The following is a 71,260-nucleotide window of genomic DNA, read 5'->3' as shown; positions in this document are numbered from 1 at the left end:
TTCGGGTAGTAATTTTGTACCTGTTGATTTCTAATCAGGAACATAACCTGCCGCGAAGCTGTATAGCTTCACTGCATAAGGTTATCATGGCGATATACCCTGGTAAGAAGTGAACCACCTTTGTAGTACAGAAAGCCCTTGATTAACCCTGAAGTTACCTGGATAAGATGATATCAAAGCTTCAAGCTTCATGGTGTGGATATCAGAGCCAAAGAAAGAGAGCAAAGGGAAATACTTTTAAAGCAAACAAAAACATTCATCCGTTTTCTTCCACTTATCCATTTCTGGGTTGCGGAAGTCTGAAGCCTATCACAGCATCATGGGAGGAGAGGTTGGGTACACCATGGACAGGTCAACACTCTGATGCAGGGCCAACACAGAAAGACAGACAACTATTCATGCTCACATTCACAACTACAGCCAATTTACAGCCACCAGTCAATCTAACATGCTTTTCTTTAGACTGTGGAAGGAAGATAGAGAACCCGGAGAAAACACAGGGGAGAACATGCAAACTCCACAGAGTAGATCTGAACCCAGGCTGCGATTCAAAGTTTAAAACCTTATAGTATATTTAATAGTTACATGGGAAGAATTTACATCATAATTAGACGTTCTATGGTTGGATCAAAAAAATAAATGAAATGGTAGTAAGCTAAAAAACCATGATGGTACAATAATACATAATCTATCTTGACAATTAAATTAACTTTAGTTGTTGTATTCAAGTTCCTTCTTCATGCCCTTTTCTTAATGATCTAGCTGTTGCAGCAGAAATTGTCAGTTTTATGTCGTCTGCAACAATAAAGATGTCAAGTAATAACCACCACTATAGCCAGAGCACATGCAGGGTCATTTAGCTTATCTATATCTACATATACTCTAACTCCAGAATGAATGGGGTATTATAGAGCTGCAGCTCTAAACAATAAAGATCCTGGGGTAATATTGTTTCTTCTTCTTGCAGTTTTCATTATTTTATATCATTTTATATCATAATTATTTATTTTTATGATGGGTAGAGACAAGAGATATAGTTCCTTTAGTAAAACACCTTTCATAAGTGTTAGGGGTATCACAGCACTTTGAGTCACTTTAGAACATTCACCATTTTCATTTCACACATCAAACCAGCAGAATTTCCAACCTCTGCAACATACTATTTCTTATGCACATGGAAGCTTGTGCTTTAGTTTAATTTAATTCCCATCATCTGTCATAGTTACTGTTTGGAAATTGCTGCCCTCAAGGGAGTATGTCCTGTTGTAAAACCTTAACAGATCAATCACCATGCAGAAAAAAAGAAAATTAGCATTCTTACATTTCTATTCTGACTTATGATCAATACCATGTTTGCAAAAACTATATCCAAAGTTGGGCTTTTCTTTGTAAAACAGGTGTAAATGATTATTATTTTAGCTGTCTAGCTTCTGTCATACAAGTGCCTTTTGGGTGCTTTACAACTAATGTCCATACAATGGCCTTAATAGGAAGAGAACAGGCTCTCCATAGAAGAGCTCTGTCAGCTCTCATAAACGCTGATTAAAGTTTTGACCATTTTGACCCTCTGCTCTTCATATCTTTATTTCAAATTAAGAGCTCACTGTTATTCAAGATAATTTTATCTAAAATTGACAAATCAATCTACTAAATGTGCTTCACAAGCCAAACAACCTAAATGTGACCAAGCAGAATAATTGGAGGTAAAAATGAAAAATTGAATTACAAAAGCAGATAAAATCAATTTTTAAAAAGCTGCTTGTACGGTGAACAAGCATCACAGTCTCTGCAGTTTGACCTGGAGCTTCATAAAATGCAAGTAAATTGCTGATTAGTTTGATTTCACGGTCAGACTAGCAGGGTTCTGATTCCTTATGACAGAGATTAAAGGCCATCGTGTTGAAGAGACTTGTAGCTTCTATCTAAATGATAAAAGGCTTCTATGTTTGTGTCCTAAACACTCTGGCCTGATCAATGTTTACTGTGTTTAAGCTTCACAGAAGATTAGATTACGATGAGAGATGGAACTTAACCTCGTGACTTAACTGTTTAGAGCAGCTGAGATGTTTTCAGTGGCTAATGAAGACGTTTGCTTTTTATCTTATGGCTTGGTGATTCCTTATCAGTGATGGGAATAAGTAACAAGTTACAAGTAACGGCGTTACTTTTTTCAGTAACGAGTAATCTAACTAATTACTATTCCTATCGTTACAACGCCGTTACCGTTACTAACAAGAAAATGCGGTGCAGTCGCGTTACTATTTTTCAGCAAACAGATGGTTGAAGCTGTCTTCAGCTTACCACATCTTATATCAGTTGTACGGAAGTAGCTGTTTACGTAAGTAATCTGGGCGCTACAGCTTTAAGCAGCTAAGTACGGAAGAGGATTAGGGCCACTGGAAAAAAAAAAAAAAGAATTCTGAGAAAAAAGTCAGAATTCTGAGAAAAAAGTCAGAATTCTGAGAAAAAAGTCAGAATTCTGACTTTTTTCTCAGAATTCTTTTTTTTTTTTTGTGTGCTGCTGTTTGACTGAGGAAGAATAAAGTAGTCGTGGTAAGCCAATCCCACGACCACTTCAAGATTACAAAGCAACTAGGTGATATATACCAGTTTTTAAATTGTGTTGATAAGCCACGTAAAACCAGAGTGATGATAAACTATATATATGCGGCGTTTTTTCCTCAATAGTTTCGTCACATTTGCTGTCTAAGGACAGCGCTAGCAAGCACTCTCTGCTTATGAGCAAAAAATAAAAAAACAAAACAAAAAAACTGCCCTTTCGTGTTGGTGGAAAAATGTACCATGTCGACCAATCAAAAAAAAAAATGATATGGCAACATGACATTTGGTTGTTTAGGAAGACGGGGAAGTTTTAAGCGTGACGGCTAGAGAGAGAGAGAGAGAGAGAGAGAGAGAGAGGCAACAGAAAAAGAGAGAGAGAGAGTTTTGAGATGTGAGAGATTTGTGACGTTTAGCATGTTTAGAGTGTGTAGTTAATGTGTTGTCTTGTGTAGTTAGTGTGTAGTGTTGTGGATAGTTTTGTGTTGTATGTCAGAACAATGAGGTGACTGCTGTCTCCAGGCAGAAACAGGAGTGATACACCTGCTGCTGTCAGACCTGCAGGTATCAGGCTGTGATGTTCTCCTTTATAGAGGACAGAAATAATTTTTTTGGAGTGGCACAAATAATTTGTGTGGCATCTTATTTAATGCAGAACACCTGATTGTTATATAAATAGTTTGAAATGGTTATTTTAAAAAAAGGTAAAAGGTAAATGGCTGCAAATAACTTTGTTGTTTGCAAAACTTGTACATAAGATTTTAAAATTGACAATTTATATTTGCATTTAAAGTTATGAAATATGATTCAATAAACATGTTTGTGGTTGTTACAGTAAAAAATATAACCTTTTTTACTCGGATTTTATGTTTTTTTATCTGATTTTAGATCAATTGAGCTAATACAGTTTGTCAAAATGAAAACATAACTGTAAATTCAGACATGTGAGGTTGTGCTGAAAAGAATGATGCCAAACAAGGCAAAGTAAATAGTTTTTAAAGGTTAAATGTAGAAACATCAAAAGTAGTTAAAAATGGCCAATTATACCCTGGACCCCAGAGGGTTAAACATTTTTTTAAAAGTAAAGCAATAGTTACTTTTCAAGTAATTAATTACTTTTAGAATATTGTAACTCAGTTACTAACTCAGTTACTTTTTTGAAGAAGTAACTAGTAACTATAATTAATTACTTTTTCAAAGTAACTTGCCCAACATTTTTTCCTTATTCATTCATATGCTTGGATATGAACTGGTGGGTCAGCCTTTATTATAACAGGGCTGTGTTCGCTCGGTGTGGATTCAAACCTAGGCCTCTGCAATGCCTGTAATGCTCTGAAATACCTTTTCTCCTAATTTCTTTTTTTCCTTTGCAGAACATCTATCTATATCTATTTGGTCCCCTAAAAGGTATACATAGTTATTTGATTTCCAGTATGAATCCTTGGTGGGGTACATTTGTGTGCATTGTACCTATAGGGATAAAAAAATTTACCTTTTTTGTCTAAGAGCATGCAAACCTACAGCAAGTGTGCATAAATGGCTCAAAACGTGAGTGAGAGAGCCCTGGGGCTCTTTCTGTTTTTAGAGCAGGACAGCCCAGAGTCTCTACAGAGTTCCTGGGAAATGTGAGAGGATGGATGCCAGAGTAAGACTCTGATGTCTGGTGTCTCCAGGAAAATCCTGCAGCTCACATAAAGTGATCCACGTAATATTTCCAGGATATCCACTCTACTGGGGATTAATGAGCGATATGCTTCCTTTTCAGGTGCACATGACACACTAGCCTAGTGGTTTTTCTGTTTCGCTTCATTTCACATATTTCAGTGTGTAAATTACGTTCAATTAAACACAGCAGAACAAAAAAGAAAAAAATCTGATGTGATAATGAGATGGATTTCCCTCAGTGATTGAAATGATTCTTTTGACATTATCAAAGCATCACAATCACAGTAGTAAGTGTGCCCCTCTGTGGATTTCTAACTAAAGAGAGATATTCATGTTTAATTCATCTGTAGCTTAGTTAATCTGGCACAAGTGACTTAATTTCTTTCTCCTGTACATGGTTGGCTCCCCTCAGTGAGCTTGACAGTTGCTCGGAGACAAAGACCTTACCAGCAGAAATTCAGCGGCTCTGTAGTTTGAACATGAAAGTGCACTCGTAAGCCTTTGGAAAGTGGGCCGAGGCATCTCGACTCCTCATATCTCGTTGGACATACATACATAAGTCACCAGCATTCATTAAGAAGGCTGTTGCCCGTCAGCCCGCTGGTCCTGTGATTCAAAGCAGCAACACCCACAATTTGACCTCCTGCTGTTTATAAAAGAGAGCATGAATATTTCAACAAGTGTCTAAGTCATGGATTCAAAGTTCATTCTTTTCACTGAAAGTGATTCTGAAGACTAAGATCATCTCCTCTATACAATGACATGAGGTAACCTTTTTTTTCCCAGTTTGACTACTTCAGCACAAATATAGCTCTAATATATGCATTCAAATGGTGAAAAACAAGGAATGTTTTGAAAGTGACATGTGATCAGAGAGTGACTACGCTACCCCTTGCCTGAGGGGTTGTACCAGCCACATCCAACAGTGGTAGCATTGTACATTTCTGTGTTGCATCTTCAATTTAATTCAATTTAACCTCTCTGAAACACCAGAACAAGCATAAATGTGGGCAACAACGTTACATGGGTTACGTCACTGGCTCTACAAAGATTCTAAAGTCTAAATCAGGCCTTGATTTGAAAGAGGTTCACAAAAATCAGTGATCGGCCTGTGCCATTACAATAATCTTCATTTGCGAGTATGAGGGCTAACAAGGTGTACACCTCCTAGGTAACCAGATATTGTGCAATAAAGTCAACAAGGTCAATGATGAAGATTTATTGGGGCACTGGAGTAAATTAGAAGCTTACTTATATCTTTTACCCTCATCGATTACTTCTTTAAGGATCTGCAGTTTGTTTTGCTTTTAGCAATTGTTAACAATTTGTTTTGTTTCAATTGCTTTTTACTCTGGGTTTCACTTACTGCTTAATTTGCTTTAGGGACTAAAGGGTTTTGGAAAATATTTAGGTTAAAATAACTGAGCCCCTACATAAAACACTTGAGCTGCACATTGAAAGGTGATTAGGTGCATAACTAGAATCAATGTGATGCCTGTTATGAGGGTATAACAAGGTTCAATAATTGCAAAGGACACCATCTGTGTATCTGTGGCCTCCAGTGCACGAACATGGTGGGTTCCTGTCGAGTCATTTCCTATTTTACTTTATTATTGTTGGCATCTTGTCAGTTTTACTTCCAGACAAGGAAGTAAAACCGACAGTCAGGAATCTAGTCAGGAATCAAACCCAGGACTTTGTTACTGCAAGGTGACAGTGTCAAGCACTACACCACTCTAGTTCAGGGTCATCTGTGTCATCCTCCACACCTTTTTCAAATTAATCATTAGTCTCCGTAGTGTATATACTGTAAACCTCCTGCGCTTAACAGATTGTCTCATCTCCTTCTGCTTGAGCTTTATGGGTATTTTCCCAGAGTTCCTTACTTTCTCATTGGGTTGTTTTTTTCCTTGTCTTCTGATATCTTGGAATCCAGCTTTACTATAATTTTATAAGCCCCCTGTGTACTGTCTTTGCTCCTGAAGTTCTCCAAGACCTAAATTATCCAACGTTCTCCATTGAAAATTTTCAAACAGTGAACTGTCAGTTGGCTTTTATTTGGAAACAGCCACATGATGTGAAATTTAAAGGGGGTTTGATGTTAAGAGGCATCCATGCAAGAACATTAGAAGAAATGTACAGAGCGGAGACCATAAATGATAGTTTATATCAGTGAAATTCAGACACTTATGACAACAAGAACCAGCTGTGCAAAGTGGGCGAGTTTATTGTTTTGTTTCTTGTTTTTTTTCTTTAAACTTTGAGGCAGGAGACTGAAGGGACTACCCGTGGGAGTGAAGGGTACCACTGATTGACATTTGATGAGGCTGTAAATACATTAGAGGGTTTCCTACACAAGTGGAGCCTGGAACGTCCACCAGACACCAACTGCAAACTGCAAAGCAGTGCACAGTGAGCAAATTACTTCATGTGGACTCCAGCTGATATCCGAAAATCTTTTTTGAAAACTAAATTCACGTGAAATTCACGTTCACAGTTACAGTGGGGGGTTAATGCAGAGCCCATTGCACATGTGGCAGTGCAGTCAGTGTAAATATTACTTTGCTGTGATAATACCACCTGGGGGAAATCTACAAGTAAAAAGATAAAAATGGGTTTAAAAATACACCTTGGCAAGAGATGTGGTTCTTAAAGCTGTTGTAACTCAAAACAAATATCAGTAAAGGGCTTAAAGAGCAGTAGCATGGGTCAATAGAAGCAACGGGGATAAGCCCACATGCACACGTACACCAAATACCCAGAGCCCTGTAAAATAAGAGGGGGATATGAGGGAGAACCACCACCAAGGAGGTCATGTTCCTGCTCATCCAGCAACAGGAAAGAAAGAACACAGTTAATATTCAGTAAAATCAGAAGTGAATACTATGTGTAGGATAGTATGTGTATAGAAAAGAAAACAACCTCACAAGCTATGACAGTAAAACGCACAATAATTTGTGTTAAAATCTGAGAAACTATCTGAAGGTGACGTCAGCTGAAACAACACTTATATCTACTAAAGCAAACCACACCACCGGAGGAATGGCTGAACAGTGCTATAATTGAGCAGGTGAAACAATAATAAGCAAGCTTAAGTCAGAAAGGACAACACAACAACAGGCATGACAGCAGTTCTTCCAAGAGGAAAATCTTTGAGTGTGATGGCCAGTGCAGGTTATACAGCCTTAAGTAAGCGGAACCACAAGGCAGAAGGCATTGCTGAAAACACCAGCCACCAGCTCAGCGGCTCAGCATGCTTCTCCTGGCTTTGGATCAGCTGTATACATGGAGAGCCCAAAGTGTGTGGTACAACCAGTCTGCAGGACACTTCTGGCTGTGCTCTTGTTGGTCCATGAGCCAGCTGCTGAGAAGATAAGTTAACATAAGTAAAGTGAAATAAAATGTTGAAAACAATGATGCCACTGTAAGGGTGGCTGTAGCTCAGGTGGTAGGGCAGGTCACCTACTAATCGGTAGGTTGGTGGTTCGCCCACTTATCACGCCATTAGTATTTGACCCACAGTCAAGTTATGTTCTGTTGGGTTTTTTTGAGGGCTGCACAGAAGCTCATCCAGAGTCAAATACGTATGCAAACAGACACAGTTGTGGCAGCTTAAAACAAGCGGAGACCTCAAAATGAAGGGATGCCATATCACAACCACATTTCAGAATTTTGTTTTCCTCTGGGATGTCAGAAATAAATAGCCATTTACATTTGTACTTGTATGAAAACAGGATTAAAACCAACTTGGACTGTCCTGAAATTCCTGAAATATGCCCATTTCTGTCATAGATGGATATCTGCCTGATCATATCCCGTCCAGCAATTAACTCACACATGTGCCCCGACTTCAACACAACACAGAGAGAGAGAAAGCCTGACTGGATAAACACATAAATAGCTTTTTGTCATTTTAATGTCATGTCACAGCAACAAAGCATTTCAAACATGCTGGACTGAAAAATTTTATACAAGAAAGCCAAAGCTGCAGGAAGAGGAAAATGGCTAAATCAGATTGATTGATTTGACCCTGTTATATAACTGTATACAGAATATTTCTTCATTATTATTAAATTTTAGTCACTAAAACTTTTTTGTATTGGAGACAATATTTTTGTAATTTTTAGGCTAAAAGTACAAAAAGAAATCATGAAAGTAACACACACACCCCACGTACTAAAGTGAACCAAACAATCACAGCACTTGTTTGGCCTTGCAGCTCCTCGTGCACTGATCTCACATTTTGCCATGTCTGTACAGCTTGTATCCCTGAAAACATTGAGATGACACTTTTAATCCTCTGTAGGCAAATCAATAAACAAACCTCTCCAAAGAACAGCTGTGAACTCATGAACCTTTCCAAAGTCATTCCAACTAATTTCTCACCGTGAAATCGCAGAATTGCAGCAGATCAGGGTTGTTTGGGTTTTTTTGATATTATGAAACAGATTCTCACATGTCAGGTGAATTTCAAGGCCTGACTATTCACCTTGCTATGAGATAAACTGGCACTCAAAGCTGGCACAACAACACGCCCAATCAGAATTCTGGCTTTTGTTCAGAGAGGATCACATTCACTTATCAGCTCTTCTAATGTGACCACCAGAGACCAGCCACGGGCAGATCACCCAGAGACAGCATGTGATTACACCATCAACGAGCTATTCAACAGCCATTATTTTATTGTCATAAGGAATGAGAGGACATGGATCTGGGGAGAAATCAAAAGAGCGAGAGGCTGTCCTCGAGAAGAGACCTGCTGGAGGGAGGAAACTGATGACTGAGGAAGCACCACACCACTTTTGTCTGTAACAAGGGCTGTTTACCTGCTCCGGGAAGAGACAGAGAACTTAATATATAGTCACACACACAGAGAGATGCTCACAGAGAGAGAGACGAGGGGAAACTACCCACACACTAATACAGCAGCCTCTAATGGACAAATGGATGCACCAAAGCACTGGAAAAACACTCCCATTAAGAGTGTCTGAAGATGGATTGATGCTCTCTGACATCTCTTTCCCCAGCAGTGTGGCACAGAAGTCTTCCCAAGAGCAAACATTACATACAAGATTAAAAAATTCAGGAGATTGATGGTGAGGGGGCTTCCCCGCCAGGAAGATATCTGAAAAGCCATTTCAAGCAAATACAGAAGACTATTAAGTCTTGGTCTGAGGAAATATTGAAAAGATTGAAAAGATTTTGATGATAATACATATTTGCCTTTGCAGAACAAACATGCAATGCTCAGAAAAAATGAAAAACCCAAGAGCTCTATCTCAGACTCTATAGAGTCTTCGTGATTATGTTAAAGGTTAAAGTTCATGACTGTACACCTTTTAAAAAAAAGACTGAACATATATGGCTTGTTTGGAAGAGTTGCTTCTCTCTTTGTACATGCGCTTAGAGCTTACAGGAGGTAGGGAAGTTGAATCTGAACAAACAACAACGTCCTTTGGACAGAGAAGCCAGAGTGGAGATGTTTGACCATCATGTGTAGTGCCACATTTGGCAAAAACCAAACACAGCACATCAGCAACACCTCTTACCAACATTCAGCTCAATAAGGAGACGTCATTTTAAAAAACTGAACCTGACACTTTGAGATAGAGAAACTAATTTGGCAACTAAATCCAACAACCTATCGCGGCAAAACAGAATCCCAGTAGGGATGGGCTTTAGGATAGGAACGCACCGAAGTCTCGATGCTCGTCCTGGTCACGATGAAGACTGAAGCTTGGATGGAGCTCTGAGTGACTCGAGTGAGGTGGAGATGGGGAGGAGGTCAGTTGCATGAATGAGGTTCTGAAAGGGAGAATGACGGAGATCGCTGAGATTTAAACCATGCAGAGTGGAGGCTGATTGCCTCAAAGATGGCAGGCAAGAAGATGATTGGGCCAGTGTAATGATGTTAATATTGAGTGTGACAGCAGGGGAAAGTTATAGCAACGTGGTGAAAAGAACAGACTCACAGCTCAACACTAAGGAAAGGAGGCAAATGAGTGATTACAGACCTTCCTTATTGAACTTGAGCATAACTTTCATCACAGGGTGGAGGACAAATGATTTAGGCTTGCTTTGCAGGCACAGGACCTGGGCACCTTGCGCTCTCTGAGTCGACCATGAAGTATTCTAGAGTCAAATGTCATCTGTCTGACAGCTAAAGCTTGGCCCAAACTGGGTCATTCAACAGGACAATGAGCCAATCAGCCTCCACTCTGCATGGTCTAAGCACAGCAGCAAATCTACAATAGAATGGCTGAACAAGAGTCAAGGTGCTAAAATGGGTGATTCAAAGTCCGAAGCTCAACCCGAATGAACCGCTGTGGCTGGACTTTATGACACCTGCGCATAAATGAATGCCTGCAAACCTCACTGAACTGAAATGTAAAAAAGACCAGGCCAAACACCCTCCAAAGATGTGAGGGAGTGATGAAGTCATACAGAAAATGATTAAGTCAAGCCGTTTCTGCTAAAGGTGATTCTACAAGCTAATGAATCATGGGCTGTTTATCCACGTTCTGCATCTGCGTTCTTACTAAAATAATGGAATGATTAAAATTTTTGTTCAAGGTTGTATTTAGCTCATTTTTGTTGAAGCTGTTATTTCAATGTACAATTTTGCCAGAATGAGATTTGTGTTTTAAGAAAGTGTAGAAATTGTAAACTGCACCTAAGAATTTTCTTACCCATAATTCCATAATTTACCACAAACTGAAGCACAACCCTCAAAATGCTATTGATTTTTATCTGAGGGACTGCTTTGAGTCTCATCGACTCCTCGGTATAAATTGCACAGTGAAATGTGTTCTTTCCTCGTGAGGTGCCTTTCAACGAGATGGATATTAGACATGTATCATCAAACGTAATGGAGTGAAGCCAGTGAACTTATAGCCAGTACTGATTGCACTGGAGCTGTGAGACGGACTTCCTCTTCACAAATCCTCTCTTTTGCCTTAAACTAATTATTCTCCACTATGGGGAATGAAAAGAGGGGGTGATGTGCTATCATCTTTGAATGTTCCCGCTGCAATTTGGATACACCCAGCCATTATATTTGTAAGACATAAGATGTGATTAAAAGTGTCTCTCTGCGTGTGTGAAAGAGTGAAGGAGCTTGGAAAAAAGATTTATTACCTTGCAAGAGTCTCAAAGACAAGCAAGTAAGTTAATCAGAGCGAAATGAGATGACCTTTAATATCATAGTGAATCTGCACTGGAATTCCCCAGAGTCACTCTGATAGTGTTTGTCATGTTTTGCAGCCCAGCAGCGGAGAGTCCGCCTTCAGGAGAACGAGTTTGATAGTCGATAAAAGCAGCGAGAAGATGAGATCTCGTCCTTTCAGATAATATCTGCTAAAGCTAAAGGAGGCAATTTGTCACCCAGTGCTGCAGCCTTTGTTTATGCCTTTTTCTTTTTCCAAAGTGTCATCTAATAGACTGTTTTTTCCCCTGAAGATTATGTTTCAAACTCAGCAGGGACTGACTGACATAATGCAGTCGAGCAAAGCTGTGTTTACCAGCAACACGAACAAATCTCAATCCTTTTGAATCCTTTATTGAATCTCTTGGTGCAGCTTTCTGTATGTTGCCGGTGTTAGTGACACAAAACAGATGAAGTGTTATATGAGTTACAGCTTCACGTATATTCCAAAAAAAAAAAAATCGTTTCACAACCATTTAAAATGTGATTTCATTCCAGTTCTTATACGTGATTAAGCAAAAAAGAAAAAATCTGTGACAGTGAGCTCATCGTTAGCGGTCCACTTCTGCTGCAGGAGAGGTGTCATAAAGAACCAAAATTTGAGGACTCAAAGTGTAGATGGGGATGTGTACGCAAGTTTACCAGATTTGTTACAGGCTCAGGCAGGTCGATCCAGAGGTGTGGAGGGTAGACAGGCGAATGGCAAGCAAGGTTTTCCTTCCAGAGTGAGAGCAGTTTCCAAAATCACAGATATCCAAACCTGAGTCAATGTTATCAACACACCAAGATCAATGAATAAGGAGATGAGAGCACTAGGTAAGCGCACCGTTCCACAACCAAACATGAGTCATTTATCAGTGCTGGCAAAGAGTGGAGGAACAGACCTGCCCTTAAACACACAGTCTAGATGGGAGACAGGTGTGTCAGTTGATGGTGAAGCTTGCCACAAATGCCCACATGCAGGAGGCAGAGGAAGGAGACGTTTGGACCACAGCAATCAGTCATTAATAGGGGCTGCACAGTGTGCCGAATTTCAAGATGCAGACATAACAAAAGGATCTGTTCAGTATTTTGGATTTTGTTTCCTTCCTTTAAAAGCAGTTTGAATCCATTTCCAGGAGAGAATTAGCTTAGAAACAGACTGTCTTACTCCATTAAATTTACCAACACTACTAGCATTCACTTTATCAACTCAAAGCTACACAAATTATGTAAAATGGATAACATTTTTAGACTGACTAACATGGTGTAAATATTTCCTAACACATTATCCATCTGTCTACTCGTGTGCTGCATCTCAGCTGGATGCCGGGCCATTACACTGCAGAGAGAAGATTCAGCCTGGCTTATTGATAGCTTTGGTTCAAAGCAGGCTGCTCGTGTATCTTTTACTAGACTAGTACAGCATTACTTCAGGTGAATTATACTTCAAATAGGAGGCATGTTTGTTTCTCTGAAATAAAGAGTTGCTTTGCATAAATTAGCTTTACAATCCACTCTCCAGCAGTAAGCGGTGTGTTGTTTTTGTTTTTGTTGTTGTTGCTGTTTTCTGATTGGCTGGCACCAAAAGAAGAGGTTTGAATGGTGATTGTGTGGGGCTGTCGCCACAGATATGTGAACGAAATCATCACATAAGGACATTACCTCGATGTCATCATAAAGAGCCAAGAGTAGGGAAAAAAACTGCTGAAAACTGAGCCTTTAGAGCAGCCCAGAGCCTGACATTGTGGCTCACAAGGATTACTTGAGATGAAACTTTGGATGTTTTTTAATATCAGCATCTACCATGGTAAGAGTACACTATCTGAATCTGACCCCGGATGCATGTTTGAACTCCACTCATAAATAATTTATACAGCCTGTGCTGTGAAAGAGCAGCTGAACCCAGAAGAGTCTAAATGTCATGGGTGTTAATGAGAGAAACACTTTTGAATAGTTTGAGAAATGTCATGCTGTGGAAGTCAGACTGAGGCCAAGGAGAGTGCATCAGGGTTTGATCACAGCTAAAAGATTTGCTAAAGATGGAAAGTTCAGCATCTGAAAGTGCATCAGTGCGTGGATCAATTTTAAAGTGGAGTCAAAGTAGAATGGATAGTTGTACATTGATTTACTATAAATTCCCACCCACTGCTTCCTTTTTCTGATTTTTCTGAAATCTTACGTAATGGAGAAGTTTTGATCCATTTGATTCTGTACTATAAAAAACACAATTTTAATACTGTTGTCCGCAGACAAAATTATAAATTATATAAATATATTAGTAAATTCGATGTACAAGCATACTCATGGGTAACATCATTAATGAGTGCGATCAGAGGAAACAGACGGTGATATTCATACAAACACAGCTCATGTTTGCCTTTCAGTCTTGTGTCTAAAATGATGAATTATTGTATTTTCATAAGCTAAAATGTAGGATTTGGTATGTGTAATGATAGAGCATTTTGTTTGTGTGGCACATTTTTGAGGATTGTTACATCGTTTAGAAAACATAATAAAATAGCTCAAACTCAATAATAAAAAGGTACACGAAGTTCATTAATAATGAAAATGAAGAAAAAACAACGAAAAAAATCCAGAGAAACTGAATAATTTCTCATTTTAAATAAATACATGTATTTATAAATCAGTCTAAAGCAACAACATTGCAACCGTGGATGGACAGGTATTCATGATTCCAATACCTAAATGATACACTACATTCTTGCCTAAGTGAGATTTAGTAACATGAAAATTAGCCCCACTTGCCTACACTACAACCCAACCCCACTCTCTCACAGTTTCTCCTGCTACATGGAGGACGGCAGCACATTAGTCCTTTCTGCTGAAGTTTTGTTGAGACTGATGTTCCAGCATGACATGGAAGAAAAAACAGGATAATAACTACACAAACTAAACTAAATAACCAGTGTGTGTGAAGAAGTGTGAAGAAGCTTTAATTGTGGTTATTGTCACAGAAGAGGAAGTTGAATAAAACTGTCTGTATGCATTTCTTTAAATACTACATTCTGACACACACACACAAATTTAAGCAGAGGAGAGAGACTAGTAGAGCTAGTCAGTATTGAGGCAGTAAAAACATAAAAAGCTGAAATGAAATGTTGTCTGCTTTATCAACTAGTTATTTTGTTGCTAGTGTTATATAAATTTTGTTTTCAGTCATCAGCACAGATAAGTTACCCCGTCACTGCAGGTTAATGGGTTATGTTCTCTAGGCGTGTTTCAACACTGGCTTCATAAATCCATGTTTTTGATACTGTTAAGAGTTTCAGATTCAAACCTCCAAGGAAAAAGTTCTCAGCCATGCTTTAGCTTATTTTGTGTTTTTACAGGTCTTAAAACACCACGCAGATAACCACATGAACAAAATTAAAAAAAAAACAACAAAAAAAAAAACTTATTGATCTTCAGCTGGCCTTTAAAAGCTTTAGGGCGATGTTTTGGTCTTCGGGTTACTGTGAAGGTAATTACAAAAAATGATTTCTGCTATTTGCTAATATATGTAAGTGCACATAACAAATGTAACTATAACGGAGATCTCTTCAAAAACACTCTGCAGATGACCTGCGACAATTAATAGCATTATCTACTTGACCCTTGAGCTATAGTGTGTATACATTCTATTGAGGTGGCAGTGGAATTTAACATTTTTAAAGGTATTTTAGGAAACTATGAATGCAAAGAATGTTTCAGGGTCATTAAAAATAAAAATCCCAGACGGCAGCCCTGCAGAGAAAACTCAACCTCTGATTAACTGAGGTTGATTTAAATGAAAAAGTAAAAACAACAAAATTAAAAAACGAGAATGCCCTTGAGCAAAGTAGAAAAACCCAAACTGGTCCAATGGAGCTGTTCAGTCAGTGTTCAGCAGACTGTGGTTTTATTAGGTAGCATCCTGGTGTGAATTCATTTAACTGTGACTGAGCCTGATTAGTGCTAAAACGAGTGCACGCTCAGTCAACTTTCCCTGGAGAAACAAGATAAGACAAACTAAACTTTTTATTTATTGATCCCCGAGGGGGAAGACACTCACTTAAATAATTGAGATGTCAGCTCACGAAGAAAAGATATAAAGATAGCCAGAAATAAGAATGAAAATATTGGAGGAGGATATAAATATTTTAAAACAAAAAGAATGCATATTACAGTGGTTTCATATCTTGAATTTATTGATATAATGTCATCCACACTGGGTTCATATGAGGATACAAAGAGACATACTGTAACTCTAGCAGGACTTTCCTTTTCCCTGCTGAGCCTTGCTTTTCTGACATCGACAGAACGCATCATTTAGCCCCGAGGCGCTGACTTTTTGCCTTCACTGCCACTGCCAGCAGGGCCACGGGAACAAGGTTGCATACTGGACAGAAAATGTGGCAATGTCCATGTTTCCCAAGTGTTTTTCTAAGCTAGACCACTAAATGGTAGAGCACGTTTTTATACCTTCACATAACATATGCTCATTTGGTGAGGATCACTGATATGGAAACAGTGTAAAGCCATGATTACATAATGAGCCACGGCGCCAAGATGCAGTTATGGAAATTAATTAACAAGGTAGAAAAGTCATTTTTCACCTGATCTAAAACCTGAAATTGTGAAGCATCACATGATATAGACGGCATATAAAAGGTGAACGTACCCACTACGTTTGCTTTTATGGTTAAGGTGAAGTATTCTTTTATCAGCTGATGCTAGAAATCTTAAGATGATATTTGCCATATAAGTAAAGATATTTCTGAGGAAACGTCTTAAAAACATCAGCTTTACTGAAGGCCTCTTTGTTTTCATTGTTATGCTGATAATCCACATATATGCAGTTTTTAATTAATGCAGTTTTTAATGAACACAACATGGTCAGTTGTGTTCACAGTAAATCAGATTATAAGAGGATGATCCATCTGAATGAAGAGCTAAGTTGAGCCTCACACTAGCGATCACAGTTTCAATATATTTACAGTAATCGTACGAGAAAGCCATTTACCTGGTCAGGTAAAATCCAGTCCTGGGGGATTTTTGCCATTTTGCTTTGCTGCTAACTCACTCAGATGAGAAAGGTGAGGTCAAGTAAAGGTGGTGCTACAGATGATCTTTCTTTTGGAAGAAGGCACTAGCAACAGCACCCCATGATCTTCCCTACTAATCTATTCCTGACCGAGACTGAGGCACAGAATACGTCTAGGATGAAACATTAGTGCAACTTAATTTCAGGTAAACTGAAGACAAGCCACGTTAATAATAGTTGCATTAGAATACTCCAGAGCACAGAAGTCCTGTTCAATGACTCACTTCAGCTGAGATGATGCCAGACAGGCAGCAGCCACCTACAGACAGCTGTGTCAGCAGCATCCTCCTTTCAAAGCATCCGTGCCTCTGATAGCATATCACTTTAAACTTTATGCATTTCAAACAGGTTGGTTATTAATAAAAATCAACCCTTTTACAGTTGTGCTTGAAGGGAAAATAAGCTACAGAGGCCAAAACCACTTTTGTGGCAGCTTGTAAACACGTTTACTTCATTTCAAAGTGAGAGTCTGTGGGGACGAACTCACTTTAGGAGGCAGATTAAAGGCCTTTCAAAGAAGTGCTGTTAGCATTTCCATGTTGGTTTCATTTTTCAGCCCCTGGAGGAAGTCTCTTGGACAGAAATTGAAGATTTTTTTAATAAGACTTAGTTGTCAGTAAATTAAGGACCATTACATTTTGTTGGTCAGTAATATGAAGTTGATAACAGGTGTGTTGCTTGTTACTGCGTGGGATACAGCTGAACAATTAAAATGGGGGGAAAAAAGATGGCAGGTAAAAACTGAATTGATTTTGACTTCTGTTAGAAAGGAAACTCATCCATCAGCATCTACAAGTAAAGACTATCTGACTGGAAAATACCAGTAAGTATAATGTGAGTAATAATTTAACTATTAGATTTTAACAACATGATCAGTTACAGCAGTTGCGTTACTTATCCTTGCACTTAAGTTTAAAATGCTCACTAAACACTCACATTGTTGCAAACAGAACAGTCCTTTGATTTCATTATTTTATCGCCAAGGCAGAGGAAAAAGAAGTGGCATTTATCTTTTTGTTTGTCCTTTTTTTAGTCAGTCCTTAAAATCTAACAAGTCAGTATAATGTGGGTTAACTATCTCTTTGTTTTGGAGTCATTATGAATGCAGCAATCTAGAGATGTGAACCAACAACCCCACAGTGACAACCTTGCATCTGTCCTTTTGCTCTGTCTTTGTCTTCTCTGTAGCCAGAAACCAACAGTGGCACCCTAATGTACTGGATTTGCTTTAGAGTCTTATCAGCTCTTCAGTGTTGGGCTGCGTGGGTTTTCATGTTGTGTAAGCTTTTATGCCAGTGAATGGAGGTTTAGAAACACCTCTGCTCTCTGACATCATTCATTTCTTCCTTTCTCCTTGGCCACAAAAGACATTTAATGTTACATAATTTTTCCCTTGAGCAGCAGAAATGCGAGCACATTTTACTCATGCCTCTACTCAGAACCAAATTAAGGAAATTAAATGGACAATAATTTTGACAATACATATTGACTAAACTGCAGAGTCGCTCGCAGCAACAGCTTGTGCAGTCCTTTTTATTTTTAGTTCCAGGCTAAAGGGATTCAGTGTGGCTCACTGAGTAGTGCAAAGTGCATTGACTGCCAGGGTTAATGGTTTCATACCCCGTTTGTCTAAAAGTAACGTTGTAGTGCAGTTTAATGTCTTTTAGTGACTGAACCCATATCCGCTTATAAATATCTTACATATTCAGTGTGTCTTCTTGGATGGACAAATAAAATCCAAGGAGAATATCACATGGCCTGATAGATACTTTATAGATGAAGCAACAAAAATATTAAAAGTAACTGATCAGTCTGCACAAATATGCATAAATTCTGTCATTCATAAAGATGTCTTAACATAGGAGAGGTTAGAACATAAAGGCATGGCACTCGGTGGATTGTGAATGGAAAACTTTAGAAGAATATTATAGAAGTAAAGATGGATTTTCAAAATGTGAGATAATCAAGTGTCATTATTTCATCATTTCAAAAGAGTTGATGACATGTCACTGAAAGTCTTCTCTCTTATTTTCTGACTACTGGATAACAAATCAGAACGAGATGTCTTAAAGGCTGGATTATGTGCATGTTCCACTCGTGCTGTGTGAGATCCCCAGGGGAGAATTTTTACACCTATTTGTTACAGTGTGCTGTGAGAAAGCATATTCAGTGCAGTCATCCTGTGCATGACTTCAAAGATTTCGATAAAGCATGATAAAATGGAAGTCATACGTGTTTCGCGTGCTCACTTGTACTTTGTGATCTGTGGGGGGTGAAGTGGGGGTTAAGCCCGTCATAAGGAGATTCATTAAAAACCCAGATGCAAACATTTGGCTCCTGGTTAATTAATTGGTGGGAAAGCTGTTGTTTTGAGTTTTTACAGCGTGGATCCTGGCCACAGAATCAGCTCGAAGCTTCATAACATATGTGAAAGCTTAAATTACTGTTTTGTTACACAAATTTATTAAAAGTTGTGACATTAGTATGATGTACCTTAAAGATCAAACAGTTCATATAGAGCAAATAGCACCGTGCACACTGCACATACCAAATAGCACAGTGTCTCAAAATACTGAATAAAGCAGAGGTAAAAATCATTGCTTCCAGTCACATGTCAAGAGAACCACAGTATTAGATTTACTGTTATATGATAGTATAATTCAGGATCGCCCAGCTAATGTCTGTGGCCTCTCTGAGTGAATCAGACTGCTGTAGAAAACAGTAGCACACGACGCTGCAGCAACAGTGTTCGCTTTCTCCTCACGTTCCCTTTGAAGCTCCGAGATGGAGAAAGGAGAGACTGACACATGTTCACACATTGCTTTTCTGCTTCCAGTCCTCCTGTGTACGTGTGTGTGTGTGTCCATGTTTTTGTTTGCAGGTGTTTCCTCTGCATTGGGGAGCATTCATCCTCATGAACACTGCAAAGAAAAATGTGTCACTCAGTCAGGAGCTCACCTGTGCATGATTGTTTTGCCAAAAAATAAGAAGCCAACACATCAAACACGCAAACATATTATATAGAAACATTAAAGAAGCTTAAAAAGATTTGAATCTTCATCTTCAATCTCATATAACTGCTGCTTGTATTAGGAATTTTTCAAACCTGAGTCCAGCAGTCTCACTGCTGCTCAAGCTTATGATCCAAGGACCAGATGACAGTTTTCAGTGGATGAGCCAACAATGTCCAAACCTGAAGGTTGTTTGGTTGGTTAGTTGGTTGGTCGGTTGGTTGGTTGGAACTCAGTGGTGCAGAATGAATTCATTTGCTGGGCTGGATTGTTAACTTAAACTCCCATTGTGTCCTGGCACAATGCAACTTCAGCTTCCACCCCAAAATTAAACTTAAGTTGAAGAATTGCTGTTTTGACACAGCAAATGATGTCCGGTGCACACAGCAGATGTGCATCATGTGGTCATTGAGGAACTTCAGGTTAAAGATGCAAATCTAGCAGGAAGTGTGAATGGTCCCGCACTAAAAACAAGACTGCCTGTTTTTTTGTTTTTTTTTCTTTGTTCTACTATGCATGACAAATGATCAATTCAAAATGCAGATATGGAAAGGGGAAAAAGGCCATCTGGATTTGATTATTAGGCTGTGCCCTTTACAAATGGCTACTTCCTTACTCCACTTTCTTTCATTGCTGACATCCAGGCACATTCTTAGGGAGGCAAAATGCCACAGAAAAGTAATATAGAGCATTTCTGGACAGACGAGGAGAGGCAGTGACATTTAAGATTCCTTGTTTCTTTTCTGTGGTCGCCCCGCCTTAAAGAACCGACTAGTGATTTTCAGCCCGATCCAATATTTGAAAAGGAACCGTGCACACCCTTCCCATTTCTAAAGATGACAGCTGACATGAGGCACAGTGCTATTCCTTGGCCCATTATTTCAGCTTGAAACCAGCTTCATGCTGAGATATGCTACAGTGAAGCAGCGAGAATAACTACAATCACTGAAAAATGAAATGTCGGAGACTTTCTTTCAGACCAGTGGGGTGTCAAAAGCCAAGTGGACAGCTGACATGTATGCTAACATGTTGCAAAAAAAAGTCTACAGCCTACTCTAAGAGCAGACCTATGAAACTGAGGCACAATTTTAAGTGGAAAATACTAATTGCATATCTCAGTATTTCTGTACTTTGGACGTCTAAGATGGCCAGAATCCAAAATGATATTCTTTATACATTAGCTTGGGTGTTTCTATCTCGTGAAATGCACTTGTGCCTTTTTTGAGTGTTTATATCCCATCAACTAGCTTTGTTCCACTCCAGCAGCACCCGTTAATTAAGCCACCACGGATGAATATATTCTATTATTGGATTCTTTCTGCCAGCGAGTATCCCAAATGTGTCCGAGTCCCCCTGCTCTTCATGAATTGGCAAGATGTTGGGGCTGTAAAGTACATAACAATATGATGGTAATCCTTAACAAAATACAAGAAAATTGGGCCTGAATGTGTTGCCTCCCTCCCCTTAGGACTGCACTTGCTTCAGCAGGGACTCACAGGAGATGGATTTACTTATTATGGTGTCTGTGAATGTGAATAAGCAAGACGTGGAATCAATAACTCTGTGGGAAAAGTGTGAGGGCCATAGAAATAAAGGGTCAGGCAAGGTTACAAGTAAGGCAATTCCTCCAGTAAAAGTAAGCATAAAAGAAAAGCAGCTCCTTCCATACTGCTGTATAAATTATTAGACAGTTACTAAGAAATTACCACATTAATTAACTGCAAATAGCCTCCTTTTGTCTTCTGTGTTTTGCATAATAAGCTCATTTCAACCTGCCTACTGTGAGCTCTGTTCACTGGGTTTCTGAACACAATTAGGCTTTAATTGTGGGCCTCAATTGAGTGAACAGAGGCTTTTGTGGTTCTGCACCTTGGAGGATTTTATAGTATCATAGACAGAACATGCTTTTTCATGGTTAGAGAGGGTCCTTAGTTTGAATCTTGAGACTAGGGTGAAAGAGGCAATTCCTTAGTTTCCACCACCAGCAACAGAAGAGATTAGGTGAACAGAGAAATATTGTAGATTTATAAGGACAGTTGGGAAGATCTAATGTAAGCTTTCACTGTTCTGACTTGTTGTAAGAAAATCTCAATTGTTCTTATCTCAAACGCATCAGAACTAAAGTCCAAGTGGAAGAAAACAGGTGCAGGAGTTTCTGCACCTGCAGCTCCAAAATCAAGTCAGTCCCCAGTGACTTCAGTGTAAAATGTTCAGTTTTACAGCATTACAAAGCTTGTCTATGGACTGCTACAAAGCATTGTTTTAGTCTCAATGCAATGTTCCCCCATTCATACCAACTCTGCAGTCAGTGATTTTTATTTTTATGTAAATCGGTGATTTTAGAGATGAGATTTTTTCAGGCTTAAAGTTAGGGGCATGAGTGCTTTGACTGACAGCTTTGTTGACACAGGAACTCTGTTGTGTTTAGTTGGAACATATTGGAGGATTTTTAATGGAATTATCAGGTAAAATACGGCTGAAATTCCAGTACTTCATTTGTTTTTTGCTCAGCACTAATTCACAGGTTTCTGTGCCTTTTGCATGGCTCCCATGCACTTTATTGATGCAGCTTGGTAGCCTTAGCTGATAAGTTGGTACTCCACCTCCTGATTCAAATATGCCTTTAAAGAAAAAGTACATACTAGTGGTTAGCTAAGTGGATGAGTCTATTGTCTATGCCCTTAAGTTCCATTTTGAAAACTATGGGTTTAGCACTTTGGCTAAAGATTTTGTACCAGACAGTTAATTTCTCTTGTATTTCTCTTGTTTTGGGGCGATCATGGCTTAAAAGTTGGCAGTTCGTCCTGTAATCGGAAGGTTGCCGGTTTGAGCCTCGGCTCGGACAGTCTCGGTCATTGTGTCCTTGGGCAAGACACTTCACCCGTTGCCTACTGGTGGTGGTCAGAGGGCCCGGTGGCGCCAGTGTCTGGCAGCCTCGCCTCTGTCAGCGCGCCCCAGGGCACCTGTGGCTACAATGTAGCTTGCCATCACCAGTGTGTGAATGTGTGTGAATGACTGAATGTAGTGTAAAGCACTTTGGGGTCCTTAGGGACTAAGTAAAGCACTATACAAATACAGGCCATATACCATTTGTTTTTGGGGCTTGACATCCTGAAGTGGCAATTTGACAATTTTTAGCTGTTGCAGAGATTGTGCTTCAGTAGACCAAAAATATAAAGACCATTTTGAGAGTAACGTATTCTGAATACTTTGGATTATTTGATATATTATCATGCTTTTTACAACTACATGAATGTACTATTGCTGAGTGATTTATTACTATTACTGAAGGTTATTCGCCATACCAATACCAACTAGATTTTTAAATCTTAATATAAAATGAGTAACAGTAGGGTGGACATTAGGTAAGGCTGCACTTCGTGCGTATATAAAACGGGACCTCTGGCTAATATGTCGGATCCGTGTTGGGCTCTTAGCCAAAAACTAGCTTTACTTTGTTGTCTGGGTCAACTTTGCTAACGAAAGACAGAAAGAAGCGTTGAAGGGCTGCTATAGTTTGCCTTCATATTAAATAATTTTTTGAATAATAATTTTTAAAAATGCTTCTTCACGTCATTATGCGGGCCGCTGCAAGTAGGGGTGACATGGGCCGCGAGGTTGAGACACAGGCATTAGAGGCTCTGAATGCATGTTTTGTTTGGGTCTCCACCAGCGTGGAATTACCAAAAATAGAGATGGCATAGCCTAACATGTCAAACAAAAGACGGCCGTGTAATCAATTTATTTTAACAAACTAACTGTATTCTGAATACCACCTTTTTAAATACAGTTACTCATTTTTGCATTTTAAATACGTAACGCATGTATTCCGTTACTCCCCAACACTGATAATGAAGTCTTTATTTTCCCCTTTCTGACTCTTTTCCTCCCAAATATTTTTCCAGGTGGAAATAGAGGACCTAAACTAAAATAAAGACTAAAAACTGAAACAGTGCCTTGGTGGAATACCCTTATTTTGCATGTAGAGGTCACATTATTCCCGAAGCCACTCCTGACTTTACAGTAATAGACAGCTGACATATACGACCTGGTGGGAAGGGTGTTGCCAGGGTTTCTCTTTAACACGCACAGTTACTTCACATTTTGTTTGTACATTCAAGCACATCACAGTAAATGTTTTCAAGGAGAGGCTGTCATGAAGTGCGCTATTATTCCCATTTGTATTATTTATCTTCTCGAGACTAGGAGGACAGAGTTCTTGTCATCACAGACAGAGGATGCTGTAATAAGAGCTTTTCCCTCCACCACTGAGAGGAGTCCTTTGCAACAGATATAAAGACTTTTGCCTTCATGCATACATACAGTCAAATAACACATGGCCTAGTTTGTTTGAAGCATGCCGAGGCCTTTAGAATATCATCAAAGTAGTGATGGGATTTTTTTTTACAGCTTCCAAACTCAAAGCCTCAAAAGGCGTCACGAACCTTTGAAGATTTTTCTTCTATCTTTTAAGTCCCGATATTACTTTTTCTTCAAATTAACATTGTTTGCAATATACAAGCTTTTATTGTTCCTTCACCATTTTTTTTATTTTAACACATTCATCATACACATTGCAATCTTCTAAACAGAATCCATTAGATCCTCATTTCATCTGCTCCTGCTTTTGGTCAATGTCCACAAACGCCTCCAGTGAATTCCCAAAGAACCTAAAAAAGGAAAATCAGTTGCAGACTTACATGAGTTTAGACACTGGAACAAGCAGAACCAGTAAGTGAAAAGAGAACTCTTACCACACTCAAAACTATTCACTTGTGTCAGCACTTTGTGTGTGTTTTTCCTTTTTTCTTTTCTTTTTTTTTAATACAACACAGCCCCTGAAGCCTTTCAGCTGAGGAGAGGCAGCGGCATTCACCCGGTAAGTGGATAGCCTCTATTTACATTGTCACGGGTAGAAGGGTACCCAGCAGCATATCTCTCTTGTACAGACTGCTCGGGGGCTAATGTATATCAGTTCACGTTTGTGCTGCCTGGTCCGCTGCCTTACAGGCACAATCCCATTTCCAGCTCAATGCTTTATCACCTTGATGACCTGTTATTTATCGCGTTCCATTGCAAGCTGCCACGGCATGAGCAAACCCGATTCTGAATCTTTGTGTTTCCCAATCTCCTCTCCAAAAACATGAATGCTGTCCTGCAGCCACAGCTGCAGGACAGGCTGAGTCCTGTTTTTGTGCATCAAGAAGACTGAAACCATCAAAGGTTTCTCACTGAGTCCCTTTTGGCTCTTTCTAATGCATGCATTGAAAATAATGGCTATGCCAATATGACTGAAGCTCAGACCCATGTTACAGCACAGGAGGTGAATCAAGAATTACTGCCTGGACAATAACCCCCACTCTGCCATCACTACCCTATCACCAATACCTCTCCTCACAAACACACTCCTTCCACCCACTACCACTGATGAAAGACATGAGCGAGTGGTGGAAAAATCAGCCATTAGCAAGGAGCTGTAAGTAGCTTCTCAGCAGCAAATTAATGGACTCTTGTTGACTGTGTTTGGCAGCCAGGTACACTCAAGGGCGAAGCTCTCAAAGAGACATAAACAAAACCAAACAGATCAATAAGGCTTTGTCATCTGATGTGATTGTTTTCTTCCAGAGTCAAACCATTCAGGTTTTTGTGAGGTTCTCCTCATCAGCTGTTTCCTGAAAATGTTGTGAAATGAGCATTGAAGGAACATTCAAATAACATTTGGATGATCTGAAGGTGCAAATTCGCATTAAAGAAACACTGAAAGGGACTATAAATACAATATGATGAAGAAGAGGGCATGTTTGCTTCCTGGTTCCACTAAATTTAGACCGGTGGTGTGTGCAAGCCTTTAGCAACAGACTTCTGCACCTTTTTTTATTTAATCTTTAAGACTATACAATAAAAACAACATAGCTGCTCAGGTGTTGTAGTACTTATGTTGACTTAGCATTGGGGTGGAGCTAGAGCAGGTCGATTTGATCCCTGGCTGCTCCCGTCTGCATGTCAAAGGCCCTTGGGCAAGGTTCTAACCCCAAGTTGCTCAGATGCATCTATCTGAGTGTAAATGTGTGTTAGAAAGAAAACACTTATATAGAAAAATAATATTTATATTTTTAAATGTTATGCCAGAGCAAATACACTCTATGTTTAAGATGGGTTTGAGTGAGCTGAGTGTTATCATTCCAAGAGCATCATTGAGGGGATGCCTTGTGTTTTTAAGGCATCTTTAAAATACATGTAATCCATTACTGATGCTCTTTGTGCACTCCAGTATATTATTCAGAATATTGTCATGCAAAGCGACACTTTGAGTTGCACTTTTTCAGAATCTTGGCAAGAAGAGACAGTTTTGTCTGCGAGGATAGCTACTGACCTTTTGGGATGCTTAGCAAGGTAATATCAGGATGAAAAGGCCTGCCAAAAACATGTACTGATGAGCATATGATTTCTGGGAAATTCCTCATGGAGCATTTGGTCAAAGCAACCAGACTGAGTCCCACCAGCTGTGGGGGTGTTTGCTTGATGTCTGTTGTCATTTATGTCTTCTTGATGCGTTATGCCTTGTTGCTTCTCTGTAATAAAAATCTTTTGCAAAAAAAGATCATAAAAAAAGGCAGGGGGAGTAAGACAGGGCTAAATCAATGAGGCACAAAAAGGGCCAAATGTTGGCACCAGAGGTTAAAAATTGAATCCCTTACCAGCAGTCTTCAACTGAAGACTCAATCCCAGTAAACCATGAGGTAAAAAGAAGATCTTGTGGATGTAGCATTTAATTGTAACTGACTTGATTTGGGGCACCTTTTTTCAGCCGTTGGGTGATCCTTTCTTTACATGTTGGAAAGACTTAAAGGCATTTTCCATTTCATATTCCTTTCACGTTAACCACCTGCTACCTGAAAACAGTAAGGAAAGTTGACTGCAGATTTAAATCCTCCACTCAATAGAAAAACACACAGTAGATGTAAAGTGAGGTTCCTAATGTGTTGGATAAAACATAGGTTCTGATGTAGTTTTGCCTCTGTACACATCATAGTTGATTTTAAATCAAGATGTGATTGGAGTGCACATTTTCAGCTTTAATTCAAGTGTTTCACAAAAACATTTCATTAAATTTTAAGGAATTACAAAAAATTTAGTAGTAGTTCCTCATCTTCAGAGCATCAAAATTAATTGGACAAATGACTGCAGTTTAATGGCTACAGGAGCCTTGTTCCCTTGACAAAATGAAGCAGAAAAAAAATTCAAAGTTTTCGAAGCTTTTTACTGTAATTGCATATAAAAACAAAATAAACCTGCTGGAGAGACATTAGGAGTGGCCAAATCAAGAGTGTTGTCCATTCTTAAAAATGATGACTATTCTGACCTACTCAGGAACACCGACATGCCTGAATGATGTCAGAAAACAAGGAAAGTGCATGATGACAGAATTATTTCCAAGGTTAAGAAAAACAACAACATAGAGCCAAGTCAAGGTCACTCCCAAAGAGGTGGGTTAACTCTACAATCAACAGATGCCTTCATGAATGGAAATACAAAAGATTTGAAAATTAGACTTTGCCAACACTGCTCTGTAAACTTCTGGAAACCTTTTGGACAGATGAAACAAGATGAACCAAATGGGCAGATAAAAGTATGGAGAAGGGAAGGAACGGCTCATGATCTGAAGCATATACGACATATGTCAAACATGGTGAAGGCAGTGTTATGATGGCAGGATGTATGGTTGCCAATGGACCTGGGGTCACTGGTGCAGGGCTATATTCGCTGCACAGATTCAGACAAATGCTCCAAAATTAGTTTAACAGGGCCACACGATGCAAAAAGGATCATGACTCAAAGCAAAATGCAAAACCAACATAAGAGTTTCTCAAAGATATAGCACAGATATGTGATATGGGAAATTCAATGGCCAAGGCAGTAACCTGATGCCAACCCAACAGAACAGCATTTCATTTATTAAATACAAAACTGAATGTAAAGAGAGCCACAAAAAAGAAACAGCTGAAGTTGGCTGCAGTAAAGGTCTAGCAGAGCAACTCAAGAGAGGAAACAGCATTTGATGTCTGTGGATTCTAGGCTTCAGGCAGTCACCGACTGCAAGGAATTTCATGCAAGTATTAAAAGCGTTCTTTATATTAAACATAATATTAGTTTATCCAATTAGTTTTGAGACTCTGAAATTGTGGAGTGATGTTTAAAAAAGGCTGTAATTGATAAACAATTACTGCAGGTTTTTTGTAAAATCCTTGGAATTAAAGTTGAATTAAAGTTTGTATTTCACTCACATCTTGACAGTTTGATTTAAAAATCTGTTGTTGTGGTGTAGAGGGGCAAAAGTACAAAAATAGTGTCTTTGTCCAACAAATCACTGATCCATCTGTATTTGCTTACCCAAACTCCCTGCCTTTTTGAAGCCGTACTGAAGAAATAACCTGTCACTCTGTTCACAGTCTGATAATCCATTACATTGCATCAGCGTGATGTTCTTTAGATTCTAGTGTCTAATCAGCATAAACAAAAAAAAAAACAATCCCATTAGGTTGTTTTTTTTTCTTGTCTGATGTGAATGATGAATCTATTCTATAATGTCCAATTTCACACAGAAGATGAGATTGGATGTTTATTTTTCTTCTGTAGCTGCTTCTCGGTTTTGTGAATGTGCAGAGTTCAACTGAACAGCAGAAAGCATGCAAAGAGAGCCCGGTGCATCCTACTCCAACCACACATCTGTTCCCATCGTTTGCTGACAATTCATTGCAAAGATTTACTGCTTCATGTAGCTTAATCGTATCTGGGTTTATCCCAACTAAAAAGCAACATCAGTGAGTCTCAGCTATTACATGCAGAGAAGTTTGTGTAAGTTTTCATAGTAATTGGCCGACTGCTGGTGCTCCTGTGTCTCAAAACACTGAACACAAATACATACAACCAACATAGCATACAGAATACCTGACAATTATTATCATTTCTTCTTGCAGCACCTGCAGTGCCTTCATTTGTATATTATACTCCATCAAAGCAACACAAGCTGTTATGCAACAACTGCCAATAGTTCCACACGACACGACGGGGTAAAAATATAGAAAGTAGGGCAGCTGTCTGATGTCTCGTTAACAGCACTCTGTAATATCGACATCGCAGACAGTCCCATAGTGATACATGCAGACATGCATTGATACCTGGGTGCTCTTCTTTCTCCACTCCTTCCTCAAACTAATCATTATGTCTTGTTCTGCTGTGCTGTTGTCACAGTCACGGGGTTTTTATTATCTCTGAGTTTGGGTTTAATTATCCCGGCATTAGAAATGTTGGGTTCCTGTTTTCATTTTGTTATTATTCTAAAGTGAATTTGATTTCTTGTGAGGTGTCCTGTGTTACAGTTCATGCTTCAATTGTGTATTCTAGCATATTAAGCTTTAGTGTTTTTGCAGAATGCAGACTAGATTCTGGTTTCTGTTCTAGGATTATTCCTAAGAAGTTCCTGCTTTGAGTTTGTTGTTTGTGTTTAGTTCCCTAAATATTAGTTTAGTTCCCTGTCTGTTCATTCCTGATTTGATTTCCTATGTGGATGCATCTGAGTGCTCAAAAGTTCATTTGTCTCTGTCTTCATGTTTATTGAGACTTCTCGTCTCTGCATGTAGAATTGGGCTTCCTTCTTCCTTTGTGTTAGTTTTACATCCCACTTTGTTATTGTGCTGTTTGTTTCCACCTGTGACCTGTGTCTCATTCCTCTGCTGTTTCCTACTCACAATCAGCCCTCAGTGTATTTACAGTCCAGTCCTTTCTTAGTGTTTGTGAATGTTTCTGCTTCGGGTCCATTACTGTTCAGTTCTGAGCATTAAACCCTTCATGATCATCTGCTCTCTATCTCTCACTGTTTTTTTCTTTGCACATTGCTATACACTGCTCAGAATAACGAGTAGTCCACTGGAGGTCAATTTTTAAGGCTCTGGCAGCACTCCTGCTTCCCCCCATGCAAAAAAAAGCAGATATGGGCCTGCTGCTGGGTTATTGCCCTTTCTACAGTCCTGCCCAGCTCACCTCATGTCTTCTCCACACTCTTAAGACTGTGTTGGGAAATGCAGCAAACCTTGCAATGTCTTGTACGGATGTGCCATCCTGGAGGAGCTTGACCTGCAGTGACAAAAAACAGAGGAAAATGAGTTAGGGGAGGCATGAGGAGAAGGCAGCAGTCTGCTTCCTTTTTTGAGAGTTGTCTTGTTGTTGCCTCTCGAGTTTACCTATTCTCACTTACATCTGCACTAAAGAATGGACTCAGCATTTAAATGGTTTCCATGAGAACAATAGACAGTTTATCTGTGAAGATTTTCCTAGATATGTAGAACTGTTTGTAGTGGCTGTAAGTGGTAGATAAATGCTGTTTGAATGAATGTCACCATTTGGTTGTTGTGTCCTTGTGTTCCTTTTTGGCATGACAAAAAAAAGAAGAAGAAGATAAGTGTAGTTACACCAGCAGTGACATTCTTTCAAAACGCAGTTACAGATCAGGTAAAAACATGTTTTTTCACTCAATTTTTCCTCCCCGACAGCACAAAGACAGGTTATGTTTCTTTGTGGTGGTAATGTGTTCTAATTATGTTGGAAAGAGGTAACAATTTTTCACACCAAGAATGGCACCTCGCATAAATAGAAACGAAATTTCTTTTGTTTTTACCAGAGAAGACGGAGTGATTGCATTACAGCCTTTTGTGCTGCTGTCACTCTTCCAGCATGGCGGCGTCTACCTCATCGGCAAGCAGTCTCCAAACAGCAGCCTGTGCTTTGTCCTGCCAGAAGATGGCAAAATTGAATTGACATCTTTCTTGTGCTTTTATGGTAATATATTCGGGATGACTGAGGTCTTATGGTATTGTGTGGAAACACCACTCCTCCCCTCCCCATCACGTCTGATTCCCCTCATCGTTTCCCAATATATTTCTCCATCTGCAAAGGCAAATGAAACCGACCAGGATCTGCCGTGTTCTCAGTGCCAATTTCATTTGCCATGTGGATGGGGCTCACAGTGGGATTATGTCATGATTGGCCAAAACAATCAAACCCAGGCCTGCAGTCTGAAGTGCTGCTGCACTGTGCACTATTATCATTATAACCTTGAAAGACCTTCATGGGCAGAAAGAGGGAAGTCAAGAGGGCCTCGATGCCATTACTGTGCAAATAGCACCCCCTGTTGATCAGCAAAAAAAGGGGAATTGGCTGTGCACACGCTACACGCTTATGAGGAAAAGATCCCTTAATGCTGGGAATGGTGCTTTGATGCCATGTAAGGACGCAAGAGGAAATCCACACTCAAACAACCTTAATTAATTAAATAGCCATCTCAATTTATTTGATCTTTTCTAGCAGAAAAATAATTCTGCTGTCCTTTGAGGCTACCCCAAGGATGAACGGCTTTCCTGTAGTTTAAAAATAACTGATCTCAGAATTAGAACATCTACAACAAATGCGAATATTGCAGCGGAATCATGAATCAGTGGGTGAATTTGAATTACGTTCTACTCAATCAAAGTAACATCGATATTTGGAGGGAACATTGAAAAAAAATTACAGGTGCCTTAAATGAGACAAAATAAAAGACTAATTTAATAACTTTATCAGTGTTAAAGAAAAATAATTATGAAAATTTCAAACTACGGACGTTTTAAGTGCACTGAACAACACTGGATTAGATACCTGTTTTTATTTTATCTGGGTCATTCTATATCATATCAGTTGACCAAATTCCCAGCCTGACCATATGTGATTTCCCTGAAAAAAATAAATAAATAAATCCTGGCAGATGGAAAAGTTCTTAAAACTTTCCAATTTTAGTTTTGTAATGTTATTCATGAAATAAATAAAACACTCTAGAGTTTTGTGATGAGGTTAGGGGCATTTTAAGCTTGAGCAGTATTTTTTATACTTATCATCTGTGTTACAAATTTCAACCCCCATCTTTGAAATTATTATTTCAATAAACCTTCAAATATGGTCGTTCAGGTCTTGCTGTCAAATTTTTAACCAAACTCAAGCTCTCAGAAATGTATGTTGAACTTCAGCTTCATCACAAAAATACTTCTTACCTTTTTCTGACCAAACTAATAACAGTGGAGAGCTAAAATTAAGCATGTTTGTTTGTTTGTTTGTTTGTTTGTTTGTGTATGATGAGGTGGCCTGCCAGGAAACAGGTGGTCAGTTGACATAGAACAGGGGTTTTTTTTAATACAGTAATGTGAACTAGTGCAGTTATTTGGTATCTTTATTTGTTTTTGTTTTAAGAGTTTGAATATTATGAAGACGTCGAAACGTGAACATTTTTGTCATCCAAAAACAAAAACGGCAACAAAAAATAACTCCATGTTTTTTGAGCGTCAAATGAATCTTTTATTTTGGAAAACAAAAACCGCCTCCTGATCCTGTTTCTTCCGGTGCCGTAGCCGTGTGTTCCTGGCGTTTGTTTCTGCTGTGGACTCAGGAGTGCATCTTGGAGGCTGTTTTCACATAAATAATCATGTCTCTGGAGGTGGAATCTGCAGAGTAAGTACTCCGCTTAACTATTGTTAAAGGAGGGTTATTATTAAAGTAAACTGGGTTTTAAAAGCTCCATATTTGATCACATTTTTGGGCAGTGAGGCCTCCTTCATCCTGCAGTAGCGGTAGGTAGCGTTTTTGTGCTAAGCTAACGAGCTAACTTCCAGCCATACGCTGTAGTGTATGTAGTGTATGGCTGGAAAGTGGAGGTAGTGTCAGTTGAAAGAGTACCTATGTGATATGAAATATTTATTTATTGATCATTTATATTTTAATCGCTTCTGTGTACTGCACAAAACTGAAAGAGAGGTGAGTAAATTAGCATTAGCTTAAGATGTGCGCTTCCCAGTCGCCGTAGATTCTGACATGAGCTGGAAATGTTACTGATTCAGACAAACCAGACAACTCACTAAAGTAGCCAGATTACTTGACATATTAAGTCTGCTTCATTTAGTGTCAGTAACTCCACTTTTTGTCAGTAACTCGCGGTTTATTCAAAACTAGATTCACACTAGATTTAAAACGGTGCTCATAATTTGCTAATATTCAAAATCTCGCAGGAATCCATAATTGAATTATCTGAACTGAGGCTTTTTGCAAGAAAAAATACTAGTGAAAACATTAGCAGTAAGCAGGGATAGTGTTTAGAATGACCACACATCTGTCTGCAGATTCTTACTCCTTAAAATGAAAATTTATGGCAAACACAGTAACAATAAAAAAATAGGGAAAGTTAGTGATCACGACTGAAGGATGTGCTACAAAGCAAGTTTAACATACAGGGATGCCTCAGGATTTTTTTTTCATAGGGGTGGCCATTTGAGGGCAATAATACTATAGGGGTGGCACACCAAAAACAGAATTTCCAGTTTTATTATGTTGTTGTCAAATATATCATATATAAATATATATGTCAAATATATTTATATACTTGAAAAATATGGTGAGAAAGAAAAGAATTACATGACTTTGAAAGCCATAATAATCTGTTTTAATTGATTGATTGACTAACTGGAAAACCCCAGCTCTGTTTCTCAGCAGAGCTGAGCAGGAGCAGCTTAAGATTCCTCTCCCAGAATGGAGTTCACTTTAAGAGAAAACTTGTTGAGGAAAGACAAATGAGTATTAGATCATGTATGAGTGTGAACTGTTTGCCTGTCTCTATGTTGGCCCTGAGATGCACTAGCTTTTCTGCAACCTGATATGGATTAAATACCTATAAATAAATAAGACTTTTGACATTTTAAACACCACACAGATATTTCCATGTGTTTCACAATCAACTATTTACTGATGCAAAACAAAATAATCTCTTGGCAACACATTTATTCAAAACAGTTTTATCCAGCCATCAAAGTTTATTAAAATGTATTACCAACATAGGACAGTCTTGCTAAAGGGGCCTCTGGGGAGGACAGCAAATTTTGCCCCCCTGGCACCCCCTTGGTGGTGCTGATGGTGATGATAATCTAGAACATAGTTTGAGTTTAGAAGTTATTAGTTCACTCAATTCTAAAATGAGTGCTGGACTTCCAGTGCATGCAGGACTGGCATTTTCCTACACTAATGAAAGAGAAATCACTTTAGTTTGTTCCCAGATTAAAGTGAATTATTTCAACAGATTTAATCTTCTCCATGATGAATAGCCAATAAATAGCCTACTCATTTTTTCTTATCTTTCTTCTTAGATTGGCTGCATTTGTGTCAGTATAATCAGACATTGCAGCAGATAAGAGTCAAGCATAAAAGCATTTATTTTCTGCATCAAAGTCTAAATGTATTTCAATCCCAGTGATTATGTGCCACATTAATGCACCGTGGTGTTAGTAAGGCACAAACACTTATTCCCACACCAGAGAATCTATTTCACTCTTAGAGCGTACTGAAGACTTAGTGAATATAAAATGCAGATAATGGTATATGTTTGGTATAAGTTACTATGAGAACCTAACAAGGTAAAAAGAGCGCCACTTTGTTACATGAAAATTCTGAATTTGAACTCACTATACCTCAAAGTGTAGGGTATCATCAGGAACATTTCTGACCACCAAATCCTGAGCTAGTTTTACCTGAGCTGAACCGTCTTCTGTCTTACGTTGTTTGTCTATTTTCACAGCGTGGTCCGTCTGATTATGCAGTACTTAAAAGAGAACAATCTGCACCGGACACTAGCCACTCTGCAGGAGGAGACTACAGTGTCTCTGAACACAGTGGACAGTATAGAGAGCTTCGTGGCAGACATCAACAGCGGCCACTGGGATACTGTTCTACAAGCCATCCAGTCCCTCAAGCTGCCAGACAAGACCTTGATAGACCTTTACGAACAGGTAAGGTCTGGATAAAGTTTTGATTGACAGGTCCAGAAGACGCTGGCATCTTATCATCATCTGGGATTATACGGGGGGATGAGGGCTTGTCTGTATACAATAAGAAGTGTTGACAGTAAAGTGTGAATATTAGATTTAGAGAGTTATAGATGTTGATGATGATGATAGTACATTGAACTGGGCTTTCACACCATTTTGGATGGTGTCCAAAGCTTGGCTAAGTCCTCCAGCTTTATTTCTAATGGTTTCTGGTCAGAAAGGCTTTTTTCAGGTGTTTCTTGTAGTACTATCTTTATCCAGATGTTTTCTTGTCATTCTTGGCTAAGCATTTGTATCATAGCAAATCTCCCAGTGTAAGCATAGTAGATCTTTTTGTTTGTTTAAGTTGGGCCTCTGTGTTGATTCCCTCACCAGGTCGTGTTAGAGCTGATTGAACTGAGAGAGCTGGGTGCAGCTCGTTCACTGCTCAGACAGACCGACCCCATGATCATGCTGAAACAGACCCAGCCAGAGAGATACATCCACTTGGAGAACCTGCTGGCTCGCTCCTACTTTGATCCCAGAGAGGTGAGATAAATTGCTTAAAGTGACTCTTATTTATTTTTTCCACTTTTTCCTGATTTTTTTTTTTTCCTCCTCGGTAGAATGTAGGCTTTGATAAATTCTCTCTTTTAAATCTGGAAAAATAAGGTTTTAAATCAGAAAGAACATCAGATTAAAATGTGCTGTACATTTTTAATAGATGTGCATTTTTCTTTCTTACGGATTGTTGAAATTCTATCCAGGCGTACCCAGATGGCAGCAGTAAGGAGAAGCGTCGGGCGGCCATCGCTCAGGCGCTGGCAGGAGAGGTCAGCGTGGTGCCTCCCTCTCGTCTCATGGCTCTGCTGGGACAGGTATGTGACCTGGAAATTTGCAGGTGTTGTACTAGTTTGTGAAACTCATTTGCCTCTTAATTTTACAAAAAAAAATAGGAATGTACAAGCGGAGTTGTCCTTGATTATGATTCTGCATGCATAATATCGACTCTTTGTTATTGTAGGGTCTTAACTACACACTGTAAAGCACCTTGTTGTGATTTGGTGCTATATAAATAAAATTTGTTCCTCTATTCAGATAAAATGCAAATGCTTATGTCGTCCGCCGTCATTTTTTTTTCCTTCTGTAGGCTCTGAAGTGGCAGCAGCATCAGGGTCTCCTGCCTCCTGGTATGACCATTGACTTGTTCAGAGGTAAAGCTGCCGTTAAAGATGTAGAAGAGGAACGCTTTCCCACGCAGCTCAGCAGACACATCAAGGTACCCACACTATCCCAAAATGGCAATTTGTATTAATCAGCTTCTTCACTGTGACCAGGCCTTACTGACATTTCTTCAAGTTCATGACTTAAACTTGTTCTGACGTGACTTGTTTTTCCTCCCTGCGCAGTTTGGACAGAAATCTCACGTGGAGTGTTCCCGATTCTCCCCTGATGGTCAGTATCTGGTCACTGGCTCTGTGGACGGTTTCATCGAAGTCTGGAACTTCACAACTGGCAAAATCAGGAAGGTGGGTTGAAAGGAAAAGAAAGGCAGATTTCGTTTCTGCTTAAATATCACTCTGTTTATGCCAGTGATTTTTAATTATTATATATCTTTTGTGTTTGTAGGATCTGAAATACCAGGCTCAGGATAACTTCATGATGATGGATGACGCCGTGTTGTGTATGGGCTTCAGTCGGGACACAGAGATGTTGGCCACTGGAGCCCAGGATGGAAAGATTAAGGTATAGAGGACCAGCTGTACTTCAGTTTCTGTCATTGTCCTTCTGTGTTTCATTCACCAATTCTGTACTTGCAGCCCATTTCTAGGCTATATAGCTATATCTATTGGTATAAAATTATAAAAACCTATCAAGAAGATGTTTTAATTATTACACATGAAAGCTCTCAGAAAACTGAAAACCTCAGTTGCTTTCACTCGTGTGTTTTCTGTTTTACTAAAACACGAGTTTAGAACAAACTGTATGTGTCTGTGTAGGTTTGGAAGATCCAGAGCGGTCAGTGTTTGAGGAGGTTCGAGCGTGCCCACAGCAAAGGAGTAACATGTGTCAGCTTCTGCAAGGACAGCAGCCAGCTCCTCAGTGCCTCCTTTGATCAGACCATCAGGTAAACTAATATCTGACCGTTTATCCTTACCAGCAGCAGAGGAGGCTGTGCAGCCATTAGGGTGGTGTTTTTCTAGTGGTGTTTTCCCCATATGCACAATGTGTGTCCCAAACACAATAAACTCAATCATGCACTCACTTCTAGTTTCTCACTGCGACTGGTTATGGCTGCCACGGGCACCACTATTATTTCTCAAAATCTAAAGCTCATACTAAGGACGTGCAAGGTTGTTTAGTTGTCACAAAGTGAATGATCTTAGTGCTGATGTCCATGATGACCAAACTTCAAAGCAGGCTATGGGATCATGAGTGTGGTCTGGTTGTGTTCAAGCATGTAGGAGGTGGATGGGAGCAGGTGAAAAGATCACTTTTTCCCCAAGTTCAGTTGGCTTTTTATCGTGATGATTTTGGTTGTTTAAGAAGAACTGTAGTTTTTAGCTCCACTCGGGCTCTCTCTTTGCTGTACACTCTGTGTGAGTGTACGAGTGGCTGCTACTGTTTGAAGTTCTCTTATCTAACAACAGCTGGTGCCTAGATGCTAACAATGCTGTTACCATTGGCAACAAAAGACCATACTAATTGTGTCTTGAATTGTCTCTGAACATGATTTACTAAAGCCCCTCCCCTCACTAGCAGCTGAACACACTAACAGTAGCAACAAACAACCCAACCAGTAATAACAAGGAATTTCAAGAGCTCAATAAAGCTCCAATTTTAGGTACTAGACAGTTACACTGTTTACCTGACTGGCACACATGTTAACATTAGCCATGTAATTACGTACATTATGATTACGGTAGCACTACCGGCTATGACTAATAAATTATAACATTAATGTTGGAGCTGGGCAAGAAATAGTTTTGGTCCTTTGTAACATTAATGTAGTGTTGATTTAAAAGAATAGCATAGTTACTTTTGTTTCTATTAAAGTCCCAGATGTTTACCAGCAACACACAGAAACAGTGGCATCCAATCTTAGCCTCTGTATTTTATGAGCAACAGAAAATATAGTGCAAAGTCAGCAGAATCACAGGAATTTAACAAGGCTGAATAGACTACCGTTCTTCCAATCTTCATTAAAACTACTGTGCTCTTCAGTAAACCTTCTTAAATTATTATGTCGACATCATCCCTGTTTGTTTGTTGTTGTTTTTCATAAGAATCCATGGACTTAAGTCGGGTAAAACTCTAAAGGAGTTCCGCGGTCACTCCTCGTTTGTCAACGAGGTCACATTCACTCCGGACGGCCATCACATCACCAGCGCTTCCTCTGATGGTACAGTAAAGGTAAGAGAAGCAGCTGATTAAAAATAACCCCATTCATCCACTTCTTTCTCATAATGCCTCTTGCTTTCCCACTCATATTGAACGTGCTTCAGGTCTGGAACGTGAAGACCACTGAGTGCACCAGCACCTTCAAGCCTCTGGGAACGTCAGCCGGCACTGACATCACAGTCAACAACGTCATCCTGCTGCCCAAGAACCCGGAGCACTTTGTCGTGTGCAACCGCTCCAACACAGTGGTCATCATGAACATGCAGGGACAGGTCAGTTAATGTCACCACATCTCTAACAGTTGTTTGGGATTTTCTTAGAAACCCGGAGTTTTAGGTATTAAGCTGTTTTCTTGTTGTGCAGATCGTGAGGAGTTTCAGCTCCGGTAAGAGGGAAGGTGGTGACTTTGTGTGCTGCACTCTGTCGCCCCGCGGCGAGTGGATCTACTGCGTGGGTGAAGACTTTGTGCTCTACTGCTTCAGCACAGTCACCGGCAAGCTGGAGAGAACACTGACGGTACGTTACGGCACTCAGGATCAGAGTTTCCAAAAATACCGCACCATATTCTGTCCTCTGTTCCTCCCCCAAGTTCTTATCGCTGAAGTTTTGAAGTCAGTGTTGAAGGGGGGGATGTGTAGCTGCCTTGTCTTCCTTGTAAGACTATATACATCTAGGTGCCGTACTGGTCACTGCTGATGTGTTTCCATTTTACACACAGTAGCTGAAGTTGGAGGGATTGTTTTAGTTTTGCAAAATAATGGATAATTTTTGTGTGAATCCATCACTTCAGACTGGAAGAAGCTCCACTCTGTTTCACTCTTCATGTTTTTGGTGTATCCTGATCACATCTTACATCTCCCATCTCCAGGTCCACGAGAAGGATGTTATCGGCATCGCTCACCATCCCCACCAGAACCTCATCTCCACCTACAGTGAGGATGGCCTGCTGAAGCTCTGGAAACCTTAAAAAAAAAAAAAAAACCCTCAGGAGAAGAGACTGATGCTCTCCTCAGTCTGGACACGGCTCCGCCCACTTTGATTTATTTAACCTTCTGCAGCCCTAATGAATCCTTCTCAGATTCAGGTGGTTCAGAGGTTTAAATTAATGGGAACACAGTAGTGACTAAAAATGCAAAGACTGAGCAGGATTTTAAGAAGTTTTTGTATCATTAAAAAAATATACATGTGAATGTTGACAGCTTACGACAGTTTGGGGTGTTTGCACAGCAGAGTCTTATTTAACTCAGCTTCTTAGGTTTGTTGCATATTTTTTACAAATAAAGTTTTCATTTCATGTGTCTTAGAAAGCAATTTGATGAACAGCGATGGTATTTAATAATTTGTAGGTCACCCGCTGTTGTTGTTGTTTTCATTAAGTTTTCCACAGAAATTATTACAAATGTGAAGAAAACGTGATTGTCACAAATTCTCGAACTGTACTCACTGAAATCCTAAAGAAAAGAATTCTGCACATTTTCCACTGGCTGTTCAATAAATAAGATTCTGTTGTTCAACATGCAAGCATTTCCAACTTTTATGTAAGAGCGCTTCAGCAGGAGGAGAGAGGTCCACAGTCAGAGTGCAGATACTTAAGATGACTCATTTAAAAGTTTGTTTTTGTAAATATATTGTTTGCGTTTTTTTAGTAAGATCTGGTTAAATAGTTCATGGTTGCATGTTAGTTCCTCTCATTTAGCATAGAAAAAGAATAAGATAAAGAAAATGTTACCCAGAATTTTTGAATTCCTCAAACATTGCTGATCTTGGACAGAAAACAGTTTTGTTCAGTGATCCATAAAATACCACCTATTTGGTTATAATTTGGAAATGGGGTGTAATATGTCAAGTGTTTTTTGTTTTTTTCCTTCTGGTTTGTTTTTGGGAGGGTTTTCCCATTTATATGAATTTGCTGTCTGGATGCACACGTCCTGTGTAATGCCGTCTGTCTGTGCCATTAAAGCTATTTAACCAGAGCAGTGAAATGTGACGTCTGTGCAAACGAAATAATCCACTCCAGTGCTTTTGAATCATTGCGACATACCAGTAATTCAAGAAATCGTCCACATTTTAAAGGTGAGAAAAAGAAAAGAAGCCTCACAAAACATCTGAAGTTTTTAAAGGCAGCTCGGTCTACATTTCATTTCCTGCCTCCCCGAGTGCTGGAAGATGTTTTGGTAATTCTGTGCCTCTGCGTTTAATCCCTGAATAAACTGGTGCATGGCTGTCGGTACAGCAGCTCTGCAGAGAGGAGCATCCAGTCAGTCAGCGAGGTAAGGAAGGTTTGTAAATCCTTCAAAATAAAAGCGCAAATGTGAAAAGTATAACGTACCTCTACTCTGATTGTTGTCACCAGAATTGTTTTGATTATTTTACCAAGTCAAGAACATTTCAGAGAATTATTAAAAGATCATTTATTCTAAAGATTCTGGAGCCTTTTATTGTTTCCTGTAATGGCAGCATGTAAGAAGGATGTGGTGGTTTCTTACACCAATGAACATTTCCTATGTTTAAAAGCCTTTAAATTACTTATTTGTCTTCTTGTGTCTTCATTAATTTGTATCCTACTTTTTTCAACAAAAAATAATTCCACACAAACTAAGGCTCGATTTTTTTCAGCTTTTTGAAGTCTTATTTAATTTAGCCAAAAACACATCATACTAAAGTTTATTTTTTTAACTTCTATATATATACAACAGGAAGTTGTTTGCATTGCTGTGGACTTGATGTTGCAGAGCAGCGGGTCACAGAGGTTGAATGAGAAGTTCGTGTTAGAGGGTTTTCTGCAGGGGAGAGTTGCTATGGCAGGATTTCTGCTCATCACTGTGCTTTTTTATCTGAGCTGTGACTTATTTGTTGTTGTTATAAGCAGACCTGCAGATGGCACAACCTCAAGGAGAGCCACTGTGGCTTTAAACACAGCTCTAACTTCAACTGAGAGCCTTTTTTCTGCAGGGAAACCCAATACCACTGAAGTTCCCACCGCAGGATTCACAACTAGGTATCGCAAGTCAATAAACAAACCCACCACAGCTCCAGAAAGTCTGAGTGAAGCTGCTGGTAAAACAACTGAAAGAGAAGAAGAAGGTCCTCCAGAGTTGGGTGAGTGGACACAAACTGATATTTATTTCTGTTTTTCATTTTCTTTAATGCTGTTTAATCTCAAATTGATGACAAATTGTTAAATTCAAAGGGTTCTCCTTCATGGAAAAGCTTACATGAGAGTAAATGAACTCCACTGATTGTCCTTTGGTTTTACTGGTCATTACTTTTCCCTTAAGCAAAAAGCCTATGTGGTAAAGCAGTTTCAGTGTAAATGCATCATGGTGACAGTGAAAGAGAACAAAGCAGCCAAAACTTTAATTCAATGTAAATTCTGCTTTGAAAGTTAGATGCAACAAACTGTCTACCAACTCTAATCATGGTCGCATTAATCACTGATGAAGCAACAGACTTTCAACAACAACTTGAAGCCACAGTTTTGTAGATTCTCGGAGTGTAAAAGGACTGTGTTAGTGTTTTCATATCTGCGGTCGGAGAGTCATTGTCCGAGGGCTGGGGGAGGATGTTCCACATTCTGCAGAGGGTGCAGTGAAACATTTTAGCCGTGTGTTTCCGCTGATGAAAACCAGATGGGCTGTGTGATGCCTGAGAGCAGAAAACAGAAGGCAACTCTTCTTAAAACCAGTCACATGTAATGTTGGTAATGCAGCGAGCAGATGCATATCCAGAGCATCTACTGCAGGGGTTGTTAGTTTGTTTATTGAGCTCGTTATTTAATTCAAGAAGGACAGTGCATGTTAACTGTCTCACAGACTTGGGGCGCAGGGGGTAACATCTTGTTTGCTCTCTTTGCAAGAGTCATCTCACCCTCAAAAATTAAACTGTACATTATTATTATCGCATCAAAAAATGATGGACAGCACCAAGAAACAGCTGGCCTTGTCTCCATAGTTAAACTTTTTTGAATTTTTAAATTTGATTGTTTGTGCAGGACTTTTTCCCGTTTCTGTGTTAAGCAGACCAATTCATTATTAATAGAAATATATGAGAGTCTCATCTAGCTCTCTGCAAGAGATTGAAATATAGCTATTTTCCTTGAAAGCAAAGCTCCATTGTAAAGTGTCCTGTCTGAAATATTGCATGTTGATGTGGTATGAGGAATGCATGTCCTGTTGTGCATGAAATGGTTTGCTTTTTTATAGCAAAGAGGTCCACCAGAGGCATTAAGGTAGCAAAGAAGCCCAAAACGGTCCTGAAGAAACCCAAAGTCATCGACAAGAAGCCAAAAGCTGCTGAAAGAGCAAAACCCCAGGTCAAAAAAAGAGTGAGCCAATCAGTGGCCACAGAAACAGCCCCACGTATGTATCGGGGGTTAGCCCCAAAGTATACAGTATGCCCATCAGACAGGTTTGGTTGCTTTTTCCTGCTTGAAAGAGGTCAAGCTGTCAGGTCACACTCACACCAGGCAGCCACAAACAAACCAAACTATTTCCTAAACTAGCTCAGATAAGAGCCATTTGTAGGTTTAATATTGTGACAATCAAACTCAAGGCAGTGCTGAATGGAGGCATACTGTATATGTAAAAACTTGTACTTCAAATCAGCCTGATGTATAACTGCTGTGTGTTACACTTGTTCAGTGCAAGCTCAAACTAAAGCCTGGCAGCAGCTTCCATTCACCTGCAGCTACTTTTAAAAACACAGGTATTCATGATACAAACGCAAAATTGATTCATTGAAGCCCTCAAAAGGAAAAAAGTGCAGACTCAGACTTTTGCTGAACTCCTCACAGATTTCACTTTTCTGCTTCTGCCAGTCTTCTTTATTTACATTGGGAACATGATAAGAGATGATGTATTGTACCATATACAATGAGTTTCCTCCTCCTTCACTTCAGTTTAAAGAGTTTTATTATCTTCCTCTAGCTTCCTTTTACTCTTAGAGTCTCTTGATTTTTGTCCCTCTTGTATGATTGAGCATGAACTGTTTTGTAGCTACTAGTGTGATTATGCACAGTCTGGTTTCTGCCGTGTGCATATTCCCTTGTAATATGTATATACAGTACATATCTCATATTTGTGTACTAGACTGGAAATCGTGCCAGCTGAGTAAGCGTGTGTGTGTATAGTGCATCTGTCTGCATAATCTGTGTGTACAGAGGGAATGATCGAAGGTTAGCTCAGTGGAGGCTGGCTAGAAATAAATGCTTAGTAGGCAAGCTGTCATGTCATGTCAAATCAGAGCCGATGTTCATTAAAATCCATGCAGGCCTGTCAGACAGTGCTGGGGCGAGATTAGCAGTGAGTGATATGACAGAAAATGTTGCATGTTGAGAATAAGTACGTGTCAAACTTATAATATTGCCTCTTCCTGGTTGATAGCGGAGGTGTTTCCGTGCCTTCATTCATCAGCAGCATGATGCATAAGTTAATATGAGTGTGACTTGACTTGAACTTTAGAACAACAGGAAGCAGCAAAGAGCGAGTCTGTGAAAAATGGGAAACCAGCACAGAGGTCAGATTCAGGGTCAGGAAAACATCTTCTATGGCTTCATTCATTTTAAATGAAAGATGAAATCTTTGGTGCTGGAGAACAATGAAAGAGGCACAATAATGCTCTTCTACCTCTAGAAAAATTCCTGGTGGGATTTATTTACACAGTTAATCAGCTCAGTTGTGGATTCCTTTAATGTAGTCAAAGCTGAGTGTAATCCGGGCATCGTTGTGAGTTTGCCAGCTGTCATTGGCTCCGCTTCAGAAGTTTGAGAATAAATTTGTGGTTTGGCAGGATTCCCGTGGTCAGCAGCAACAAAGACACATTTTGACTCACAAGCAACTCGAAAGAGATCCTACAGGAGTGCAAGGCAAAAGGGGGAAAGGGTCTTTACAGGAAATGCCATCAACATTTAGCATTCATTTATGCTACTTCTACATTCTGGCCCAACGCTTTTTAGCAGCTAATAAAGCTTCCTAAGAGGAAGAGGCGTTTTGAACCGAGCTGAACCCAGCAGACAATGAGAGTCTGTCCGAGGACTCACGGCTGCAGAGCCCGTGAACAGGTTTACAGAAACCTCACTTCTTCAACTTTCTCTGTTTTCTACCTGCTGCCTTTGGCTTCAAGAATGAAGGCATCAAGAATGAAAGATATGAAAAAGTCTTAAAAACATAAAATAATAATAGTTATGTTTCCGCTCAGTGCTTGTACAGAGGGGTTCAGATTTTCCCACTAAAAGCTCAACAATAATGATGAGCATTTCCAAATTCATCATACAAGCGAGTTTTGTATGGAAGCATCTGCCTTTTTATCTAATCTGCTGAAAAAATGTGAAAAATGCTTTTGAGAGGTCAACTCTCAGCTTTTTATTTACGAGAAACGTGTGTGTATGTGTTCAGTAAAATATGTACAAGGCACGGTTATGTTTGTTTAAATGCAATGCATCCATGCTGCTGAATATTTTATACAATCACATATTAATGTAGTATATGTGATTGTAGTTCCTGGTAGTTTGATTTGAATATCTGCATTTTAAAATAATCTAACGTGCTTCACTGTAAATAAGAAAACCCTTTTTTCCAACAGTGCGTTCTGTCTGATGGCACTAAATAATCAGAAACTGACAGTTCACAGATATTCTGTCTTTTAATAACGTTCTAAAAAAATCAGACTTCTACCTTTCGAACTCACACGTACCCCTTCTCCTGTAATTGCATTCATAATTAAGTGAAATGACTGATAAAGCCCTGCTGGTTGTCTCAGAATGCCCTCCACTGGGTCTCGAGTCACTGAAGGTCAAAGACACACAGCTGAGGGCTTCGTCCTACAAGCGCCGAGGCCTGGGTCCCCACAGGGGTCGACTCAACATCCAGGTGACTGCACAGAATTTAAAAAAAGATCCACTGCTGCACTTCAGGCTATACTTGCAGAAGCATCATAAATACTGTGCATTCCATTTGTGTGTGGCAGTCTGGAACAGAGGATGGAGATATCTATGATGGGGCCTGGTGTGCTCAGTACAGAGATAAGAAGCAGTGGCTGGAGGTTGACGCTCGACGGCTGACTCGCTTTAGTGGTGTCATCCTGCAGGGGCGCAACTCCATCTGGAGGTCAGTGCTGGTGGGTTAGAAATCAGTAAGCCTGCTGGGAAACTGGTTTCAGGGCAGAATGGAAGTATTGTTTCATTTTTAAGTTCAAGATAATGTTCCCAAAGTCTGCCTACTGTGAGATGTTACTCAATGTTACTCAATTTAAGACACAAAAGCAGGCTTTGCTCTGTCTTCAGGTTGTGCTCTTTTTCTGAAACCTGGTAATGTCTTGATTAAGTTAAAAAGTGTGTGTCATATCACATGTGCCATATTTACAACCCAGATGTGTGTTTTCTGTTCACACACAGCTGGGACATTGTGCATACCTACAAGGTGCAGTTCAGCAATGACACACTGGTCTGGAAGCCATGTATGAACGGGACTGAAGAGGCTGTGAGTGAACATCCAAGATCTGATCTTCCCTCTACTCTGTGTATACATTTCACTTTCTAAGCTGGTTATAAAACGAGTCACGAGGCCGTTCTTTGTCTTGGGTTTATCTGTTAAAGGTAACGGGTTAGCCTTTTGCATGTTTATGAAAGAATACAGCCCAAAATAATATAAGCAAACTGATGTATCACTTGACTTTTAGGGATTTTTTTTTTTTTGGTGTTTTTCTTATATTTGTGAAATAATTTTACGTTATTCTTACTCCCACCACAGAAGCTTGAACCCACTTCATGGAGAAAAAAAAAGGAAAAGCCATTAGAGTTTAATTTACCCGCAAGCTGTTACCATCATTCCAACAAAGTCCTGTAAAGGAAAGTTTGGTCCGTAGTGTTGACGCGGCACATTTAAAGATTATATGCTATTTCATTTTTACAGTATGAGGGCAAAGTTTGTGACGTTCGGTTATTGAAAACGCAAAAACTGGTTTAACTGTGCAGATTTGTTGGGGTTTGTTCTTTCCCCTGCTCTGTCTGGCATGTGTGACTCAGCCACAGCTGGGCACGATGTGCCAGATGTGCTTTGTCCAACCTTTTTTTTTTCCACGGGGCTTTTGAATTCAGGTGGTGAAAATCAGAGGAGATCAAAAAATGAAAATAGTTTTTACAGTACAATTTTTTTATTACTAAAAAAATCGCATTTGTATTATAGGTCGTTAACCTAAATGTGTCCTTGTGTCGCAGATATTTGAAGGAAACCAAGATGCAGAGACACCCGTCCTCGCCCTCTTCAACACTTCCACAGTGGCACGCTACATTCGGATCAACCCACAGACCTGGTACCAGAATGGGACGAAGGGGGACATCTGCCTGAGAGCTGAGGTGTTGGGCTGTGCACTCCCAGGTATAAGAGGCCACTAGCTGGAAATAGTTTTTTACATTCATATAGATATATGTATTTAATTAAAGTGACACACGTTTCCCATTTTACAGATCCAAACAGTATCTATCCATGGCAGACAGAGCCCACAGAGTCCAAAGACAAGCTGGACTTCAGACACCACAACTATAAGGAGATGAGAAAGGTGTTTGTTTTATATCCTGAACATTTTAATGTGTGTGGTCTGCTTGGTCTGACCAAAAGCAAATATACAGAGGTTTCATTCCGTTGAAGCGGCGTCCTCACTGTGCTGCCACTACGAGCTGTCTGAATCTGACGGTCAGAAAACAAACAACCAAAGCAAACACAGGTCCACCTTCCCCAAACATAGCCAGAGTTCTGACATGGCTGATTTATGGGATGTAGACGTATGAAATGTTTATACTCCACTTCAGTGACAAGAAGTTTCCCTGTGCCATCTAACTTACTTTGTATGTGTATTTTATGCATTCTTTGGCAGTTTTTTAACTTCAATTTCCTAAAAGAAGTGTTGGATAAATACTTCAGATGGTTCAAAGACACTCAGACTAAATGAGGAACCTTCAGATAATTAATTTCTAATAATCCATTTGTAAAATAATTTACCCCACATTTTTATACGTATCATTTGTTTCCCGCTGAGATGGGCTGAAATGATGCACTTGAATTTTATCTGGGCATCATCTGAGCTTAACACACTTCCAATGAGGCTACAAAACAGTTGCCCTTTGAAATACTTGTCAGTGAAACACATTTTTTTTGTTTTCCCAGCTGATGAAGTCAGTACAAGAGGAGTGCCCTGACATCACGCGCATCTACAGCATCGGGAAGAGCTTTACGGGGCTAAAGCTCTACGTCATGGAGATCTCCGACAATCCAGGAAAACACGAGCTGGGTGAGACAGAGAAATGTGAAAGCTGCAGGAGGGGGAATCTTAACTCTCCAGTCTTACTAGTTAGAAGGTCGGTGGTTTGATCCCTGACTCCTCTAGTCTGGATGTCAGAGTATCCTTGCGCAACGCAAAAAAGTGGAGGACCCCAAATTCCCTTAGGATGGCAGTGGTGCTCTGTGCGTGTTCACGATGTCCCACCACTGGTGTTTTTTAATGGCTGTTGTTTACTTCTCAGAAGCTGAACGTCTTATTTCTAATTAGAAACATGGCACAAAGCTGCAATCATTATTTATTTATTGAGAGCTTGGAACACTGTGAAGGGTCAGGGCTTTGGCTCTTTACTGGTTTAAATCTTATCTTAAACTCAGGATTTTCTCAGCTATCACTAGAAAATACTCCTGCGGATCAGCTGTTATGACATCTAGAGTTCCACAGGGGTTAATCATGGAGCCTGTTCTTTTTTGTCTTTGTACATGCTCCATCTAGGTCAAAGTATTCCTCAACATAATTTGCCTTTTCATTGATGTGTAGAATATTTACAGTTTTATTTACCGTTTAATCTGGGCAGGCACTGTTTCATAAGAAAGCTTCAACTAAACCTTGAATCTTCCACATGGTGCTGTGCTGCCATGCCGCTTCTCCCCTAATGAGACAGTAAACTAAGAGGTCAGCGGGTCAGTATGCTGGTTCTGACCGTGTCTTTCAGCCCTTCTTCAGATACAGTGCACTACTGTGCGAGACATAAACAGTCCAGAGTTCTCCCTCATTTGCTTTAAGGTGTACAAATGTTTTCTTTGGCCTCATCAACTCAGCCCGCGTGGCAGCAGAGTGGTAGGTAGGGTATTTCCCGCCAAAAAACATGCCAGTGAAGCAGAGGGAGAACAGGAGACCATGCTAATCCACTCATTTACATTTCTACAAGGTTGTCCATAAAATCCTCTCACAGGTGCAAAAATCACTTCAGGTTGTTATGTTGAAGTCGGGGGGGTGGGGGGGGGTCTGTTTGGGTTTAAATCTGTGCTCTTGTTTGGTTAACCACATCTTCTTCATTGTTCTTTTCTCTGATTTATTTTGCGGTGCTGTTGATGGTTGTGTCATCAGTGTTTTGTTGAAGCTATGTTGAAAGGTCATATTTATAGAATATGACCTTTCAACATGGTGTGAACAAGAAATTGAATGCAAATCTGCCCCTATACTCAGTTTATACTTGGTCCCCTGGTATAATCCCAGAACACCACACTGGGAGGGGTGATGATATCTCCCCCCTGACCTGTCATCCTGGCTCCCCCTTGCCATAGCATGTGTGCCGTACCTCATCAATCTCTAGCTGTGAGAACAGCATGAGGGGTCTAGCCTAGGACCCTTGCTGAATACAGATGCCCCAGGTGAGAGTCTAACTTGAAAGTCCCACTCCAGAGGCGTGTAGTCTTACCAATACGCTATCCAGCTGCTATTATACTATATATATATATATATCTCTATAGATAGATGGATGGATGGATGGATGGATGGATGGATGAGCTTTAAATCTGTGCTTTAAAGAGTTTTAAATAGCCTCAGAGCCATTTTCATATTTAAAATATATTTGCTTACGGCACAGCTCGCTGTTTGAAAACTTTCTGAGTGTTATGTGCCGTATGTGTTGTTAGCAGTGAAGTGAGCTCAGAGTCCTCCTCATGAACATTTCTGAGAATAACATGTGACATTTCAGAGATACCTGCCATTGAATGTGCAGTATGTGGCCCACTGATCTGTGCAACTCTGCGTGTAAAACATCAAACTGCACGTGTATTAAAAGTTGTTGCATACGATATCCACTGCACATAAAGGATTTTGATGAGATTTGTGTTTAAATCTTAAAAGGCATTAACCAAATGACAAGTAAAAGTCTGGTATGAGCCAGCCTTCCCATCTCTGTGTTTGGCGCCCCCTGCAGGAGAACCAGAGTTCCGATATGTTGCAGGGATGCATGGAAACGAGGTGCTGGGACGAGAGCTCCTGCTAAATCTCATGCAGTACATCTGCCAGGAGTATAAACGGGGAGACCAGCGCATAGTGCACCTGGTCAAAGAGACCCGCATCCACCTTCTGCCCTCCATGAACCCCGATGGATATGAGATGGCTTTTAAAAAGGTGCAGGAAACTCCCCTGTCAGCTTTGAATGTCAGCACTAGACATCTGAGAGTAATAAATTACCAGAACTGAAAGGAGTTAATCCTGTTTTCTTTGACGTTCAGGGCTCAGAGCTGGCAGGCTGGTCGCTGGGACGTTACAGCTATGAAGGCATCGATATGAACCACAACTTTGCTGACCTCAACTCAGTGATGTGGACCGCCATCGAGCTGGAGACAGACCGGTCCAAACTCATCAACCACTATTTCCCCATCCCTGAACACTACACCACCGAAGAAGCTTTTGTGAGACACACGAGTGACAAACACACATCTCACACACACGAAAAACATCTCCATCACCTGTTTTCCTGCCTCTAAATTTCATATTTATATTTTATTGTAGAATGATTTAAAACTTTGAGACTTTAATGACGTTTTAATCCTAATGTTTTAAACACGAGGGGGAAGGGTTATAGTATTTTCACATCGATTCAGTCCTGAGAAAAGGCATCAGTAAAAACAACCTGTACAAGTGGATCAGGGTCATGAGGAGGCTTTCAGAAGCAGGGATAGTTCAAACCAAACATGTCTAAATTTAACATTTTATTTTTAATTTTATTTATCACCCAGACAGTCAGAGAATTTTAAAGATTTGCAGTATGAATGAATTAATTAAAAACCATTAAACAAATAAAAACTTAAAAAAAATGTAATTTAAACAATTAAACTGGAAAATAGAAAGAAAAAGGGATTTTTTTAAATAAGAACAGATATTTTAAACTTAGTTTTTCTAACAATAGGACAAAGTCCTTTTTATAAGCTTCCAGTTTTTTTTCCTGTAATTTTGTAGGTTTCGCTCTTAGATTGTGATGAATCATACCTAAATGTTTCTTTTGGCTAATTTGTGCCTCCTTGTCTCCTCTTTCCTCCTGCCTGCGATCCCAAAGTTATCTCAATACAACACGTTGAAGGATGTCTTAATTCAAATGCATCTAGTGGGTAGAGGAAGAAAGGAGCTGCAGGAGGGTTATAATTGATGCTTCTTTGTTCCTTGTGGAACAAACAACAGCTAGAGCTTGTAAAACAGCTAAAAAGGTGGACAGATATCCACAGCATCATGTTTTCTGGGGATACCGTCCACTATTTACTGGCATTAAAATGTCACCTGAACATCTAAAACAGAGTCGAGTTTACCCTGATTGCACGTTTTAACAAACTCGCCACCTTTAACATCAGGTGGCGTCAGAGACCCGAGCTGTCATCAGCTGGATGCAGAACATCCCGTTTGTTCTGGGTGCCAACCTCCACGGTGGAGAGCTGGTGGTCACCTACCCGTACGACATGACACGGGACTGGGCGCCTCGTGAGCACACGCCCACCGCTGATGAGAGCTTCTTCCGCTGGTTGGCGGTAGTGTACGCCAGCACCAATCAGGTGACTGCTCCTTCCACGCTCTTAAACTACAAAACACCTTAAAGAAAGTGAGTGAACAGTGTACTTTTACATGTAATACAAAACAGGTGATGTCCAACCATGACCGCCGGCCGTGCCACAACAAGGACTTCCTGAGATACAACAACATCATCAATGGAGCCGACTGGCACAATGTACCTGGAAGTAAGAACGAGTGTTTTTAAAGTCAGATTTAAAGCTTAAATCTCTGTTCTGTTTCTAAAAATTAACATTTAATTATTATTCTGTTTATCTCCTTTATCAGCTCACAAGACAAAATTAATCCCATCAGAATCTGCAGACACATGTGACCTTAGCTCTAACTTTTTCACTACCTAAAATTACTTACGCATTACTAGGTTACTTACAGTCTGCTTAAATTTAATAATAGTATAATCATTTCTTTGTTACCTGTGAAAAACTGACTTGTTACCCTGTTATTCTGGTGTGCCTACCTTTAAGTCAGGGCTCTCGAACTCCAGGCTTCGAGGGCTGGTGTCCTGCAGGTTTTAGATGTGTCCTTGATCCAACACAGCTGATTTAAATGGCTAAACGACTTCCTCAACATGTCTTGTTGAGGTAATGAATCAAATGAACTAATCATTTGATTCAGGTGATTTGATTCATTTGATTTAGGGTGTGTTGACCCAGGGTGGTATCTAAAACCTGCAGGACACCGGCAGTCAAGGCCTGGAGTTCGAGACACCGACTTTAAGTATGTAGGTAAATATAACTGCACTGAAATTTCGTTTAGTTACAGAGGAATTAAGGCCATTGTCGTGGGCTGTATTACAAAGTGTTGCTGTCAAAATATTAAAAGCTTTTTTCAGCTTTCTAACAAACCTGGTTGCTCTGAAACTGATGGTATACATATGTACACCTATTTAAAAGTAAATAAGATGCTTTGGGTGAAATAGGGGAGACTAAATGGATAAAGGCGATATTATACAACCTCTGTACCCTTAATGACAGGTTTTGACACCTCAGTATGTATTAGTAAAGACGTGGTTTGACAAACATTAGAATAGGTCACAGTTTTTTCCGAGGGTATCCCACACTCGACCCGCTCCAGTTCGCATACAGAGCTAACAGATCAACTGAAGATGCCATTGCTACAACGCTCCACACCACCATCTCTCACCTGGAAGTGCAGGGCCGTTACGCCAGGCTGCTCTTTGTTGACTTTAGCTCTGCTTTCAATACGATACTCCTGGGCAGACTAATAGTTAAACTGCTGGAAATCGGACTTCCTTCTACCACCTGCCGCTGGATCAGAGACTTCCTCTCAGACCGTGTACAGAGAGTTAGAGTGGGGCCTCATCTTTCCTCAGCCCTTAGCCTCAACACCGGCTCTCCACAAGGCTGTGTACTGAGTCCACTACTGTACACTCTGTACACACATGACTGTGTTAGTACCCACCCAGACAACGCAGTCATCAAGTTTGCAGATGATACCACCGTGGTGGGGCTCATCTCTGTGGGAGATGAGACGGCGTACAGAGCTGAAGTTCAGAGGCTGTCAGATTGGTGTGTAGATAACAACCTGGACCTCAATACCACCAAGACAAAAGAACTGGTAGTTGACTTCAGAAGGAAGAAGTCTGAGCTGCAGCCTGTCAGCATCGTGGAAAGGGTCTCCAGTTTCAAGTTTCTGGGTGTGCACATAGACACAGACCTCCAATGGAGCTCTATCACCTCTGCGGTTTTAAAGAAGGCCCAACAGCGTCTCCACTTCCTGAGAATCCTCAGAAAAATGGACCTGAAGAAGGAGCTGCTGACCGTCTTCTACCGCTGCTCCATTGAAAGTGTGCTGACATATTGCATCAGTGTATGGTTCTCCAGCTGCACCACAGCACACAGAAAGGCACTCCAGAGGGTTATTAATATGGCCCAAAAAAATCATTGGACATCCTCTTCCCTCCCTGAAGGACCTGTACAGCACTCGCTGTCTCAAGAGGGCACGCAGCATCCTACGGGACTGCACACACCCAGGACACGGGGTGTTTAAGCTGCTGCCGTCTGGCAGGAGGTTCAGGCTGCTGAGGTCCCGTACAAACAGACTCAAGGACAGCTTTTACAACAGGGCAATAGCCCTAATCAATGCAAATAGCTGACCTGATTGGCTACCTCCCTGGACTTTTTTGAGGGGGGAGGTAACAATGGTTAAAACAATAACAATAATAATCTTATCTTATCTTAGTAAGGTTCACAGGCGCAGATCACCCTCACTAGCTTCATTTTGTTCTGAAAGCAGGGCTGAAATATGACCGAAACCTCTCGGGTCAGAACAGATAAACTAGGGTTACCAAAGGAGAAAGAGTTCAATAACACAATGTGTTTGATTTAGCTGAACATGACTGTCTTTAAAAACATAAACTCAACACCAGAAAAACTACCAATAGTCCACCTCAGCACAAAACATAACTTGGATTGAATAAATAAAGTTTGTCATATTTTTCTTTTTTACTTTCAGGTATGAATGACTTCAGCTATCTGCACACCAACTGCTTCGAGGTGACTGTGGAGTTGTCCTGTGATAAATTTCCTCACGCCAGCGAACTTCCCATCGAGTGGGAAAACAACAGGGAGTCTCTGCTGACTTACATGGAGCAGGTATATTACTTATAGGTTTATTTTATGAACGGCTTGATTATCATTTTATTTTTTTTAAAGGCTGTTTATTTTATTTTAGGTGCACCGTGGTATTAAGGGTGTGGTTCGCGACAAGGATACGGGGGCTGGAATAGTAGACGCCGTTATCAAAGTCGATGACATTGATCATCACATTAGATCAGGTACATTTTTATTTCACGTCAGATATTGAATCAGTTTTGGTGGTAAGAATAACTAAACATTAACAGCCTGTCAATAGATTCTGGACATTTTAAATTATTTTTTTATCATGATGTTAAGTGGAAATCTGATAACGTGATATAAAATGTTGGCCCTTTTTGCTTGTTTTATAATAAAGTAAAAAGGAAAAAAACTAAGGTTTTCTGGATGTGTGTATACTGTGATAATCCACTGCACTGATATTTTTCCTCATGCCACCTTCTGTTATTTCCTTTCTGCAGTGGCCGATGGCGATTACTGGCGGTTGTTGAACCCCGGCGAGTATCGGGTGACGGCCACCGCAGAGGGCTACTTCCCCTCCTCCCGCACCTGCCAGGTCATGTATAAGCACTACCCCACAATCTGTGATTTCCGCCTCACCAAGATGCCCAAAGAGAGGCTGAAGGAGCTTTTGATGAAGGGAGGGAAACTTCCCAAAGACCTGCAGCTCAGGCTGCGGCAGCTACGCATGCGGAAGCTGCGTGTCACCACCAAGGCGATCAACCAGAGGCGCGCTGCTGCCGCCAAACGGGCAAAGAGGGTGTGATATTGATCGTGATCAAAGCGAGAACAAAGCAGGACTTGGTTCAAAGACCCACCTTCACAGGATTCACGCACGCAGTTTAGAAATGTTTTTATCTTCTGCTGTGGAGCAGCAGAGCAACTTAGGAAACAGTGCAGCGAAAGCCACATTAATTATTCTGATTTCTGGGAAAAAAATGTATGTGATGTCATATTGTTTTCTTTGAGCTCAAGAGAATGAACATATTTTATAAGAGAAGTCAATATCAGAGTCTTTATTTATTACATGATTAGTATTTGACCTTACAGTTAAAAATTAAAATTAAAAAACAAAACTAATTCACTTCAGAACACTGAGCTTCCACCTGACACCGTTTCTCATCTTTGGAGCGGTCGGGACCTCGGCGTCTACGGAGGGGAAAAGATGGGAAACAATAAGAGAAAAATTTAAATGGTGGCATTTAATATTTATCTGACTAAAAAGGTCAAACTAAGGAGAAGAGAAGCGACTGACTAAAGAAACAAATTCTGCTGACCTTGCTGTGAAGCTGCTGGTCTCTGCTGCTGTTGGAAAGAAGCCATGATGCTGTTTGCAGTGGAGTTTGGCCCAGTGAGCTGCAGAGCAGGAAAAGTTTAAGATTTACTTTCGGCCTTTGTCATTTTTATGACAGGTCCGTGGAGCGGGCAGGAAAGGAGGGAATGACGTGCAGGAAGAGGCCCACAGCGGAATCGAACCCTGGCATCTGCGGTTGTCTGCTCAACCCACTGAGCTGTACCTACACCCTGAGCGATACACTGCAAATTAATAAACACCAGTGATGCTCCATACATCTCTCCAGCGTGTCCTGGGTCTATCCTGTGACCTCATGCTGGTAGGACGTGCACAATACCTCGCCTAGGTGGCATCACAGTCAGATGCCGAACCAACTCATCTGGCTCCTTCGATGTGGAGGAGTAACGACTCAACTCTGTGTCCCTCCCAAATGACTTAAACCCTCACTCTAAAGGAGAGGCCAGCTCATAGCAATAAGTCAGATACGTCATACTCCTGAAGAACCTCCTGAAGAAACTACCACAGATTCCTCTGAGAATGTGTTCGAATCCTTTCTCAATGTCCGCAAAACACATGTCGACTGGTTGGGCAACTCCTACACACCCCAAATATCCTCAGGATAAAGAGCTGGTCCAGCGTTCCACAATCAGGAAGAAAACCTGAATCTGATGTTCGACTAATGGAGAGACCTCTCCAGTACCCTGCCATACATCTTCCCAGGAAGGCTCAATACTGCGAACCCCCCTAATAGTGTACCCTTATCCCAGGCAGGGTGAACAGCTCCCTTTATTTGTTCTCTTTCATAAAAGGTCCTCTTAGGGTATTTAAGGTTCATGTAAGATAGATCTTTAGATCCATACTAATGCACAAAGCCAAATGTGCAGAAAGACTGTTAAAGACAATGATAAGAACTATATTTACCGGGGCTTGGCTGGTCTGCAGGCCTTCAGGCCACACCTCAGGAACTGCTGCCTCCATCACCTGCAGAGCTTCATCGTAGCTCAGCTGCAGCTTTTCTGCCTGTTTGTCAAACTGGAACAGCACCAACACCTTCAGCAGGTTGTGGACTTCCTCTGTCAGGGGGAATTAACAAATAAGGTTTCACCTTGATGGATGTAACATCACTGACTTATACAAGTCTTGAATTCTGTTTTAAAACAATACGTGTGCACGTGAGCAGTAAAACTTTTCTACTTATTATGTTTAAATTGCACACCAAGTCAGACCAGGAATTAATCCTTTGATGTCGAGCTCAAACAAGAGAGATTATAAAGAAAAACCTGTCCCGGTGTGCATGTGTGCAGACTTTCTGCCATGTGAAGGGGAGCAGCACTAAATGTGGGCAAACACAACTGTTTGCTGATGTTTTTGTTTCATAGTCGTACCTCTCATCTTGTCCACAGTGGTGATGATCTCAGCCAGGGCGAACATCAGTGCTCTGTCCTCCATTGGGCTTCCTTCCTTCAAGCTGAGCTTCTTTCTCTCTGCTTTCCGCCGGTTCTTCGATGATCTCCTGCGAGCACATTGACAAACATTCCATCAGTAACAAAGCTGAAGTATTTTCCAGCTGGGCTACGCTTGACAAACTCTTAAGGTGGAAGCGTCTGGCTTACGAGGAGATGCGGGAGTTACTGTGAGAGTATTTGGAATTGGTCATCACACTGCTGGCTTCAGAGTAAAGCTCAGCGTCAGCACAGTCTGGACCGTCTTCGTCTGGTGAGGCGGACAAAAGGTCGGGTCACAACACGTTCACGTCAGATAACACAAAAACCGCTAATTCAGTCCGATTCTCACCGAGCATGTCCAATCTGGCTTTCTCTTTCTGCTCTCGAACCACAGCCAGGCGGGTCTTGTGTCGGGTGAAAGTCCCAACCTGAGCCTCCAGGAAGGAGGTTTGGGTATTTACAGCTGATGGAAAACATCAACATGATAAGACTATACCCTCTTTGTATGGCTGCCCTCTTTCTTAGTAGCATGGTTCAATAAAATGAGAGACTGAACTTCTCTTACCTTCTAATATGGCGGGTTTCAGGTTGGTTTCAGTGATGTCCTGTCTGTTGTGCATGTAAATCTGAGGCAGGCAGAGGAAATATTTGTGTTCTATTGTGTAAAAAGAAAGGTGAAGGCAAAGTGAAAGGCCCAAGAGATGGCGATTTATTTACTGACCAATCGGAGCGCCTCCTCCCAGGATGCCCCAGTGATTAGAGCTAAGATGGCTTCCTCACAGTCCTGTGGGAACAAAGGAAAATCAGGCATTCAGACCTCAGCTAGCAGCTGCAGGAAGGAAGTGTTGCACTGCTGGATGATCTTTAGCTGTATCAGAATTTCTCAGGTTGGTCATGGCTGCAGAAGAGCTTACTTTAGCATACTGGTCCAACAGCAGAGCAGCTTCTGAGTAGCGCCTCTGTTCATTCAGCTTCTCTACAAAGGAACAAAGCAGAAAAATTCACTGGAAATATAATCCAGCAGCGATGTGGCTTCTCGACTTTCCACTTAATCTCCAGGTCACATGACCACCTGTTCTCATGATTACCTGCCAGGTCTCTGGCCAGCAGAGCTAACTGGTCGGGTGGTAGCGGTATCTGCTGCGCCACGCAGATGGCGTTCCTCCAGCTGGAGCTGGTGGCAAAAGCTTGCAGGGCCCGTGCTGGCTCTCCACATCGCCAAAGGAGCAGGCCGGCCTGCTCCGCCTGCTGCTGCTCCACCAGGTGCTCGGCGTAGGCACAGCTCAGAGTCTTGAGGTCAAAGAGCAAAGGTGTTAAAATTAACTGGCATATAAACACAAGACCGGGTGAACAGGTGAGCGCATCCTACGGGTGAGTGGACCTGCGTGGAAAGGTGGCTGCTGCTAGCACTGCTAACGTTAGCCAAACTTGGCAAGCTAACCTGAATTTATGTGTGTGACCTTATTCACAGCGTAAAGTGCCACATGAGATTTGAAATAAGGTTTGATTATCGAAGAATGCAAAATAAATTATCTATTTATATTTGTGTTCATTTGATCCATTAGACTTTGCTCAGTGCCTTTTTATTTTTAAGATGTTTTTAAGACGTTTGTAGTCCGATTTTTCTTCTTTAAATTACCTCTAATAATAACCAATACATGAAAAATAAAACCTTTTAAATTGTTCTCCTTTTCTTTACATTTTAAAAAAAAACTTTTACATTTAATGTCTTAAGATCTGTCCAGCTGTCATCCAAAAGGCTTCGGTGTCTTTGACTCAAACTGAATCTCACGTAACCCAAGATGTGGCTCACTGCAGTCACAGAGGCCACGGTGTGGACACTCTGTCAGACATTTCCCCATCATGCCATCACGAGCCATTAACGTCACATGTGGGTCAAATCGCCTGGTAAAGCATCTCAAGTTTGTGTTGTACTTCAACACCGTCAGCTGGTGTTGAAGACCACCACCTCTGTTTGATGATGGTCAATCACAGTGGATCTACATGGCCTCTTTTACTTAAACCACGTGTCGTGTCTACTCAGTCCAAAATGTAAACATCTGCACTTAAAGGAAAGAGGAGAGTACAGCTGAGTCCTAAGCCTCATGTTGTGCCGTGGCTGTTCAGTCTCTCCTATGTAAAAGGTCCAAGCGCTCCTCCCTGCACTGCACAGCATACAAGGGGACAACCCTGCTAGGGGTTAAATACCTGAGACTCTCCATCAGTGTTTCCAGCTGTATGAGGTGAAACGTTTCAAGTGTTTCACTCCATCCAGATCTGTGGATGACTGAAAACACAACACTGACAAATTTCACATTTAACAAATTATCTTTTATAAAACTTGAGTCTGGGAAAAACAAGAACAATCTCAACAAAATGCCTCAGTTTTGCCACATTCATCCAGTCATTACAAAGAAATTCCACTGTAGTAAATCAAAGAGCCCCATCAGCACGGCTCTTTTGGGTTTAACCACCTGACTTTGGTGTGGCATGGCAGACAATGTGGGATGTCTTTGTCAGACAGAAGGCTTTAAAACTGACAAAGAGTCAGACCTCTGGCCTGGAAATAATAAACAGCTCAGAAAGCCTCTTTCATCGTGATTTATCCTTGATGATTTTCCATTTTTTTCTGCAAAACCATCCTATGGGCCAGACTAAACCCTTCTGTGGGTGTATGTTTGTCATTCCTGGTATTAGTGATTTGAAAAACTATGATCAGTGTCATGAATGCATGTGTCATGTTGCAGTGTTTGGGTTTGGCTCGACACGGACCTGAAACAGTCCTGAGCTGTCTGCGTACCTTGTAGTGAGCGTTGTCTGCTGTGTACAGTCTCAGAGCTTCACTGTAGAGCTTCTGTTCCTTCACGAGCTGCAGAGCTTCAGGAAAATGTTCCTCTCCTGTACAAAAACACTCATCATGTAACTTAAAAAGATTCTGGCAGAGTTTCCAAAAACAGCAACTCTCAGTAAAATAAGGCCAAGCTGACAGGCACAAGCGGACTGACCACACTTGCTGATATGGTGCAGGGCCTTTCTGTAGCGCTTCAGGTGTTTGTCGATGGTGTAGCGCTGGTAGTTTGGCTCCAGGCTCTTCAGCATGTTCAAGAAAGGCAGGTACTCTTTGGGGTCCTGCAGGGATTGAGGAGATAGAATAAATTAGAACGATCCAAAGAACAGAGGCAACATAAATCAGCTGTATCCTTACTCTATAAACAATGTGAAAGATGAACCTTTCTGCTGTTGCATGTGGCTGCCCGAAATATGAAGATCTCAAAACTTTGGACATGGAAAAGTCTTTAATTCACACCAAATTCACAGATACTCTTTCCCCTGATTACACCACAGGCTCTCAGAGCATTAAAGTCTCCTGTTTAATGTTTGAAAAATAAAAAATATCGAATGGTGTATCATTATTAGAAATAATAATGTCGCATACTGATGATCCACTAACTTATTTAATGATCTCACTATCAATGATTCTGTATAAAGTATATAGTATATCATGGCACTGAGGTAAAGTCTGGTGGTTCCTCTTCCCCTGCAGTCTCCTACCTTCTGGGATTTCTCTGCCACCATGAGTACGAGGTCAAAGTCGTATGTTCCCAGCGAGTAGTCATAAAGGTCGTTGACATTGACGAGGAAGAGGAGGTACTTTAACGCCTCCTCAGCACTCACAGCACCAGGAGCTTTAGGAGGGTTCTCTAAATAGGAATGCACACACAGAGCACTGAGTGAAGGATCAGAACAAGTACAGACAGAAAGGTCATCGATGGGTCTAAGGTGTGCTCACCTCGAAGCTCGTGGACCTTCTGCAGAGCAATTTCCAGCTCAGGAACGGTCTTCTTCACATGAGCAGTAAGGATGGACAGACAGAACCTGAAAGGAGAATCGTTTTATGTCCCACTGCTCCCATCAAATGATCCAATTACTGAACATTTCTGATCCTTCCTAGTTTTACTTTCAGCTATTTTAACTTTACTATTTGGGAAATAGTAAAGTTTGTTACATTAATATGTTTACTATCATTTAAGAAAAAATAAAGATTTCCCTGACTTGTTTGGATCCATTGATTCCATGACACTCCGTAAAGCATCACACACCACGTCCACTTTCTTCTGCTTCGAGGCAGGCTGAGGCTGGACCGGGCTGCTTTCAGAACGGGGATACATACTACCGGTCGTATCCTCCTCTCTGAGTAAAAAACGGAAGAGAAAACTATAAAAATAAATAAATAAAAAACAAGCTGCAACCTTCAGGGATTAAAGATTCAATTCAATTCAATTCAATTCAATTCAATTCAATTCAATTTTATTTATATAGCGCCAAATCACAACAAAAGTCGCCTCAAGGCGCTTTATATTGTACAGTAGATAGCACAATAATAAATACAGAGAAAAACCCAACAATCATATCATATGACCCCCTATGAGCAAGCACTTTGGCGACAGTGGGAAGGAAAAACTCCCTTTTAACAGGAAGAAACCTCCGGCAGAACCAGGCTCAGGGAGGGGCGGCCATCTGCTGCGACCGGTTGGGGTGAAAGAAGGAAAACAGGATGAAAGACATGCTGTGGAAGAGAGACAGAGATTAATAACAGATATGATTCGATGCAGAGAGGTCTATTAACACATAGTGAGTGAGAAGGTGACTGGAAAGGAAAAACTCAATGCATCATGGGAATCCCCGGCAGCCTACGTCTATTGCAGCATAACTAAGGGAGGATTCAGGGTCACCTGGTCCAGCCCTAACTATATGCTTTAGCAAAAAGGAAAGTTTTAAGCCTAACCTTGAAAGTAGAGATAGTGTCTGTCTCCTGAATCCAAACTGGAAGCTGGTTCCACAGAAGAGGGGCCTGAAAACTGAAGGCTCTCCCTCCCATTCTACTTTTAAATACTCTAGGAACAACAAGTAAGCCTGCAGAGCGAGAGCGAAGTGCTCTAATAGGGTGATATGGTACTACAAGGTCATTAAGATAAGATGGGGCCTGATTATTTAAGACCTTGTATGTGAGGAGCAGGATTTTGAATTCAATTCTGGATTTAACAGGAAGCCAATGAAGGGAAGCCAAAACAGGAGAAATCAGATCAAACAAATGCGGAAATAATAAGAAACTGCAGTTCCTATAATGTCCACTTGAGGCTCCAGCAGTGAGTCGGTCCCCGTAGACTCATGTTAAAATCTCTTTACAGCAGAAATAAACATGTTTACAGCCTGATACAAAACTGTTTTGATCCAGGCATCCATCTTTTCACCTATAGCCAATTTACAGTCACCAGTTAAACCAATATGCAAGTCTATGGACTGTGGGAGGGAGCTGGAGTACCCAGAGAAAACCCACAAAGGATCTAACAAATAATATGACTCAATGGGAACGAAAATCCAATATTTTCAGCTTTATTAAATTCTAGTATTTTAATTAATCAGTTAGTACTAATTAGCAGGCATCTGTTTCTATGCACTGCACCAATACTAAACATTCTTTTCCAATATGATAACTTGTGGCTGAAATGTTGATGCCAAGTCTTTAAAATGCAGTAAAAACAGCAGGTGATGTCACACCATACAGTCAATTTTCTTTTAAGGTGAGGATGTATTCCTTTGACCTCTTTGAAAAGTCTTACTTGAGTTCAGTGAGGAAGAGGTTGATGTGGTTGATGGAGCTGAGCTGTTTGATGAAGGTCTCTATGTTCTCCAGGAAAGCCTTTGAAGAAAAATAACACAATTGTTTTTACTCATTCACAGCCTTGTTATAGCTTAGAAACATCCACCCATCCATCCCTCTTTCAGTGTCTAAGCACAGAAACCTCCTGCAGCTTCTCTGGCTTTGCAATATATTCACATCACTTTTGGTGACTAATAGTAGATATTACTATAAACTTTAGCTTCATTTTACATAAACTGCCTGCCCTGAACATTAAAGGAAAATAAAAAAGTTATAAAACTACACATAAAGATGCAGAACAAACCTTTGGGTTGTGATCATAAATGAAGTTCAGGTTGATCCTCAGCTTCCTCATGCATTCAAAGGCGTCTCTGAATTTCAAACTGGTTATTAAAAAAAAAAAAAAAAACAAGTTTAATGTTTTCAGTCTTAACACATTATTTACAAGATTAAATCATCATCAGAGCCTGGGAGCAGAGGTTGTTGCTGAGATTTCGGCTACAGTGTTTAGAGGTGTGATGTCTGGTTCTCAAACTTTTTGGGAGCAGAGAAAGGGAGACATTTTCAAATGTCAGGTGCACATATGTTTACAGTCATTTGTACTCTCAGATCCCGCTTGAACTGTGTACTAAAACTTTAAAATTCTTCCAACTGTTTCATAGCAACAAACAGAAATAACTTCAAATTTTAGCCATACCAATAAAAAGGATATATACATTTTAAAGATAAACTCCACGAATAAAAAGGACCAAAAATTTAAAAGAAGAAGGCCACCATCTACACAAACACGTCTCATTTTTATGATTTAGTGTAAAATGTTTAGTCTTGGCTCTGGATATCAGAACCTTACTGTTCTCTGAAAGAACATAAGACGATCTCAAACGCACCTATCCAGCCACTTCCTGAGCTGAGCCAGCACCAGCGCTCTGTGATGTATGGTCTCCAAATTCCCACGAGGCATCTGGATGGACACAAGTTAAATCAAAATCCCGGTCCCCACACGTTTGAAGGCATTTTTGAGAGTCAAAATATGGTTTTAGTGTCAGGGTTACAATCAGGGTTATGGTTAGGTTTAGGGTCAGGTTTAGGATTAGGCATTCATTTTCGAAGATGTGAATACCCAACGTGTGTGTGTGTGTGTGTGTGTGTGTGTGACCTGCAGAATCACTCTGGTGTCTTGTGGCACCACAGTGACGATCCTGGATCCTCTCTCCACTCGCCTAAGCGTCTCATCATTCTGATCATTCTGACCGCCATCGGAGGCTAGAGCCGCCTGTAACCCTGTGGGGTCAAAGTTCACTCAGCTCACCATCACTATTACACACGAAAGAAGAAGACCTTGCTCAGTAAATGAAAAACATTTATGTCCAAGCTGTTCCTGAGCTGGAAATGACCAAGCTACTCACTTCTTCTTTATGGAGGAGCCCAGAAACCCATTTGAGTGTATTGGCGATTCACTCTTACAGTCAATAGCCAGAGCTCACAGCTGTAGGTGAACATTTATGTGTGATCCATGTCGAAACATGGATCATAGATCAAACACAGATGGAGTAAATTTCTAGCTCAGCTCCCTCTTCACTACAACAGACCAGTATAGCATCTGTACTACAGACTGATCACCCACTCTGCTTTTCCCTCAGTTAAGAAAATAAGACCTCAAAGATACTTAAACTCCTCCACCTGTGGCAACAAATCATCCTTGACCCACAGTGGGCTCTTTTCCAACTAAAAACCATGCCGATTACGATGCACAGTTAGCAGGGATTTATGCTTCAGCGGGAAATCTACGCTGTAACCTGACGTGCACCTCTCGAGAAATATTACTACACTCTGGGTCAGTGCACCCCACAACTACAGTGATGAGCCTGTTCAGTGCAATTCATCCTGATCCTGCACATTTCCCGCTACTTCTTCACTGCAGTTTTTGAATTTTTCAATAAGAGATTAACGATCATCACAACAGAATAAGAAAAAAAAATTATAGCATCAATATAAAGACTCACAAATGTCAGCAGATTCCTGCTAAAAATATCAGAATTGATGTGAGGGAATGTACAAAGAAGGGGAAAAACTTGAGGGACAAATATGCCTGCCTTAAAAAAAAAAAAAAAACTGCACAAAGCAAATGGAGAGGACCCAGGAAGGGAAAAAACAAAATTAACGGAAAAAAACAAACAAACAGCATTTTATTTGTTTTTAATTGGCTGGTACTGTATATAAAACACTAGAAAAGGACCAAATGCTAATTAGGCCTTAGCCTCCCCGGGACAAGGTTGAGATTGGAGCCTAAAGGGCAAGTGTCTGGAGTCTAATAGCCAAAAGGTTTCTGAGCGCATAGAAGTGTTTAAGTAAACAATCTTCAGTCCCCCCACTTCCAACCATCCCCCAGCCTCAGTAAACACTTACTGACAGGTTTATGAGCTCAAAGCACTATTTTCAAGTTCATTTAGTAAATATGGTCCTTGTTACATAAACCATAGTATAATCACACAGCCAGTGTGCAATGTTAAAACACCAAGATGATGACACTGAAAACACTCAGAGGCTTCTATCCAACAGGTCATCAACTATCATGATTGTTATTTTCACACCTGGTCTCTAAGGCCTATTAAGAGGAGGAAAAACTCCCACCTTTGACTGTGAGCGTGCTCAGCTGGAGGCATCGGCAGGTGTGTGAGTGCGTGGTGACGAGGAGGAAGTCATTGCAAATCGCAAAGGAAGAAACACTAGAGGCGAGCTGAAAGTAAGCAGAGATACAAGCACATATTTCTAATAAGCTCTGCTGCTTCTTCACTGCCAATGAAACAAGAAAAAAAAATGCAGACCTCTGAGTCTCCAGCATATAGGTGGGATCTCTCCGTCAAGCCGAGCAGATATTCCTGAGGATGGAAAGCAAAAGCATACATGAGCATCAGGCCTGCAGACTAGAACTTAGGCATAATTACTCATGTAATTAATTATATGCTGGTGAGTTTCTACCTCTCCGCTGATGCTGCAGAGGGCCATCTGGACACAGGGAACAGGAAAGTTGATGCTGCAGCCGCTGGAGTCTCGCCAGTCCTCCACTGATGGCTCTTGACAATCTACACAGAAATGTAGAGAAATAAAACATTTATTACTGTAAACTGATACAGCTTCCTTACATGTACAACAAGCTTCAAAAGAAAGTATCAACATGTCAGAAAAATGAAAAAAGGAAAATTAACCCCCCACCCCACCCCATGGATCAGTTGCTAAAACGCATGAATAAAGGTACGTTTGCTGACCCCAGATCAGTTTCCTGATCCGTCCATCCTCCAGCTGCAGGGCCACAGTTCCTGTCTGAGAGGAATGAACCACACTGACCACAACACCGTCCACTTCCACCTCAGACCTGAGGCAGAAAATCAGTATTAGAAAGATTTGTTAATGACATCTGTGACACTCTACAAGCTTTACGGGGCTGCAGGAGGTTTCTTAGTTTGCGGACCTGACAGTGAGGGTATCACCAGCATCCTGACTGGGGCGGAGCATCAGCAGGGTGGAGGAGGTTGGCAGCAGACCAGGACTGACACCCAAAAACAGCTCATCCTGCAGCCACAGCAGCTGCCGCAGAGCCAGAGGAACATCCTGAAGAACTGCCGGTCTGCAGGAGGGAGAAAAATCAGGGCAAACTGTAGAAACAGCCAAATCAGGTGAAGAAAATGAGAATGTGTGTCTGAAGGCTGTGTTACCTGAAGGATTTCTGCAGGATGAGAGGATGAGACACAACCCTGAACCCATCTGCCGATTTGTTTGATTTTTCTCCTGAATCATGCAGGAAGATAAAGTCATGTTTATGAGACAAAAAAATTTAAGACACAGTCACATAGGTCTTCTTCTAGCCACAAAACTTTAAGTATTATGATTTTTTCTTTTAAGTAGTTTGTATTTTCACTTAAATTTAGAAGTTTCATTTTTATTTCAAAAGTAAACACTCTCTGGTTTTAACATCAGGTTAACATCGCTTTTATGCATTTGATGAATAGAATTTAAAAGGTGTAAAATTCTAAAACTACATGAATCCTAAAACTTCAACTTTTTTTCTGAAGGAAAATGAATAGATTAATTTGTTTTTATTAAGCCACCTTGGGTGTAGATTGAAATCTGTCCATCGGCGGTGAATGCTGCCAGCTGATTGGTTCCCTCAGGCTGGCACAGAAAGGTCACCTGGTTAACCGGTGATTTTAACTGGAGCTCGAAGGAACACATGGGAGGAGGAACCACACACTGCCGGAAGGTCGTCACCAAGATTTTTTCTGAGGGGATTTTGGTAAATCTTAACACCATACTGGAATAAATCTACAACTGAGCACCCTCTCGTCTTTCATTGACCCTTACCTCCATCGATCACAGCCACGCTGGCGTTGTCAGTGGCGTCCAGTCCGGTGCTCCGTTCTGTTGTCCAGCCCCAGTCGTAGGTGATACTGGTCCAGCTCCGGGTCACCACATGGAGCCGTAGGGAGCACTCCGGGTCCCAGCAGACACAGACTGGCACCTTCTGAGGGTCTGGTCCAAACTCCAGGCTCTGCTTCAGATACCAGTGGTAGTTTGCCACCGTCCACAGCTGGACTGCAGAGCGAAGACACTTTTTTTGTTTCCTGATTTTCTGACTGACTACAACATGCAACACTCTCCATGTTAACGGTATTTTTCCTGTTCCTGCTTCTTAACAAAAATGAGTTTGCAGCTGGTGGCATCTGTGGCAGACAGTTCACTAAAACTGATGGTGAACTTACTGTAAGTGTTGACCTGTCCGTCCTCTCCAGCACTCATGTCCTCCAACCAAACGACTAAAACAGCGGAGTCACTGTTCCACAGGAGCTCCCTCACCTAAAACACAAACACAGTGCAATGATCTGATTAAAATTTCAACTGGATCATAAACTGCAGTGTTTGTGCAGATAGAGTGATTTCGATGAGCATGCCTTGGCTTGGTCTTTACTGAGCGGCAAAGCGAAGTCTCCATGCAGCAGCCCATTCTTCTCCATGAACACCACGCTGTGCTTGTTGGGATGGCGCTGAGTGCTCGCTATCAGGCTGCCTGAAGGTCTGAAGCAGACAACCATAAGTGTGCTTCAGATTTATAAAAGTTCTCCAGAGAGAGAAAGGGGGAAAACTAATGAACTAACTTACTTCCAGCAGAGCGCCTGCTCCAGGCCGTTGATGGGCTCGCTGGTGGCCTGCAGGACACCCTCCCTGTTCCAGACTCTGACCTTCCTGGCTCCAGTTTGGGGACAGATGGCACTGACGGCAAAAAGCTGCCCGTCCCCTCGCCACGTCACCCGCGGCCTGCGGTCGTCCCATGATACAGCAGGTTGCACCTCCTGCAGGCACACGATCAAATCATCAACTTGACTTTACAGTTTCTTTTTATAAACTCAAATATTTGAGTAATTAAAAGGGACCTGGATCTTCCTTTGTGCTGCCTGTTTGCCCTCTGAGCCATGAAACTGAGTCTCCTTCTTCCCCCAGCCCACAGTGATGAACTTCCCTGCAAAACAAACTTATGTGGGTGAGCACATCACCGTCTGGTGAACCTGAGTAGCTCCTGATACTCAGCTGGGAGACCACTAATTTATTTAGAGTCACCATACCTTCACCAAAATCATCCTGGTGGATTCCAACCTCTGTGATCGGCTCAAAGTCTTTAGTCATCATGATGATCGTTTCCTGGCCTGTGAACACAAAACACTAGTGACTCAACCACAACACCTATAACTGTGTATGATTAATAATTACCTAAGCTATGATGTGTCACAACATTTAAAAAAATCTCCAAATATTGAACATTTCGGTTTATCTTACAAGAAATTCTGAACTTTTCTTCATCTGTGATGGTTTCCAATCTAAGAAATATTGCTCACTATGGAAAACATCAGCAGCACTTCTATTATATAACATACTGACCAGTAGTGAGAATCACAAGCTCTTCATCAGGACTCCAGCTCATCGAGGTGAGGCCCCTATCAACACTGCCGACGCACTCCAGCTGTGGATCAGAGCACACTTACTGAGGACCCCGACTGTCCTAACTTCTTTCCCCCTGATCATAACCAGAGCTTGAACCTAACTTCACATTTTTCAGGGGACACAAGTTTTAAAAATCTGTCTGACTTTGAGCATTACTAACCTGGCAGGTGTTGAGGTTAAAGAGGACGACATCACCACCTGCTGTGGCCAAACATGCAGACTCCAGTTCAGCCAGGTCCTGAAGTCCGACCACGACCCCGCTGCCGTCCTCTGGAAGGAAACCGTCTGCTGTCAAAGAGGCTTCACTGACAACCTGCAGAAGAAAAACGGAGAAGAGCTGAAAGCTTATAAGAAAGATGCCCTGTTCAAGTCCCAAACAGTACAGGTATGAAGAAACTCCAGGTGCACCTTGAGGCAAACATATGTTACACTTGCAAACAACGCAAAAATGTATAAATGCTGTATAGACACAAACAAACACACCTCCTCTAAGGAAATAGAGGCAATTATCAGACTGTCATATATTTAAGAATCTGAATATTTTATTTAATATAATAATTATCAAACCAAAGAACATTTCTGATTAAAGTGCTGCTCCTTTTCTTTTATTACTTGTTAAATATTCAAATTTGGACACTTTAAACACGTCCGTCTCCTCACTGAATCACGCTAAACTACACCCTGTTGAGTATTAACAGCCCTTCATAGTATTTCCAGTGTGTTAGTGTTACATCATCGCTTCTCACCTGGCCTGTCCGGGGGTCGTACTCTGTGATGGAGTACTGAGAGGCGATAAGCAGCGAGCCGGTGTCCGCCCGCACAGAGAAACACTGCGGCGAGCCTGGACCCTGCAGCTCCGAGCTCCGAAGGCTCTTCAGAAGTTTCAGATTCCTCATTTCACCTCAGGACCTGCCTCCAAGGGCCAAAGGAGACCTGACACAGTATATTTGGTACAAATTAGGCAAAAAATAAATGTTTGGTTGAAAGGGTTTTTACCTAAATTACCACAGATTAAAACCACAAGATCTGTGTTTCAGTTTTAAAACTCAACACATGATTAATATTGGAGGGAAATATAGAATAACTATGCTGAATGTGGAGAAAATGACGTTTGCATTCGTTTTGTTTTACTGGAAAAGTCTCATATCCATTCAACCTCATCTTTTAAACCAGCGTTATTATTTTGAAAGTCTAAAATGTACAACAAAGAAAGAAATGGATGTTATCAGCTGAAATTTTCATCTAAAGAAGTCAGATAGTTTGTTTTCCCTTTAGTTATATTCTCCATACACATTTTTTTAGTTTGCTCTCAGATGAGATGGTACACTCATAAAAATTAACAATAGAATCTGAAAATATCACATATGAAAAAAATAATCCAGGAACAATTCTACATTTAACAGAAAATAAAAAGTTATTTTTAGTTTTGCCTTATGATGGGAAACAAATCTTAAAAGCACCCAAACAAATTATAAAATAAAATAATAAAAATTATGTATCCTCATCAATACTGAGTTACTTACGAACGACTGCAACTGTATTGATCAAGGATATTTTAACTGTTTAAATTTCTCCAGATTCATAAACATTAAATATATAAATACACATTCTTGTTTCACATGAGTTTAATTACTATTCAAAGGCGTGAAAATAACTTCGAGCCTCCTTACAGGAATATTTACGTATGTAAGGAATTGTATTAAGCTGTTAGCAAGGTTTCTGAGTCAGGACTGAACGTTTTTTACGCATAAACAGTAAAATAAATAAATAAAAGTGATGATGGCAAAGGTTTTTTAAAGACATTTAACATTTTAAACAGCTGGTTTGTTGTCCAGTACTTGCTGCTCAGTGTGAGAGGGATGAAGACGCCGAGGCTACAGGGTGTCCGAAAATGGAACAAGACGTGCTAGCTTGCTTTAAACTAAAGAAACTTTAATACGCGACGAGGCCAAAATAAAATGATAAAAATAATAAACCCACCGTGAAAAAACAAGCCGAGGTAAGGAAAATCTCTCCAGTCTCCAACATCAACAACATGCATGTGGCGGTGTCAGACTCACAACCTTTAACCTCTGACGCGGAAACATGAAGTGGTGGCTATGTCGCCCCCTAGCGGCGCGGAGGGAATCTAAACGGCTACTGAATATGGAGAAGTTAAAATGATATTGATCTTTTATCACATATTTATTACAATCGTGTGTGTTTTTCTGTGTTTTATGGGAAAAATATTTTGCACTCAAATGGAAATTTCAGGGTTTTATCTAGAAATTTCAACTTCCTAATATTCACTTGTGATTAATAAATAAATAAATAATTAAAAACTCAGAATTTTGCGTTTTTACAATTAAAATCTGAGATAATAAATCACAATTTTGTCTTGTGTATGCCAGAAATACTGTTTTGTTTTGTTTTTATTTGAATTACATTTTATAGCTTCTAGTAAGTATAAATGGACACTAGAAGTCTAGTGTATTCCTCTTGCTGTTGTAGCTCCTGTTAAACCTTCAGCTGTTGTTTGGTCTGGTAATAACCAATCTTCTTCCACAGATCAGAATCTGTTTGTGACCCACATGTTTCAAGGGATCATGCCCACAAAAAGTGAGATATTCTACTTCTCAGGTGTAGACAATTTAAATTTAAACTGATGCAACATCCAGAAGCTGTCACCTCTGCAAGACCAACAGTACTGCAGATGGGCATAATACTATTGGCATTACAGAAGCGGATAAGTCCACTACTAGACGAGAAGGTTAAAAGTCTGGTGGAAGTCAGGTTTATAAACTGCATCGACTGCGGTGCGTCTGAATGCAGTTTGCTTGGACCACGCCCACCACTGAAAGAGATCACCCACACTCACAATGACAGGTACCCCACCTGAAGGACAGGAGGGACCATGACACCGAGTTGTTATTGAGAGTGTAACTATAAATGAAAGCAAACCTGCACCTTTGCCCCTGCTACCCCGCCAGGATTTCTGCAGGTTTCTAAAACAGCTCCATGATCTATCAGTGGTTAATACTGCCAAAACATCAAGGCCAAGCATCACCCTCCGGGGCAGAGAAATGAAGTCACCACTAAAGAGGCTGGCTCCAAAAGTGAGTCACTTCCCACAGACTCCCATGCTAAAATGGCTCCTCATCAACTGCAACTGTAGGCACTTCAGAAAGAAGTCTGGAAGAAATCTTTGTTGTGATGCTTCACTGAGGAGCAGAGGGAGAAGTTGGTGGAAAAAATCAGTGTCAGAGTGAATAATCTGTGAAGTTACTTCATGCAAACCAGAGCAGCAGCTTCCTGCTTTTTTTAAATCTGGAAAATTTGAGGACGCGTTTGTTGGAACAACTTAAGCCCACCCTGGAGGTCCAGTTCCAGTCCAGTTCACCTCCTCCAAACTGCTCCTATCAGCCTGCTCACATCTCCTCGTGCAGGTTTAAATTTTCTGCTGTGATGCTTTCCTGCTGATAATCTGCTTGTGTGGGGAAATGAAGAGCAGCTGTCACACAGACATGGACACGTTATGTCTTTGTGCAGAGGGAGTTTAAATGTGGAGTGGTTTCCACTTTCAGATATTCAGATATAAAATCACATCGAACTAAAATAAATCAGTATTTAACTCCAGAAAACAGAAAGTCTT

At 40.6% G+C, this 71,260-nt stretch overlaps 3 protein-coding genes across 4 annotated transcripts; 2 read left to right on the top strand and 1 right to left on the bottom strand.

Moving 5' to 3' along the window:
* The first annotated feature begins 31,926 nt into the window (after positions 1-31,926).
* On the top strand, positions 31,927-39,752 carry smu1a (SMU1 DNA replication regulator and spliceosomal factor a). The gene is made up of 12 exons (XM_063493288.1): positions 31,927-32,038; positions 34,149-34,359; positions 34,774-34,926; positions 35,145-35,255; positions 35,528-35,656; positions 35,787-35,906; positions 36,007-36,123; positions 36,378-36,505; positions 37,665-37,791; positions 37,884-38,051; positions 38,143-38,295; positions 38,648-39,752. Exons 1-12 carry the CDS (start codon positions 32,013-32,015, stop codon positions 38,744-38,746), a joined length of 1,542 nt encoding a protein of 513 aa, XP_063349358.1. The 5' UTR covers positions 31,927-32,012; the 3' UTR covers positions 38,747-39,752.
* Positions 39,753-40,577: 825 nt separating this feature from the next.
* On the top strand, positions 40,578-54,116 carry LOC134641073 (probable carboxypeptidase X1). The gene is made up of 14 exons (XM_063493276.1): positions 40,578-40,878; positions 44,536-44,645; positions 44,743-44,882; positions 45,170-45,254; positions 45,992-46,151; positions 46,241-46,332; positions 46,938-47,061; positions 48,995-49,191; positions 49,296-49,475; positions 50,409-50,606; positions 50,693-50,789; positions 53,098-53,237; positions 53,317-53,419; positions 53,699-54,116. The coding sequence occupies exons 1-14, from the start codon at positions 40,578-40,580 to the stop codon at positions 54,001-54,003; spliced, it is 2,232 nt and encodes a 743-aa protein (XP_063349346.1). The 3' UTR covers positions 54,004-54,116.
* Positions 54,117-54,238: 122 nt separating this feature from the next.
* Positions 54,239-69,719, bottom strand: elp1 (elongator acetyltransferase complex subunit 1). 2 transcript variants are annotated; one of them, XM_063493254.1, is made up of 36 exons: positions 69,610-69,719; positions 68,376-68,562; positions 67,790-67,942; positions 67,567-67,648; positions 67,254-67,334; positions 67,065-67,150; positions 66,793-66,983; positions 66,585-66,708; positions 66,396-66,489; positions 65,998-66,228; positions 65,745-65,915; positions 65,352-65,424; positions 65,108-65,263; positions 64,905-65,011; positions 64,618-64,721; positions 64,464-64,517; positions 64,270-64,375; positions 62,795-62,919; positions 62,526-62,599; positions 61,943-62,021; positions 61,598-61,677; positions 60,030-60,191; positions 59,767-59,852; positions 59,529-59,677; positions 58,982-59,105; positions 58,777-58,874; positions 57,065-57,266; positions 56,891-56,952; positions 56,698-56,760; positions 56,542-56,602; positions 56,326-56,439; positions 56,145-56,244; positions 55,917-56,044; positions 55,453-55,604; positions 54,515-54,593; positions 54,239-54,386 (listed from the first exon to the last, which is right to left on the bottom strand). In XM_063493254.1, exons 2-36 carry the CDS (start codon positions 68,523-68,525, stop codon positions 54,319-54,321), a joined length of 3,969 nt encoding a protein of 1,322 aa, XP_063349324.1. In that variant the 5' UTR covers positions 68,526-68,562; positions 69,610-69,719; the 3' UTR covers positions 54,239-54,318. The 2 variants fall into 2 exon arrangements, with proteins under 2 accessions (XP_063349324.1, XP_063349333.1); XM_063493263.1 differs by having other exon boundaries at positions 60,030-60,167.
* Between the last annotated feature and the right edge of the window lie 1,541 nt (positions 69,720-71,260).

Source organism: Pelmatolapia mariae, linkage group LG2 (genome assembly GCF_036321145.2).
Source record: "Pelmatolapia mariae isolate MD_Pm_ZW linkage group LG2, Pm_UMD_F_2, whole genome shotgun sequence".
Lineage (NCBI taxonomy): Eukaryota > Metazoa > Chordata > Actinopteri > Cichliformes > Cichlidae > Pelmatolapia > Pelmatolapia mariae.
The sequence above is the reverse complement of the archived record's forward strand: the minus strand, read 5'-3'. Positions and strand labels throughout refer to the sequence as shown.

Coding starts and splice junctions, on each gene's coding strand:
- smu1a (XM_063493288.1), top strand. CDS start 32,013: ATGTCTCTGGAGGTGGAATCTGCAGA. Junction 36,124..36,377: donor CCCAGGATGGAAAGATTAAG/GTATAGAGGACC, acceptor GTGTCTGTGTAG/GTTTGGAAGATCCAGAGCGG. Junction 38,052..38,142: donor TCATGAACATGCAGGGACAG/GTCAGTTAATGT, acceptor CTTGTTGTGCAG/ATCGTGAGGAGTTTCAGCTC.
- LOC134641073 (XM_063493276.1), top strand. CDS start 40,578: ATGGCAGGATTTCTGCTCATCACTGTGCTTTTTTATCTGAGCTGTGAC. Junction 44,646..44,742: donor GGGGTCGACTCAACATCCAG/GTGACTGCACAG, acceptor TGTGTGTGGCAG/TCTGGAACAGAGGATGGAGA. Junction 53,420..53,698: donor TGATCATCACATTAGATCAG/GTACATTTTTAT, acceptor TCCTTTCTGCAG/TGGCCGATGGCGATTACTGG.
- elp1 (XM_063493254.1), bottom strand. CDS start 68,525: ATGAGGAATCTGAAACTTCTGAAGAGCCTTCGGAGCTCGGAGCTGCAG. Junction 67,151..67,253: donor CCAGGATGATTTTGGTGAAG/GTATGGTGACTC, acceptor TTTGTTTTGCAG/GGAAGTTCATCACTGTGGGC. Junction 59,106..59,528: donor TGGCAGAGAAATCCCAGAAG/GTAGGAGACTGC, acceptor CAATCCCTGCAG/GACCCCAAAGAGTACCTGCC.